At 37.4% G+C, this 72,089-nt stretch overlaps 1 protein-coding gene across 3 annotated transcripts; it reads right to left on the reverse strand.

The window, feature by feature from the left end:
• Positions 1-979: 979 nt before the first annotated feature.
• Positions 980-42,587, reverse strand: GABRA1 (gamma-aminobutyric acid type A receptor subunit alpha1). Of its 3 annotated transcripts, none has more exons than XM_053956608.1 (10): positions 42,504-42,587; positions 39,381-39,468; positions 35,609-35,721; positions 25,924-25,991; positions 21,281-21,501; positions 19,621-19,703; positions 15,032-15,175; positions 9,884-10,036; positions 7,145-7,347; positions 980-3,794 (listed from the first exon to the last, which is right to left on the reverse strand). In XM_053956608.1, exons 2-10 carry the CDS (start codon positions 39,452-39,454, stop codon positions 3,486-3,488), a joined length of 1,368 nt encoding a protein of 455 aa, XP_053812583.1. In that variant the 5' UTR covers positions 39,455-39,468; positions 42,504-42,587; the 3' UTR covers positions 980-3,485. The 3 variants fall into 3 exon arrangements, with proteins under 3 accessions (XP_053812583.1, XP_053812582.1, XP_053812584.1); XM_053956607.1 differs by lacking the exon at positions 42,504-42,587 and adding an exon at positions 41,844-41,958; XM_053956609.1 differs by lacking the exon at positions 42,504-42,587 and adding an exon at positions 41,296-41,364.
• Between the last annotated feature and the right edge of the window lie 29,502 nt (positions 42,588-72,089).

Raw genomic sequence — 72,089 nt, forward strand, 5'->3', positions numbered from 1 at the left:
CTGCATCTGGCATGTGAACATAGGAGGTGGGTGTTCAAACACTTTCTTTACCATCCTCTTCCAGAAAAGCCAGTGTGGGATTTCATAGGGATTCATCTCCGTGGAGTCAGTGGTAGGAGGCAAGGAGCAGGGATTCAGACTGCATTATCCTCATTCAAAATAGAGGAAAGCATTATAAATTAATAGAATCTGTGTCCTTCCAGTCTTTCCTTCCATTTTGAAGATTCCTTCTGCACGACTCATGTCTGAGAACACTGTGATTATTGTTATCTACAAATATACACTTGCATCAGCCTTTTGGATCCTTTAAAGCTGTATGTCTGTACATGTGCCTCCCTACAGAAGACCACAAGCCTTGCTTTCCAGGATCATTTCCAAGAAATTTTGAGGGCTGAATGCACTGGAATGACTTTTCCTCTCTCCTTTTTTCTATTTGGGAAAGAAAGAGGAGTTGAAAACTAAAATTTTCAAGGTATACATATACTTGTTCGAAAGCTATCCCTACAACTTTTTTACTAAGTGAAATATTTTATACAGCCTGAGGTTCTTTTCTAACAGTCTTTCTTAGATCTGTGTGTTTATTTAACCAGTTAAATCTCTAGCTTAAATAGTCATACTTTTACTCTCAATCTCTGGTTTATCTGCCATTTTATCTGGGAGGAAATGCATTTTATTTTCTTCCTACCTTGTATGAGTCAATGTTGTGGTACAAACCCTTAACAATTGTTCATCTGATGCAGTTAATTGCCTTACTGGATATACATGGGACAGAGTGAACTATCTTTTCTGAATGTCAAATCAGATTTGCGAAACATTCCTGTTATATTTGTCCCTGGAAAACACTGGACAGAAAATCACATCTATTAAAACTGCATTCATTACAAAATCCAAGGAAATGAAGGTTTTGAATGAATAGCAGCTAATCAAGCAATGTGTCATAAAAGGCAGTAACTAAAGAAAACCAAAGTAAAACATTCACTTGCATTATTGAACATTTTTAGCTTTATTATTATAATAGAATTACAGTCTGACATAAAATAAAGAGCTTTTGCTAAACTCTGTAAAGCAATACATGCTTCTGCCATAAACAACCTCTATTAGATTTAGGTTTTATTGCCACATCACTGCACTGAGGTGCAATAAACATTCAATGTCATCTTTTTAAAATTATCTCAGGAGTAAACAGAAACTGTCCTCTATAAGAGTGTATCATTATTTTCAAGGAAGACTTACTATTATTACATGGTTTAGCAAAGCATTGTAAAAAAGCTACATAGAGTATACCTTGTCTTTGATAAACTGTGCAGTCAAGTTTATACAGTATAATACTATTGGCATAGACTAACTAAGAGGTGATATAATGCAATCATTGCATAGCAAAAAGCAGACTAGGTAAGTAATATTCACATCTAATGTGCAAAACCCAGACCAAAAGGTTGCTATGAATTGCTAGAAAGATAAAATGCCCTAAATGAACACACTAGTTTAACGCCAAAATAACAAGATAAACAAGTACACAGAAGTTAAAGAGCCATAGTTTATTTTTTTCTATACATATATCTACACATGATGCCAGAGATGAAACATCCCCTTTTAAATAAGATCCAATCAGATAACTTATCAAGTTCAGACAGGACTAAATGTTAGACAATGAAGAATTATTAAAAATAAATCTCTAAATAAAACATTAAATATTTCCTTTTGTAGATAGAGAATGTCAACTTTTTGATTTATTAAGAGTTTAGAAATCACTGCCTATTAAACTTGACTCTCAGTAGCTGTTTTTCTAGAGGCTCATGTAGCACTGTTTCAAAATCCATTCCATAGCATAAATTACATTTTTTAATTGATTCTTGCAAATATCCACCATTCTTCCAGTCTCTTTGAAAAAACTTTATCTGAAACTTTATTTCTAAGAGTTAGCAGTAATGATACTGACTAGAATTTTTTTAAAGGGAGCACAATACCTGCAAAATGGACATCTTGTATTTAAAGCCCTTACATATTGTTCCTACAAATATATTGCTACAGTAAAAATGAAATGTAGTAAGTTTACTCAATAAAATCTATTTTCCTGTACATTCTTTTATGTATGACTTCTTTGTATTTAATGCTACATATATTACATCGCTTATTGTAACATTATGTTTCAGCAAATATAGCAGTAATATACAGATGAACTTCTGTCTTAACAAATATTTCACCATTTTTACCTACCAAATATAATCCCATACTTTAGTGTTTATGCATGACCTGAGCAGACCAGTCATTAATCTAATAGTATACATTGGATGACATTGTCAAATTGCAAGCTGCTGTACACTTAACCACTTTACAAATGGAATAAATTCCAAGCACTTTCTGCTTATTTATTTTTGTAAGCTTTCCAGTACCACTGATTTATTTTTTTCATTTAATTCAGGCTCTAAATATGTTTTGTTGAGCATTTAGTAACATATTAAGAGCTAAGAGGTGAATCCTACACAATGTTTTAAGAACACAACTTTAAAAAAGTAAAAAAATGTACAATCTCATGCTGCATATTTACAGATATTCTTTAAATACTATATTTTATCTTTCTGCTATTCATAAATCTCCATCTAAAGCTTCTTTTAATGTATCATTTTATAAAAGAATACATTCAACATATCTAGAGCTTGCAAAAATTTTGTTTGTTTTTGTTTTAACTCTCTAAAACATAGTGATGAGTAAAAGCTATCTTTAAAGCATCCAGGAATTGTTTGGATTACACAGGTGATAGTAGAAATTTGGGATCTGCACTTGGTTGTGCAACTGGTTTTAAATCTAGTCTAGTGACAACTTAATGCTTGGAACAAGCTTGCAGTAAGAGAGCAGATTAAAGCATTTGTTACCATTAGATCTTATGTGCTATACAGTGACAAACTGTACCTAGAGTGAGTAGATTTCCTTTCTCATTAAAGACTATTTAATATTATAAGTCAGGTAGTTTGGAACATATATAAGAGAAAAGGGATTAGGAAAATAACATATCTTATGGGATTCAGCAAATGGAAAGCTTTACATCTTTGAAAATATTATAAACAGTGGCTGAAAAAATGATACAGTCTAGGGTGTGCATCAGGAATGTCATAAAGAATATTTCCCCCATCCATACAATCTTCTGAATAAAAATATCTTTTTCATGTACATATATACTATCTTTTTGGGGATATTCAGTACTAAGCTTGCTACAAATAGTTGCTTTTTTTTTCCACCCTCCCATTACTCTACAACTCTTTTCCCTTTCCAAAATCACTTTTCCAAAGTATAGAGTTTATAATGTTCTCTCGCTCACACAGTTTTTTTTTTTTTTAATATACAGATATATTTTACCTTTTCCTAACTAAAGAAACCTTTATTTTCTTTAAGACAGAGGCAATGAAGCAAATGGGAATTACTGTATGTGAAAAAGGGAAGCAATTCCCAGAGCAAAAGACAAAACAGAACTCTATGAATAAATGAGGTTATTGATGTGGAGTTTGAACCTTTAGCTGGGGCTCCCGGTTTAAGTAGGTAGCCCAGTAGACTAAGTTAAAGATCCCAAAAAGCAGTGGGAAGGCTATTCTCGATAGCCGATCAATTTTACTGACGCTGTTAAAAGTTTTCTTGGGCTCTGCAGGTTTTGTTTCTGGCTTCACTTCTTTGGGCTCAATTGTTGCACTTTTAGCAATGGTTGCCAGCCCAGGGTCCCTTGCAATATTAGGGGTGTAGCTTGTAGCTGCAGCTGTGTATGTGTTGTTTTTCTTGATGAGAGGATCCTTCACTTTCTTTGGCTGAAGAAAGAAGAAAATATTTCATTCTCAATACCTTCTCAACAGACGAAATTATGAAAAAGCACTGTAACATTTTGCAATTAATCAAATTCACAGCACAAAGTGTAAAAAGCTGTACGAGAGAAGTTAGTTCTGTGTATATAACTCATGCAAAATATTTAGGTGAGAAGAAAGACAAAATCATCCATTTGTATTACTTGTATTAGATAAACCAAATTAGGTGATAGATAAAAATGAGACCTGATAGCTGGGCTCACTGGCAAAATCACCTTTAACGATAATCAGCAGTGACAAACCACTCATAGTTCAATATTCCCACAAACATCTGTTTCCCTTCATCAGGATAAAAACAAGATGCCAAATTCTTAATGTAGCCTTTCCAACATTAAGACAAATATTGTGAAATGAAGAGTTTTTACATAATTTATACACAAAATTACACAGAAAATTGTCACGTAACCATGCACTAAAGGAGTGGTTTGCTCAATAAGATGCAAAGCTGTCAGTATTCTGCTTACTAATGGTTTACACCAGAGTCACATGAATTATGGATTAGGAACTTAATGTTCTTGTTTGAATCTTAAAATTGGATCATAATGGCTGAAATGGCATTCCATATGCAAAGACTTTAATGTCTGTATGACTTTTTCATCCACCTACTTATATTGCTAAAGCAAGAATATATTGAATATCTTTTAGGGGAGGAGAACTTATTGAGCTTATTTAAACTTATTTTATCCCTAGGTCCTTATATTTTCTAGTATTATATTTTTGTTATCTAATTATAGGACAAAAATTAAATTTTGATGTCTGGGCATACCAGTTAGAATTCAACTGTCCAGTTTCTGGCAGACCAGACCTGTTCTTCAGCCACTGCCCGAGGATAAACACAGAAGGGAGATGCAGTGGGTCATTAAGAAGGTGTAAGGATTCCTCCACTTATGAGAAAAAAAAAACCCAACAACAAAATATATAGTGAAAACCAATTCCAACAGCTTAGCAAAATCTTCAGGCAGTATTTGCCACAAAAAGAAAAGGCAAATGTTGTCCATTTTATCCTCTTGGGATGGGGGGGATATGGCTGAAAAGAAAATATCAGTGGAATTTGATCTCTTATGTCATTTCCCAAGACACCAAATAGAATTCTCTCCTTTCAAGAAGCAGCTGTCCCAGGGAGGCAATACTTTTTATGTGGTCACAGTACTTTTAATGACAGATCAGCTATAGGTTAATAGCTAATAATGGAGTTTTGATTAAAAAATTCTTGCTCAAGAGGTGAGCATTTCAGGGAGTGGACAGACTCGTGCTGGGCACAGGGGAACAGGAAATGAAGCTGCAAAAGCCTGAGGGCAAGTGGGGAGAGGCTTGTGGAGGAACAGCTTTGGAGCCCCATGCTGGAAGGAAATGTAGGCTCAAATGTTAAAAGTATGCTACTTAGTAAGGAAAGGGATTCACCTAATGACTCTGATGTAGATGTTTTTTAATTCATGGCAATAAAATTCTTAGCTTCAGGCCAAGAACAAGCTTCAAATCTTTGTAACAAACAGGTTAAAAAAATATTCCAACAAAAAAAGGCATGCTAGGTTTTATTTTGTTTGGTTTTGTTGTTTTGGTGTTTGTTTGTTTGTTTGGGGTTTTTTTTTTGGTTTTGGCTGTCCATTTTTTTTCCCCTCCCAGGAAGGGAGGCTGCTAACATGGTTGCTGAGTGTAAAGGCAGTCCTCTTTGCTGCTCATTCAGATATTCTGGTGAGCAGCAATAAATCCAGCAGACAAAAAGCAGCTTCACTGAAGTCTCAGGGGAAACCCTTTCAATAGATTTAAATGTCACTAGAAATCTGATCCACAGAAAACCCTGACACCAGCCTGGGTCTTAATATTTCATGTCAAATTCAACTTCATGAGCAAGGAATATGACAGCTAATTAGAGCTCTAAATTTGATTAAGCTGTGATGCTCTGATCATTGTGAGCTTGCCTTGCTCGCTTTTCCTCACTGCAGAAAACTCACAGGTACCAGCAAATGACACATAAAGCCCCTTACCTGCTAACGAGCACAAAGCCATAAATCTTCCAATGTCTTAAACAATGTTTATTGTGGTGGGTATTGTGTAGGGTTTTTTTTAGAATGTAATTTTCTTGGTAACAAATGAAACAGCTCGTTATAGTAACTACATTACAAGGGAGGATAAAGTAGCAAGGCAATATTTAATATTTAAGGATGCAGTTCTATAAATGCAGTTCATTTTTATAACAAATGTCATGAAAACACAAAAAGAATCAAAAAGATTATTTTCAGTGAAAGTATCATCAATAACTGAAAACTCAACATTCAGCAGCAGTTGTGTAGCTCATTACTGTAAATTTCTTTTGATACTTCACTCATTTGTTCTACAAGACTTTTGTAGTAGTTGCCATTGTATAAATGCCCTAATTTAGTTTGTAGGTTTTTTCACTGACTTACACAACTAATATACATAAATAATATATATGCATATAATCCTGAATTAAAAATATATCTTTGCATACCAGTGATTACATCTGCTCCTCCAATACCTGTTTTGTTGGATCTCTAGTCTGTGAATGTTCAGGATTACCAGCTGGGGAAATTCACCCAACTGAATGAGCTTTCTCACAGGAGCAGCTGACATGGTAACTCATAGGAAACAGGAAACTTCTCTTTCATCCCCTAAATGTCCTCAACAATTTCTTGATGCAGCTGTGGTTTACGGACCAGGTCTGATCCCAGACAGAAAGAAATCAGTGAGAGTTTTCTCTAATGCATTCATGGAGGTACAGATCAGGATTGCACACTCCCAGCACAGCTCTCAATTCCTCCTTCTAAACAAACACATTTTTCCTATAGCTAAGAAAGGAAAAAAAGAACTCCTGTGATGATTTATTTGGTTATGATGATAGAGCAGCCCTTCTGAGTTTCATGCTGGGGAGCACTATACCTTGGGAACTGTCAAATACTGCAGCCACAAAATTTTTTTACCTACATTTACACTGAGGCATCCACACTTTCTCTTGTTCAAACAGAAAAAAAATTGCCTTCTCTTATAATAATACACATTCATCTTTGTTTCTGCTCAATTCCCAAAGTCAAAATCTCAGTAGAATATTTCATTATTAATAGCATTACTTATCACCCAGTATGTCGGAGGTAGTATTTAGGTATTAAATGTCTAAGTAATCATGGCTTAGAAATGCTGTACGTGGACACAGGAGTAAATTCTTCTGGAGCAATAACTGTTGTACACAATAAGAATTTTGAATATGCTAGACCTCCTCCCATAGAGTGAGCAGGCGTGGCAGAGTGTGATATTCTGGGGTGGATGTGGGGTGGTGTTACCTTTTCTGGAACGACGCTCTTGCCATCCCACGCGTAGCCTCTCTTGGTGAAGTAGTTGACGGTGGCGAACTCGATGAGCGCCGAGAAGACGAAGGCGTAGCACACGGCTATGAACCAGTCCATGGCGGTGGCGTAGGCCACCTTGGGCAGCGAGTTCCTCGCGCTGATGCTCAGGGTAGTCATGGTCAGCACAGTCGTCACTCCTGCAAAGCAGAGTTTGTGTCTTCAGGCTGTTTTTTGTGCTTCATGTCCCAGCTGTTATAGGTGGTAAAGGCTTTTCTACACCTCTGGTTCTTACAAACTTCCCCACCTGAGTTCAGTTGCTAAATGAGGATATCAGGTTTCCACTTCTGTGGAAGTTGCAGGACTTTCAAAACATTTTTTATGTTTTCATTCTTTGATGTTGTTATAATAGAATACTATTTTTAAAGTTGGAATGGACACATTATTTGTGAACTACTTTACTCTTCCTGGTATTTGAAGGATTTTGTTGCTGTTCTGTATTCATGCCCTGCAAATTGTACTACAGAGGTAACGATTTAGCATCTTTAGTTCTTTCTTGCAGCAGTTGAGATACTTAGAAAACTAAAAAAACTTGTTTCAGCTTGTTTGGGATATTATACTTCAAGGATCTCTTCAAGGGCACCAAGCTTTATGTTTTTGAATTGATGGTTTTACAGATTTCTGTCCCTTTATTCACTGACACCCTGAACATAGCAAAGATTTTATGTAAGAATGACAATGTAATTTGCATCTCTGATATCAGAGCTTCTCACTGCTGAACCTTTCCTCTCACCTGGCCCCACAGAGCAAGCAGGACTGTACTGAATTCACTCTGCTTGCAGCTGCTTGGAAAAATGAATCTCCGAGTGCACGCAAGGCATTTACATCAAATCACATGTCCACAAGTTACCTTGACAACTGCACTGTCATGTCTTGAATGTGTCTGGCGAGTTCATCTTCGCTGCACTGAGTGTTAGTAGAAATGAACAGTGCTCTAAAATAGGTCAATTAATGAACAACTTATTTATGTGGTAGTGTGAAAAGCTTGAATTATTAGTGCCTAATGAGGAAGCAATTTCTCTTTTTTGAGATGCAACCAAATGTGTTCTTTGACTTATTGCTAGTGACCTTATGTTTCTCTTACATAGTAGCAAAATAAAAATTTAAGAAATTTTATTTTCTGTGGTAGTAAGTGGGCTAAAAGATCAATGTTGTGTTTCTGTGTGTATATGCATTCATGAAAGGTGTTCTGAAACTTTGTTTCACTGCCATTTTGAAATGAAAAAGCTATCTTGATACAAAATGATGGAGCAAACCCAAGCATATTTACTAAATAACTGTCTTCTAAAAGGAAAACTGAGAAATTTGTGGGTTCTTGAGCCAGTGAAGATAGCAGTTTGAAAATTGTGCAGTATTATATATTATCCATTTAGACTAGGAAATTCTGCTCTCCATCTAATGACAGTGAAGTACAGCATTTCAAACTGATGATCAGACATTTCTTTTTAAATGATATGTGCAAAAAGAGGTAAAATTGTTACAATTTCAATGGATTTGACTATAAAACCCCCTAGTAAAGCAGTTCTCGGCAAAGCTGATGTTAAAAATTCAGAATTAATTTTAGTTGCTAATCTAAACAATATTATGTAAATCAAATTTAATTATACTGTAGTCTAAACCACTGTTCTGTAAATGCACATCTGCATATCAACAGAAAGCCACTGCTTGGTTCATGAGGTCTAAGGCTATGCAAGTTGTGATTGATTTCCAGAGAAATTGAGAAACTAAAGCACAGCTGTGAATGGTGCAAGAAAAGATCCATAAAAATAGCTCTTGTTCAACACGAGCTTCAGAGTCTGCATTTCTCAACAGTGACTCTCTGTCTTTGCCATGTTCAGAACAAATGAGTTAATTCTCTTTGGCAAAGCCAAAGGGCCCAAAGCATCCTGTCCTTGCAGTGCCCTGAGGCAGCAAAACGAGTGTCAAAGCCAGCTTGGCTGGGGATGCTTCCACCTCCTGCCAAAGGTGTTCAGCAGTCCCATCTGGATATCACCAAGGACTAGGTCACATAGCAGAAATCTCAGGTTCTAGCTTTCCTAAATGAAAATTCACTGCATTTTTTTTTTTCAAATATGTACTTTACTTGGGTTAATATCTCCAAAGAATATAAAAGAATATAAGAGTTTTAAGATAAGCATTTGTAAGCAGTGGTTAAACTCTAGGGACCAGCTGTATAAACTGGAGGGTCTTTTAGATTTTCTTCTCACTGCATTCCTTGAGTGCATGTATTCACTGCTGTAAGCACAATAAATTGTTGCTGAGCTAACAGTAGCCTGTAAAAGGGATTAAGGGGGAAAAAAATTAAAATAAGAATTTTCCAAGAGCCTAAAGATGCCAAATGACAGATACCCACTGATTAAAGCCTTTTTGATAATCCCATGACTAACATTATTGCCACTGTCAGAGATGTTTTATTCATAATCTGATTGTTTTGGAATATTCAAATGGTAATGGATGGCTTGAGGTATTTTCAGGTCTCCTTCTATAGTCAATTCCAAATCAGTTTAAAAGCTTTGGAGCTATATCTTCACAACTAAATTTGTTAGCTCTTGTGTGCTGCAGCATGTCCAGGCTCACACTGTTCTCCAATACCATGTTACAATAAATACATTTACCATAACATTTCTGAAACCCAATTGCCTCATGATTGCCAGGAGGTTTATAGGTCTTGCTTACCAAATACAGTTCTTGCTGGAACAGATTCTCTGTTAAGCCAGAAGGACACCTGTGACAGTATCACTGTCATGATGCATGGCAGATAAGTCTGGATGACAAAGTAACCAATCTTCCTCTTCAAATGAAAATGGGTAGTCATAACAACATATTCCCCTAAAGCCAAGAAAAAAAGAACATGAAAGCTTTTATAAATATACACATCAGAGGTCTTTGTAGGAAGTATTTTTCATTACATTCACCCCTATTATAAAATAGAAGTCCTCAAATCAAAATGGATCAGCTCTGAAGAAAACACTTAATAAACCTGGTGGGTTTTTCTAATTTTTCCTTAATAATACAAAGCTAGACATTTCTGGGAAATGCTAATTAAATTTACATATTTTCTCTGCTGAGTAGTGAATGAAAGTCTACCTTAACTGGTGGCTGCTTAACGCTCTTGTAGAAGGTCTTATTCCACTAGAAAATGCTAAGCCACCACAGCGTAACCATGTAAACTTAATCTAAAGACTAAATCAAGGCAGCCTCCCAAAAATGTTTCTGTTGGGCCAAGCTTAAGATGTAATTGCTGCTGTGACAGTGTTTGTATTACCACTGTTGGTGCTTTATGTACTCTGAAGTGTCCCTCTTCTGCTAGTTTAGGACCCTAGTAAATTATTATTCTCTCCTGAAATAAATTATTGCTACAAGAATAGTACACAATATTTTCATTAGCTTTGGGAGCTTTTGGAGCAACAAGGTTGTATGAGCTGGGTACTCCAAATGCAATGAAATTAATTGTTTTTATATATAAATAAATTTTATTTATACTTTCAATAATAAATATAAATATATCTAATATTCTAATATATTTATGTCATTCCATAAACCTTTCTTACCAGCAGAGCAAATATTGCTGATTTTCAGATCATTATTTATATAATTTTAAATGGATTTTGGCAAACAGTATATTCTCCAAAGATTGAAAAGCCTATTGTTGTGGGTTGTTTTTTTTTTTTTGTTTGTTTGTTTGTGTTTTTTTTTTTTTTTTTGAGTAGACTGATTCTTCTTATTATGCAATGAACATCTTAGGAATGAAACAAGTAGACACGTAACTGAGTGGAAACTTCTGTCTAGATTAGAGATGACATGTGAAATTACTGTAGTTCTATTTTAAAATGTAGGCAGATGGATGGAGAAAACTGCTCTTGTACAGGAAAAGCTTAAACTTGATTGAAAAACTGTGTCTAGACATTGACTGCTTATGCACAGAGCATGTCAAATGCCCATTTCTGTAACGCAGAGTCCAGAAGAACGTTCATTTGAGCAATCTTGCTCAATTTCTAACCCCAAGAAAAGCTTATTTATAAGATATGACAATACTCTTTCAATATAAAAGACAGCAGCAAAGGGGGAAAAGAGAATAAATTTTAAATTTAATGGTAAAGCAAAGGATATACAAGGATTTTTTTTTTTATTTCAAAAATAGGAATGGCTGTAGTATAGTGGGAATTATTACTTAAATTTTCCTCACCTTTCTTTAACTTTCACTGAAACAAACTCCTTCTCCTCTGTAGCAGAGATTATGATCTTACAAAAGGTGCCAGTCTTGGCTAGGAGAGCCAATAATTTAATTTTATCTACTTAAAATATGACGTGGGAAACTATTTTAATGCAATCAGATATAGAATGCGCACAACTGTATGTCAGAATTAATTCACTGATTGTAGATGGCAAGCTAAGAATACAGAGTGAACACACCACTGTACTCTGAAGCTTTATTTAGCTGCCTAAATTATAAAAAGTATTTTTAACCTCTGGAAAATGAGAACAAGATCCAAAGCATAAAGGCAATTAAAAAGACAGGGATTACTCTCGTCTGTTACGCACTGCAGCAGGTCTGAGCTGGGAGTCAGAAAAAGGTAACGCTGGGAGGAGTGAATTGGGCAAAGCAGAGGCCTCCAATAATGCTCTGCACTTCAGTTACAAGGCACAGCCATGTGAAGTTTCTGAAGTTTCCACAGTACCAATGGACTGCACTTATTGGGCAGTCACTTGCTAAAAGATAGTCGATGTTTGATAAGATTGATTGAACTGACTGCAGGACATGAAAGCACTCCAGTTATTCACTGCATCTTTAGCTTTCCATATTTTCTGCCTTTCTTTAATTGAATAGCGTCGCCACATTTGTGACAGCTGCTGATCACTCCCATAACTTCCCAATTCCTCTGTGATTCTATTTTGGAAGCATTGCAAAGTCATAAAATTCCCTACAAAATTCCCTACAATCTAAAATTTCAAATAGCTCTTGAGTAAAATATTGCCTATGTCTGACTGCTGGGCTTTCACAAGTTGTAGCTTATACCTCTTATATTCTCTTATCTCTTATCTTTTCTTATTCAAGGAAGTTAGAAAGAAAGGTATTTCCTCTTAGCTAAATTGTAATTCCCAAACTCTTCTACATACAACTGTGTTGTGCAGATAAATCTGGTTTTCCTTTTATTTATTCCAATGTTTAAATTAGTTTATATGTAATACACAATATGAAGCATTTAAAAGTCATAAAAAATTCTGCATATATATTAAATTAAATTTTGAATAACTGTCCACGCTGGAATATTTCCAGAGGTCTGGGAGAGTTTGTTCTTGTGTTCAGTGCTTCTGTAGGTACAGTTTTTAATCAGCCCTTAATCCTACAATGTTTTGCAATAAGTGAGTCAAATGTGCAGGTGGTATAAACTAACCTGTGCCCATAGAAAAAGTAGTTGATAATTCAGTAAAGTTACATTAAAGCTATGTCTCAGTGTTCTGTAAATTATTTGTAAAAAAACAGATTTATCAGCACCTGAAGTTAATGTGCATCACATAAAGTCTGAGGTGGGGACTGAGTTTCTTCTTCATGTCTTCTTCTAGTACTGTAGGTAAAGAAGTAAGGCTTTCCTTGCCATTAATTTAAAACAAAGTATTTATCATTTACTATTTATGCCATGTAACTCAGTTAAAAAACCTCTTAAGAACAACATAATCTCTGCATATTTACAGAGATAAGGAAAAAAAATAAGTGTTTTGAATATAAATTCTGATGATTCTCAGTGTAAAGCAATGTTTTCAAGGTGGCAAAGTAATTCTATATAACTAGAAACCTGCACAAGCCCTTTAAGCGTTTGTTAAGGTGCTTACAAAAAGGATCATTTAAAAATCTTTCTGAGTCAATATGAATCAGTGGCTGGAGAAAAGGTATTATTAACCACTACTGATCCTTACCTTTAGTATGGGAAAAGCAAAGCATTTTTCTTTCCAAAGCAAATAATGAAAAATTTTCCTTTGAGACATTGAATTCGCAAGCAGTAAATATGTTTCTTCCTGAACTCTGTATTCTTATCTATTGCAGCCTGAATTGCTGCAACACTTATCAGGTAGTAATTAAAGAGGATTGTAAATTTACAAATACCAAAAAGATTCTGAAATGGAATTGGTTTTAGTTTTGGTAACTATTCCAGTTAGTTCTTTGTACTGTTTTTCAGCATCTAGACAACAATATCTTCATCTCAGAATATTTCAGGTATTAACCATACTGTATTTAACTTTATAGATACAATGGTAAAGACTTTTCCTCAGGTAGAAAAAGTAGGCAGAATTCATATCTTTGAAATAGTATGGGCAAAACAAATTGTTTGTTTATTCATGGAAATCCATGAAGAAATATTACACTTATGTTTCAGTTCTGTTTGAAAATTTCTTGTCTGCCCTTCTTAACAGTTTATAGTGTGCTCCTCACGTTGCTGTCTAATTACCCTGAACCATGTTTGGTGTTTCTATTTGGTTTAGTTATGCTCCCTCATGAGTCTTTTCTGATTATCCTGCTGCCCTTAGAGCACATGCAGCAGGCAGGGAGCAAAGGCAGCCCCACAGGCTGGCAAGGTCTCCCTGAGAGCACCAAGAGCTGAGATCCCTGCAGTTCCCCTCAAATCCTATTGACTTTCCAGCAAAGGGCAGCTGGGGTGAATTACTGGCTGCAGAAATGCCAGTGGCAACATTTCCATCTGTGGGCAGGTCAAAATTTCTGCCCTTTTTACCTGCTTGTTGCACACCTCTGTGCTCAGCAGTGGGAGGAGCTGTGTTGATGCTGTTCTCATGCAAAGTTCCTATTATTGCCATCCCACTTACTTTTACATCAACTGAACAGAAGCTTCCAAGCAGTAACCTAGAAACTTGTCTGTGAGATGTTTCTTGGCTTAATAGAGCAGATGAATAAATTTTAACAAGCTAAATAAAAAAATTCAGACACAACTTCCAGTTCACCTTAAAGTGACTCACTTTCCCTTAAATGTTCATTGACTTTAATAGCAACACATTAGGAAATTTATTTTATGCAGTTAGAAGTGTATTTCTCTCTAAGTCACAATGTTGGGTGTACCCAGAGCAATACAACCACTTCCCCTAAAGCGGAGCTGCTTTTGGTCCTTTGACCAATCTGGTCAACAGAGCTCTTGTTCATGCCCAGTGCTCAGTTTCTTACTGCATTTAGATCATCCAAATTATTAGAAAAGAAACTTTAAAACATTTACATCTTGAAACAAGCACTGCCAAGTTTAAAAAACAAGGGGCTGTAGCCAGTTTCAAGGTTACAGGTATGTCATACTATAAATGTCAGATGTATTTCTGTATCGCATTAAATTTTTGGAGTTAAAGCTAGTGGCAGCATTAAAGGAAATCATGTTTGGATGTTACAGACGGTTTTGAGTTTGATGACAGTTTTTTTTTCATTCTCTAAATACTTCCTTGAGAAACTATGTACTTGCTTTTACAGACCTCACTGCTTCCAGAAATATGATCTTTGAGGATTCATTTGTTATGCTATTTTTATCAGCCTATATAGTAGCTAATAATATGAGAAGAACATGAGGAGTGCTTCTTTATTACATAAATTATTGTTTTTTCTGGCTACATTTGATACTGTAGGAAGCTTTTTAATTGTTCACATATCTTTACCACTAGTTGAAGTAGGAAAATAATCCTAGGATGTATTATCTTTCCAGAGTCATGTTTTCCTAATCTGAAGTACATATATTATAATTTGCCCCTCACTCTTATGTCTTTGTATTTTTTAATCCTGCTCTGAATTATGTCTTGACAGTTAAATATCATCCTTCCAAAATATTTGTCACAGACCTGTACTGGACTGCACAATTCCAGAGTCCACAGTTTGTCCAAGCAGATCATACTGGTTCAGTCGAGAGCCATCTTCAGCCACAACCACTGACCTTGCTGGTTCCCGTGTCCACTCATACACAACCTCTGCTCTGGTATAAGCATCTGATTTAAAAGAAATAAATTGCATTTAAATTTTGCAATTTCTGTTGCCTTATGGCTTTGTCAGAACAATTTTGAGCAGTAGTTTGAATATTTAATTCTCATTATCTGTGGAAACCCTCAACTATCTTACTGGAATTTATCTATAGGAAGTACAATTGATTTTTACAAAATAGCTAAATATCTGCTGTAGGGCTGGATTAAGGGTGGTTCTCTATGGCATGAATATATTTCCCTCTTATATATTTCCTGCCTGTGTAAAGAAGTGTGAAGAGAGTGAGAAGTGGAATTTCATAAGCATGCAAGAACTCCAATTCTTTTTCTAACTTCCAGCTATTGTAAAGAAAGATGAGCCCCAAACTTTTCAATTTTCATAGTGTGATGTTGTCTGGGCCTCTGTAAGTCCCTCTCAGAGCGGCTTCAATGATCTTCTCATCCTCAGCCTGGCTACAGCTCCCATTTGGTCATGCCCCATCACACTGTCTTGCTGTAAAATGGGGCTAGCAGACATTTCTGAGGCTGCCTAGGAGAAAGTGAGTTTAACTCACAGTAAGTCTATTTTTTGGTTTTTGCTTTGGTAATTTCTGAATAGTTCTCACACTCAAGACTTTAGTTTGGAACAAGGCAAAAGAAAAGTACTGTGGGCTCTCCAAGCCCAGGCAGTCTGGTGTGTTACACAGAGAATTCAGCAGCATCTACACATGCCATCGAGGGGCTTTGTGCTGTTATTTATGTTCTTTCCAGAATATTTTTAATCCTAATTCTGTAGTAAAATTCTGCTGTCATTTTGTGCTGTTTGGAATCTGGCAGCTCTCACTCGGAGCAGTTGGGTGGGAGTTAATTGACTACACAGAGGCAGCTCATATAATTCTTTACACCTAAAATGTACCCAAAGGCATGAATGGGCATGAATGTGTGGCCAGAATCTGCATCAAGCTTGCACCCACCAAAGGCAGCTGGAGTTGGATGGGATATATTAGGGCATTCAAAATGACAGAAGGATTCTACCTACAAGATGAGAATTTCCCTTTTTTCAGACTGACAAGCAGGAAGGGAAAGGGAGGAATCTGATTCACTTAACCTCGTTTGTGAGTTAGCAATTTTACCTTATCAGTGTAAGAGATAACAGCTAGTAATTGAAGAGTTGGCTGGGTAGAATGTGCTGGTAAATTAATTGCATGGCATTTGATTCTGCATTATTGAAACTGAAGGGTGCTTTATCTTTGGGCTTCATATTCCCTAAGCATTGTAACATATCAACATAGCTTGGAATATGTTTTTGGAGTCAATGGCAAAAGCAAATCTACATCTTAATAATTCTGACTTTAATGGCCTGAGTAAACACAGAAATTGACTTGCTAATCTAGTCACATAAAGACAGTAATAAAATTAATTTTCAAGCATTTGTTCTGGAGTATGAGAATAGCTTGGAGGAGAGAGGAATGCTTTTCTGAGCTACTGAGAATGACTGGATTGGTTTAGAGGGAAGGGGGTGCAGTGGGCAGTGCTAGAAATGAGCTGCCAGATTTGGTTCTCAATTCTGCTGCCCCCCTCAGCTTCCAATTCATGTTGCATAAGCAGCAATGCAGCCATCTGCTCCCATCACTGCTGGTTTCCAGAGTGGCCTCAGTTTTAAACTGACAATCAGATGTTTGTGGTAAGAGTTGAGGAGAGCATCTGCCTTTCTGATTTTGTTTTGCCAACATATTTTGTTGTTCCAGAATTTCTCTAGCATTTGTTACATTGAATTTACACTGGAATAACCTCTAGCTTAAGCTGCTCTTTGGCAAATCACTTTAGCCTTGGAGCTGGGTCAAACATTTATTGGTCCCTACAGTATGGGCAGAGGCCACAGGAGATGTGCAACTCCTTCATTGTGAAGCTTTTAGGAATCCAGCTCCAAGAAGTGATGAGTAACAGTGGAGGACATAAAAAACCTCTTATCCAATTTAATCTAAAACAAATGGAGCTAGGCAAACACTACCTTGGGGAGCTAAGTGTTAGATTGTAGTCTGCACTTTAAGCATGGATTTTGTGACAATTAAATTCATTTCCAGTAAATTTTCCAGTCCATTAAGATGAATATAATTAATTGATATAGTTTGACAAAAATGTCCCAAATGTATTTAAATATTATTCTCACTTAAAAAATGGAAATTAATTATAAGATCTGTTCTTTTTTCATGTGTAACAGTGAGTCCCACTTTCCTAACTTGCTTGGGTCCAGCCATTTGTCCTGTTGGATATATTCCTATTTATATCAAGAAAGAAATATTGAGAGAAATATTCTATAACTTGATAATTTTGGCACATGATCTGATGAGAAGGAAGGGAGAGATCCAGCTTTAAGGTCTGTTCTCAACAGTGAATTCTTCATGTAGTGCTTGCAGTAGAACCATGCTACAGAAGGAACTCCTCCACATGAGGATGCCAGATTAGGAGCTCGTCTGAATTTAGTGAAAGAATGAAAAGTTTCCTTGAAAACTCCTTGTTTTTTTGTCTAATGATCTTTTCATGCATTTATGGTTACTTGTTTTTTAGGACAGCTTTCAAAACCTGTAAAACATGACAGTCCACAGCGGTACTCTGAGCTTAGAATGTCAATTATTGCCTTTGAGTGGTGTAACAAATGGCCTTTCTATCAGAAATATCAGTGATTTTTTGGTTCAATTAAGAAAATTAAGTATATTATGAAAAAATATTTTTTAAGGATAAAAAGATCAATTTTGATACAAAAGATGCAGATACACTTGCATGTTTTTCTGCTGTCTTGTTCTTGCCTTCTGGTGTGGTTCTGGACTTTTATGCAAATCCACATTATCTATCCCTTTTATTTAATAATTTCTGTAAATCTTAGTCATTTAACTGAGGCAAAGTAATCTGCAAAGCCGTGCACTGCGTGAACAGATACATTAATCTGGGACAGAGTGAGCCAGAAAGAACTCAGTGTAGGAAAAGAATGGGAAATATTGTTCATACTGGGGAAGGTCTGGTGTTTAGGCTATGGATCAGAGATGCACAGATGTGGTGATAGGGGTCTTGTCGTGTCTATAAAATTCAGTCTAGTAAATCAAATTTGTTCGGAAACTGTTCCTGGCTTATATTGTCATTAGCAGGTTTTTTGCAGGATTAGCCATGTCCCTGCCTGGCAGTGCCAGCACCACGCCTGCAGGGACACTTTAGTGAGCACATCAAAAGAAATTCCATCCTGCAGCCACTCCTGATCTCGCTGGGATCTTGGGTGCACAGATCTCTTATTAATCAAGAACCCACTGCAGTATCTGTCCTGTTATAAACTGGAGTAAATCTTCCCCCCACTCCCACTCTCTTTCACGAGATATTTGGAAAGATTTATTGTAAGTGCTCTCTAAGAAAACTGAACATTCAAGGAGGAAGCTATTCTTGTCAGTTATACTCTAAGGTTTTGTTCTCTAAGCCTTATCTAGGAGATTAGCAGCTCTTTAAAGACAAAACATCAGCGCTGTCTCATGGCAAACATAGAACTATTCAGCCCAAAGTAAATTATCACCCTGTCGGGTACCATGAAGAATGAATTGGGTTTTCTGTTTGTTGACTTCTAAAATTGATCAAGCCACTAAGTAACCATTATCAGCGAAACGACCCATTTCTGTTAGGAAAAAAGTAGCCATTGAGGAAACAATTTGTACACTATTACATCTTCCATATATTTTAACTTCCTTGTTTGTGTTAAACAAACCAAACTAAATTAGAGCGTCACTTTTTTTTCTCTATGTTTTATTTCCAAAAATACTATGTTTAGTTAAGTGTCAGGCTGGTTGCTATTCACACTGAAGTTCTGGGGAAAATTCCCAACTTATCAAAAGCTTTCTTAGTGATTGCACTAATTTCAATTATCCCGATTTCAATTATATTTCAATGGCTTTGTTCTGTATGTTCTCTCATCTAGGGCTATGTATGCTGCAAATGTAGGACTCTATTTGGAGATTTCTGAGATTTTTCACTTCCAAAAATCTTCCATGGGTGTATATGGGTATCTTCTACTCCTAGGAAAAACCTTGATCTAAACATACCAAGACTACAGTAGCAAAACTGTTTTCACCTAAACCAATTCAGTTATCCATTGTGTGTATTGCTTTTCTTTAAGACTGATCTTGGGTTTTAACAGAACAAAGCAATTATACAATTATCAACATTTTCTATGTGACAAACTACTTTTCTAGATATTTTGAGCACTGTCATTTTCATCTTTGGTGAATGTCCAGACATCACATTGTAGGATATTTAAGAAAGGTAAGCAAGGTCTGTTATATTTTGTATATATATATATATATATAAAGAATAAAGATACAACCCTGATAAAAACGTGAAAAATACACAAGTTTAAAACCTTGAGGTTTTCTCAGTTGCAAAATACTCTTTTTAAGTGGCCTAAAAGTGGGAGAAACCTCCATTTAAAATAAACTTACAGCTTCCAAATTTCAAGGGGCAAGCATGTGCATCCATAGGAAAGTCTTCTAAATGCATTGGACATTCTGCTCTCACAGTCAATCTATAATGGATTAATGAGCAAAAGGACACATTTATTCTAGTTTCATAGAAATAGCAAATAGACTTCTATTAAGACACACAGCATAAGTACAGCACAGTATCTCTTATGTGATTAATTAGTGGTTAAAACGGGACCTGAATTGTCTGGCTGAGGGTGCAACTGCTCTGCCCCTCTGCCCTTCCTCATGGTCCATCGGAGGCAGGCTCAGGCTTCTCATTTGGTGTGAGGATTAAAATCTATTAGCAACTGCAATTGCTTCCTTGCTGCCATCATTAAATTGGCCCACTCTGGATGCTCAGACATTTGCTGAAATCATTTCATTGCTATCAGCTTGAGTGCAAACATGTTTCTCAATAAAAGAGGTTAAATGAGCTAGAAACAGTCACATACCACACATCTGCAGAGAATGAACAGTAATATTGAAGAGTAGGCTAAAAATTGCATTAAGGCACTGGCAAAGGTGAGGAAATAGGAATGGTTATGATCAAAAGAAGAGACACATGTGAACAATGTGCTGCCAAGATAGTGTTCCTGTGGATTAAATCCCTAACAGCTGAGCATTTAGAAAGACAAGAAAAATTGACCTGGACTTGTGTAGCTACCAGCGATTCTACTTCAGTCTAGCCAGTCTTGAAAGATGTTGCACCATAAATTGAACATTCCAAATGCCTGGAGAATTTTTCTCCAAACACTTGTACCAATTTTAAAAATATCTTAATTTTTTTTTTTTTTAAAGAAAACTCAGTGTTCACCTATGTACTAAGTTATCCATCTTGGCTTGAAGTCAACAGAGTCCCTTTATACCTTGTTTTGATTCCATGGGAGACAAAAAGGGGAATGTACAGCTCTATAGAAAAAACAACATACCTTTTTTTTCCTTTTTTTAATTTGCAGGTTTTTAATCCAGAATGTTTGCATGACTGTATATCATCATTATTTCAAAAGGATTTAACTACTCTAAAAACTGGACAGCTAAACTTCAGTTATCCATGAAGAGAATAATATATTTCCAATGAATGCTGTCAGCAGAAAAATAATTTTTTCTCCTAACTTTCTGAATGCTTTAATCAATAGAAAAAGAAATGTCTATTTTTATGCTGTCATGCTTTATAATCCCAAGCACAAGAAATATTAAGAATGGTCAATGAATTCTGTGTGCATCTGTTTGTTCTTAGAATCTGCTTTCTGTACGATCCAAAGATTAAAGACCCTTGCACACAATTTAGGAGTACAGATTATACTAAACTTTCAGGCTTTATTATACTTGCTGATGGAATCCTTGAAAGCAATGCCAAATCAAGATTCTCTGCAAACTGATGGATTCCTAATACTGTAAGAGCCTTTTTAAAATCAAGCATTAAGACACATCCAGGGACTGTAGAGGTAGCACGGCAGGAGAGGAAAAATAAACACTGCAAACAGTTCAGTTTGCCCATCATCCCAAGGCCCATTGTGAAAATAATAATTAAGCAGGAATCAAATTGTGCTCAAAAAAGAACCAGTTTCCTATCTGGAAAATATGCTTTCACAAGTTAAATTGTAAAACTAAATGAAGGATGTAATATTTTAGGGCTTACCTCATTGTGTATAGCAATGTCCCATCCTCTGTGATTCGTAATAGTTTATTTGGCATTGTCATGTTATGAGCCACTGACTTCTTTCCATTGTGGAAAAAGGTATCAGGTGTCCAAATTTTGCTGGCCATTAAATTATTTAACCGAAGAACAGTCATAGGTCCTTTGAATTTTAATCTCTCATCTTTCCAGCTTTGGCGGAAAAATACATCTATAGTGTATTCCTACATGAATTCAGAAAAAAAGGGAAACGCTTATAATGTCATATGTTGCAATATGAGAACTTGAAAAGTATGTTCTTACCATTCCCCAGAAGCAAGATGACTATTAATGAAATTAGTCATTATCAGAATGTTTATTTTCTGTATTACTTACAATGTACCTGAAGCTGGTTATTAAACAGTTACAATATCATTACTGTGTTCAACACAATAAACATCAGGAAGCATTTCAAAAGTTGCCCATGACTTAGATATAATACAATGGAAACAAAATAATTCACCCTTTTCCTGCTTGAACTGTAATTTGAAGCTGCAGATAGGTGGCCAGCATGTGTGGCACAGGAAATGTGTGTCAGAGTAAAATAAGCCTTGTGAGGCAGGGTCTTACTACAGCCTTCTGTTCTAAATGTCTCATTAGCATAAACTTGTGATCAACCTGCAGAAAGTTCACAGTCCACTAAAATTCTATGGACTGATTGGTGAGATGTGGAATGGTTCATTGGGTGAAATGGTTGGGCCACAAAGAGCATGAGCTGAGGGCACCTTTGGGCCAAGAGTGACAGGGAGAGAGAAAACCAGTGCCTGACTCAATGGGCATGGGGACAACCAAAATAACCAACGCTCACTACAAAATGAAAGAAATATTTGTGACAAAGCAACAGGAACCAAGAGGGAGAGGGTGAAAATCAGAAAGATATGTTGGAATATTGTACATAAAGTATAGATGGGGTGAAAATGTGAAAAACTCTGAATGCAGCATAGTACAGCATTTTCCCAGGGAAAAACTCCATCCTCACATGGACGGACTGTTCAGTATGGGATTATCCTGCCCCTTCCATCTTTGATATTTTGATAAACATCAAAAGCAGTTATCCAAAAGTGGTTCTGAGTTACTCTGAATGAGACTCTTTTAGCTGAGAAATGGAACCTTTGCTGAGATCTCCTGCAAATGGAGATACCAAATCCTGGAACAGAGAGAACTCCTGTGTGTGAAGGCACACAGCTATAAGGAATAGAGCTGTCCTGACAAACCTGATAGTAAAGAGAAACATTCTGGAAGGAGCATGCAAAATGTCTCCAGAACAAATTCCTTTAGATTTGTGTTTTTTTCATTTTAACAACCAGCAACACTCCATACAACATAAGCACTTTTGAGCTGTTTATTCCTTGTGCAACTATTAGCAAGAAAGAATGGTGATTCTTACTGATGTGTGTTTTTTCCTGCTTTTAGGGTATGATATGCCTGAATAAATTTTTTTTCATGCAAATGTAGTTACATGGGTTGTTCTAATTTTGGGTTTGTTTGGTGAATTTTTAAGTTTGATTTTATTTTATTTATATCCCAGACCTGTGAATCATTTGGGTGCATACTTAGTTGTATTTCCATTTTTTAATCACTTGTTCAGTGAATCGCTGAAGACTGAGTTTATTCAGCTTCAGTGAAAGCAGTTTGCACTTATAACCAATTATTTGCTCCAGAATTTTGCTGGGTCATGGCCTTAGGTTGAAGTGTGACCAAATCCTGTCCCAGCTGTGCAACAGAGTAGGCAAGAAGGAGGTGTAGGAGACAGTATCCATCATTAAAATTTTGGATTTTCTCCATGTTTTACTAGCATCAAAGAAAATTTCCTCCCACACACATGGGAAAGGTAAAAGACATGCCCAGAAGGTGACATCCTTTCAGCATGCATGTAAGCCATTCCCTTTTTCTCTTTCAGCTGCAAAGGGGGTGAGTGGGAGGTGGTACAGGTTGAGAAAGGAGAGTCTGGTTTTTCACGTCATACAAACACAAAGTTCATTTGTTGGAAAAGGACAAGGAGTCAGAAAGATTTGATAAGGGTCTTGACAGCAAGATAAAATTCAATTAAAAAGTAGCTGGCAGGTCATGCCTGGCATAGGCTGAATCTTTCCCTATCCCAGGTCATCACACCATATAGAGTGAATTAATTTTGGCTGAGATATCTCAGCTTTTCAGCTTTCACTACCCACTTAAGCATGTACATTAATTCTCCTCAAATGAATCCTGACAGACAGCTGATCTTAAGGCCGAGCCATCAGATACTCTGATTAGGGCTTTTTTTCTACAGCAGAGGGACATACAGAAGCAGGGAGCAGAAGGATTTTCTCTAGACTATGTACAATAGCAGTGGCCTATGTACACATAAATGAATGAGGTGGAACTTGGAATAAATTCTCCACAGCAGAGACTCTTCATTCCACAATGTGCAGGTTAAAAAAAGAAGATTCCTATCTGCACTTTGAATAAATTATATAGTATTGAATATTTATAGCACTTTGACTTAAATGTTCTCTAAATTACACTTCTGATACTTCTCCCTGGAGATTGTTTATTCACAGGGTAGACCACTCTATGGTCTACATGAGGTTCTGTACGGGAAGATAGTAAGACAGAAAAGATCATTCCAGAAAAGCTAACTGTACAGAAAAACTAGGAATGAAGGTTTACTAGAAAAAAAAATCTGTCTTTATGAAAAAGTTAATTTTGAAATGCTTCTTATTCCAGATAATATACAACAAAAATTTTCACAAAAAATGACTGTTTGTATGAGAATAGCCAGATAGGTTGTTCAGTTCCATTCACCATTGTAAGCAGGCCTGAAAACCTGCAAAGTTCTTGCAAAAAAAGATTATATTGTTTTAAAAAATGCTTTTCTCCCATTTAACTTTATTTACAAGCATAAGAAGAAGCCAAGACAATCTCTTTATAGAATAACAGGTTATGTCTATGCTGCTCTTAGAAGAGAGTGGGTAGGAGCACCCTGACTTATCCATGGAAGTCCCTCCCTGGATCCTGTGAACAGATGGCTGAGGTGTGCTGGCAGCTCAGGGTGGCTGTGTTTTCCTAACACTCAGTGTGAGCTGGAGGAGCCCCTGGCCAGCCCCAGCCCAGGCTGCACATGGGGGGTCAGGGCAGCCCCAGCTGAGGGTGGCTGCTGCCAACCTGTCAGTGCACAGAGCAAGCTGCACTAAGTGTGCAGAGAAATTCATAGAAACTCTGGGTTCTGGTAAACTCTTCAATTTTTCTTTCTGTCTCTGGTTTCACACCTAGTTCCTCAAGCAAACGTTTAACATGAGTGGGCTGCACACGCATTACTTTTTATGGGAGGTGAGTAGGAGTTTTACACTAAATACTTTTCTGTGAATTCTTTAGTTTCCAAACTATATGAACACCTGCCTCTGTGTTTCTTGGTCACACATTTTATTAAGAGGATGATGAATTCTTTCTCCTGTTTAACTGACTGAAAAACAGGAGTCAACATGGTATGGGTATCATGGCATTTGTAAATTTGACTGTACTTTTATAAGTACTGTTTTCCAAGCAATCAAAAAATGGTGTCTTTTCATAAAGTTCACTTAGAAAAATAATCTGTCTTGTAAAAGTTACTTTTTCTGGTTTTCCATTCCTTAACATTGTTTTGAGTAGTCAGAAACTTGTAATAACCTGGTGTTTAAGTCTTAGCTACATTTTTAGTTCAAATTAAGCAGCTGACAATTTTGTAATCAGAAATGGAACTTGTTCCCTTTCCTCTACTAATTTTTTTCTTTTTTTTTTTTTTTTGAATCTTTCTTTTGCTAAGTGTATTTAGCTAAATGTAGCCAGCTACAAGTTTGAACTGCTTTAATTTCTTCATTTAGATCAACAAGGATGTTTCTAGCATTCATCCTAATACAGCATCCAGCAGATACTCGTGGCTGCAGTCCAGGCTTTACCCTTCTCAATAGCCACCTACTTGTGCAAACCTCATTTATATGGAGAATTTTAAGTACCTTATCCACATTTCTACACAACTCTTGGTATCTCTTAAGACCAGGGCTCGCAACATCTTCATTCAGTTTTCTGAACATCTCCATTCCCTGCAGTTATCTGGAAATTTGATTTTAATATTCATTCCATAAAGCAGTGACAATAATTCTCTCATTAATCTTCTCTTTTTAGCAGCCAAGATCTAGGAAAGTCACTTTCCATTGATCAGTAGCTTTTAATATAAAAATACAGGTTAGACTGTACAGATGTCACACCATAGGCATAAGTGTTAATTGCATTTTAAGATGATGATCTTTCTTGGCAAATTGGATCAGTGATGTGCCAGCAAGGACCTAAGCAATCACTCTCAGAAGAATATGGATCCAAACCCTAATGAATTTCATAATATATTATGTAGCAAATATAAAGTCTGTTAAAACACGTTATTAAAGTCACTGAGGCTTCTAATTTCCGGGCACTTAAATGCAGTCACAGCAGCAGGAACGGTAGCACGTAAAAGCTGATGGCATTTTCAAATCAAGGGCTTAAAGAAAGCCCAGCCTTAAAAGGGGTAAATAAGTTATTGCATAGATCTTTCATCCTCAAAATTAAAAAGACAAGAGAAAATGAGTACTGTAGAAATATAGGCCATCACTTACCATATCATGGTCTGAAACAGGCCCAAAACTGGTGACGAAGATGTCAGTCTTCACTTCAGTTACACGCTCTGATGAAGCAGGAAATTAGGACAGTGAGTGTCTATAAACAGCCTTCATTAGATCTAACCACTACCAATTCTCACAATAAATAGAGAAATTATTGGCTTTGATTAGCCATTCTGAAATTGGTCTGCAATACAATCCTGAGAATTTACTGTAGAAGTAATTTCACAGTCAATACTGTCAGCAATGAGTTTTTTTTTTCACAGTTTTTCCTCAGAACTTTTTGAGGTGCTGCGGTGGAAACAGTTCCGCTGTTGTGGAAATCTTTTCATTCTTTAACTGATAAATCTTCTTTTCTGACACTGTAACCAGTGCTGAATATTGTACACAGGACTCTAATATCTCATTGGGTACTCATTTTCTGGGTGACCTAGAATAAGGTCTCCAATAATTAACCCTGGGCTTGCAAGTTATGTATTTTGTATTGAGACCAAGAGCACAGAAGAAAGAGAGAAAATACATTATGGTGTATACAAACATGAATATACTTTATTGGTATGAGTTAGAAATGGCTGTATTACCCTTCACTTCAATAAACAAAAAGGAGTTAAAATTTTTCCAAATAAACATCAGCTAAGCTTCCCTTCTGGAATCATCTGTGTAAATGTTTTCAGAAAGTGAGCTCTTCAGTCCTATAAGCCTAAATGATAGATTAGTACAAATAATACTTCAGAAATCTGTAACATGCACATAACACAGATTATATGCATATGCTGCATCATAAAGCTGGAGCCCTCCATGATTTCCAGGATATCCATTTGCTCCATGGCACAATGGCATTGGATATTTCAGAAGAAACCAGTGATTTTAGTGGTCACAAGTGCTGAGATGCCTTAACTGGTGTTGATCTCAAGAAAGAGGTCAAACATCTGACTTCTCTAGATGGACTGGCAAAAGACATTTGGAGAAACAGCCAAGCTGAACTTCTCCCCTTCCTCTCCTCTCCCTCTACAGACACACACAGGATCAGTCACTTCTGAGCACACTGGTACTTTCTAGGGCACACTTAGCAAAATATTCACCCAGGATGCCATACATCACAATAACCCAGTTGAATTAAATATAGCTGCAGGGAGTAACACCACCTGGAGGCAGGAATCCAAGCAGTGTTGAGTGCAGCAAACCCCATCAGCTTCCCAAAGCCATGGTGATGTAAGTCTGAACACATTTACTATTGTGCTCCACAAGCCAGCATAGGGGTTTTGGTAGAAGTTTCAAACACGGAACAAGTGATAACATTTCTGAAATAACTTTCAAAAATAAATAAATTGAGCAATCTGGAATATTAAAAGTTATCCTAAAGAAAACACTATAGTATATGTATAGTAGGCAGACATGTAGCAGACAAAAATTTTCCTAAGACTAAGAAATATATATGTAGCTATTTGTACAATGTTATTTAAATATTACAAAATAATTAATGAAAACCCCCTAATTTAATGCAACCATCTGACTTTAAAAGACTTTGGACTGTTTATATACAATTTGTTCCATCTGACAAGAAAATTCAGACTGAAGGGAAGTAAAAAAGGACTCAGGATTAAGCAGCCAGTTACAATATACATTTCTGTATCTGTGCAAAAGTTCTAATGAGAATCAGTGCTCCACAATGCTCATACTGGTCTTTCACTTTCATTCAAAAACTGTGTGCAACTTCTAAATATATAAAAATGGAAACAGTTTCCTATAAATATGTAGTATTGTTATGATAAAATATGTACTTTTGTCAGACAGCAAAATTCAAAACGTAGTATTAGACTTGATTCTACTGTTGGTCTAGGAATGCAGTTGATGAACTATATTCTGTTAATAAATTAATGCAAAAATTAGGTGGTATCAAAGGGAATATTCAGGACTCCTTAAAGTTATCACATTTCCAATGTATTCTTCAAAATCAAGGAAAGTAAAATACTGTGATGTGGCTGAACTGCTTAATATTATTGTTATTCTTTATATTTGTGACTGAGAGGTGTACAAAATACAGTGACTATTGCAAAAAGCACTGCATGAGTGACATTTCCTCCTTAGGTGTCCAGTTGAATTAACATGTGACCTCATAGTTATTTACAAACTTTTCAATTGACTTAAAGTAATTTCAGTATTTTCTTGACATCTTGACATCTAATTGTCTCTTAAAGAAGCTCATGGTGATTATTTGACTTTCTGGAACTGAAAGAGGCATATTATTGTTCAGAAATTACTTGGCTTGGGAGGAAAGGATTCTGTCCTTCAGCCCATCACTGTCACAAAAGTTCAAGAGGCTGTGGTCATGTAGGAAACGGTGGGCAGGAAAAGGACAGTAAAACATTGCTGAATGGACTCCAGCTACCCAATCACCTTTCCTTAAGACTGAGAAACTGATACCATCCTGAAATCTATTAGCCTTTTACATACTGAAAAGTGAATCTCAAATGGCTTTTAAAGATCTTTCATCCTTGTTCCTCACCCCTCTTGTCCTCTTTCCTCTAAGGCACTTTGGGAGAGGGAAGATTCTAGCAGTTCTTCAAACACAAAAGGATGGTGAGTCCCTTAAGAGTCCCAGCTCTGAGCAAGGTTCTATTTAATATAAGTCAGCTGGCTTGCCTGCACAAACACAGAATATGTTCTTTGAATCAGCAGCATATCATGTGCTATCCTCAGTTCTGGCTTTGGGAAACATGCAGTCATGGAAGAGAGACTGAGGCTTAAGGAAACTACTTGAGGACACAAAATGGAAACGTAAGACTTTTGCACTAAGAAGAAAGATTTCCAAGGGAGTGAAAAAATAAGCGATGCTTTTTATTTCTGTATAATGTTGAAAATAATTTAAGTGGCACATAAATCACATGAAAATTACAAAATTCAGATTATGGACTCAGAAGAGATTATGTTATCTTCACATTGATTACACTTTTTCAGTGTACCTAATCCTCTCAAATTCAGATAAACCAATATACAGACCACCTTTTTTTTTTTTCCTTTGGTGTGTACCTCACTTCCAAGACCAATGAAAAAGAGTGTATTAAAACAGAAAGATTACTTGCTCCAAACCCATATGGAAGTTTTGAAATTTTTGTTTACTGTTTCACTAATTAGATGATTCAACTATGCTTAGTTAAGTGCTTCAGAAGTTCTGAGTCACTCCTGCACAGGACATGTGTTTACTAATACAGTTGAGATACATATATTTAGAATCAAGGTTACCCATGTTCAATTTGCATCTTGATTACCATGGGAAGGCTTAAATTGTGCTTCAAATGCTCAGAATGCTTTTTTTCAGGAACCACAAATCCTGAGCTGTATTCAAAACCTTCACAATATCTCTGAGAACTGGAGAAAAGTTCTAGTCATTGACCTAAACAGGCTCAGGTCAGGAGCTAATTGGATTGCTGAAGAGAAATCCAGCAGCTCTAAAGATGCATAACTATGTCTCTTGACTATGACATCTATCTCATGAACCAGGAGTAAGTAATGTAGGGATATCTGTAGAACATGTAACAATTTCAGTAAAAAACCCTAAGGAAATTAATAATGACTTATTGGTTTGACTATAAGGCAATCACAGGGTCCAAGCAGTTAATGAGCAGCAAAAAAGCAGCTGAGCACCACACCCAGACACTGTGGAACACAGTTCTGGGAATTGACCCAGGTAGAGCTATGAAAGCATAAGTCAACCTCAACTACTGTAATTTTACTGTTTACAAATACTGTGTTTTGCTAATGATGCTAGACTAGCATGAACTCAAAATTAGTAACAATAAATATTTTGATTTAAACTCCCAGGGATCTCATTATTGCTAGAATTGTGACTGGATTATAAATTGAGAACAAAATAAGAAATACAGATTTATTTTAACAGCAGGAAATAAGCCTATTTATCAGGAGAGACCATACATGAAAATATTTCCCTTTATGATCTGCCAGTATTTGAACACAAGGTTTATTTGAATTGCACATTTTGGTGGTTTAAGTTAATTCTATTTTTTGGTAATGCACTTGTTCTTCCTGTATGTCTCATGTCTGTCTGTGCTGTAATTATTAATGTGGAGGAGACATTTCCTCTGGCTTTGAATGAAAGGAATTGTGATACCTGTACAGTGTGTACACTTAGACTAATCAGCCCAGCTGTGTCCTGTGAGGTATTTTGATTGAAGAACCACAACAAATGCATTCATAGGAATTTTGTGCTGCTGCATTAGTAAGAGTAGAGACCAAAAGGGAGAAGAGTGAGCTGTGCTGTGATCAGCCACTGCAGTCTGTGCTGAGGTTACTGGGACCTGCACATGCCAATTAACTGCTCAAAGCTGCTCACATCCTACCTACCTCCCTACACTTGTATTAAATCTATTTTCCCAGGATTTTCTAAGGCTTTTTACAACTGTCTTTACATTAATCTGGTGCCTACAGAGTGGAAAAAAAGACCAAAATCAGCCCCTTCAGTTTTACAAAGTGTAACATCTGGTCCTTCTTTACTTAGAGAATAATGTGTAGGGGTGAGGTCTTTTCATTTAGAGTAGAATCATTTAAGTTTAACTTTTTATTATGCATACAAACAAAACCCTTATTTTCGCTAAACTTTATATTAGCTCAGGTATGTTAAAATCCAACAATTTCCATTGGGACCTCAATAACCAAGAGGAAATTTATATGTTTATATATAAACATATTTATATGTTCTCATACAACTGAAACTTAAAATCTAACTCACATAATATTGTGATGTTCATTTCCCCATCCCTTCCAGTCTGTGGAAGTAATGAATTGCCTGAGATTGACTGATGTTCCACTTAAGAACCGTGGACTCAATTTTGATAAACATCACACAGGAGACATCAACAAATACCTTTTACTGACAGCATAAAATAAGTGTAATTCTGTTCAATACTCAAGTTGATAATCTACTTGGGGTGATCTACTGGGCATTCAACCCAACAGTAAAACCAAATTTAATTCAGGAAGATTCTGGTCTGTCAAATGAAACCCATTGTTTGTTCTGTATTAACCTTTCTACTAATAAATCCCTCTCAAGGGGATAAGCCACTTTTACTTTTATTCTGATTTAAAAGGTCTTAGAGCATGTGGTATCCTTTAATTTTAGGGAGATGAGATGAAAATGGTCAAAGTCTTAGAAAATCTGTAGCTGTCCTTGATTTCATGTTAATGAATCTCATCAGCAAATACAACCTGGCCTAAGAAAGTCTTCCCTGTCTCCACTGTGACACTTCAAACCTGCTGTGGTGGCAACCCAGGGATCATCTCTATGCCCCACATGAAGACAAAAGGGAATGGCATATGCATTTACCTGAGAAACTTATTTTTTCCACCCTTTTTCATTGCTTTTAATTTTTTTCAAATCACACTGTAGATACAGTGCATTACTAGGAGAGATCACTAGACACTGAAGTGAATTTTGCTTCTTATTTCTGTTTGATCCTTTGTTTTTTTCAGGACTGATTATTTGAATAGAGATCAGCATCTTTATTATTTAGGCCATTTTTTATCACCTCTAGTTCTACAGTCTAGGTAGTTTCCACAGAAAATTATGCCATTACCTCAATGGCTTCCCTTGGGTTTTTTCTCTAATGTCTGACATGATTTTTTCAGCTTCAGTATGTTACTCCCTGCAAATCCTCTTCCTTGCTTTTTGTAAATGATTATCCTCTCACAGAGTCAATAGGTGTCCTCTAGTATCATTCACAACGTTTTTACATTCATTTTGGAAGTTCTATTTTCCATGCATAAATTACTAAATGTAACTATTTGTTCATGTTTATGGATGGGTACAACAGATGCTATTTCCTAGCAGTGTCTGCCTAAGTGACTAAGCCCACATATGAAGGAGGCAAAACAAGTAAATAACATAATTTGTATCAATAATTATTGATAAGAAGTGCAAATGTGCTAGTGCATAACATGGTGTTGCATGCTCTTTTAAAAAATAATCAGATTAATTTTATCAACTATGTCATTTTTTGAATAACAAGCATATTCAATCACTATAATTTTTCCCTGTGGGTCACCAACTCCACTGTATAATATTCTAGTTAATAAGAAATAATTCTTTCTTTCCCCTTTGTTTAATGGCAAACTGCTCAGAGGTTCTCATTTAACTTCAGATATGGCCTTCTTGTGTTATCTGATGATAATTTCGATTCCCATACTCTTTATGGAACATATATGACTCTTAGTTTTCCTTTTGAAGTAATACCTCAAAAGAAGATGCAAAAAAAAGGCAAGGGCAGAGTTAATTGTAATCTAGTACTTATTCTATGCATGCTCAAAGGGTGATTCAAAATTCAAGACCTCTAAATTTTTCATTATCTTTATGCTCCACCTTTTACCCTGGTTTTCCCATGAATACATGGAATAGCTGCTACAATGAATCTTGGTAATGAGATTTCTCCAGAAGGTTGTTCTTGGCTTCATGGTGCCTCATTGGCTGCATCAGGACACTTCTACCAAACAATAAAACTGTTCACCACACTAACAGGGTGTTTGCAAACATGGGATTTAAAAATATCATGGTGTTTATTTCAAAAAGGATGAATTTACTTCTCTAAATAAGTAGAGCCAAGATCAAGATCAAACCCCTTCCACAATTCATTACAATTTTTAGTAACTAAAGATAGCTTTTCATCGCTGAATCCTTCATGCATACACATAATGGCAAGGAAGGAAAACCAAATAACCTTACTGAAAGAAACTATCATCTACCTTTTATTCCATAGGTGAGAAAGAGAGAAATTGGTCTCTTTTCTGCTTCTGTTCATGCACACACCTCTGTTTCTGTGGGTGTACAGATTTGAAAACCTGCACTACAGGAGAAGAGGTCACACTGGATAACCAGAGTTTTCTTCAATGTGCCCTTTTCTGTAAAACAAAGTAACTGCACCAGGCATTGTTTTACCTCAGCTGCTGCTTCTCAGAAGGCACAGAAAGAAGAAAATAGACAATTCTGGATGATTGGAAGAGTGTTATAGTGCACTCAGTGATACACAGATGTACACTGTGCCTAACAACATGAAATTTATCAACATAACACATAAGGAGGGTCTCTGGCCTCTTAAATTTTCCAATAGCTACATCACAGCTAAATGGAAGTAGTTTTAGAGACAATTCTATATATCTAAAAATATTGTTACATTGGTAGATTTCTTAACTTTTGCTTCAGAGTGGATAAAAATTGTGTTCTGATCAAAATATTTAACAAGAAGCCATCATTGATGTTGGGAAGAAAAATGAAACCACTGCTTTTCCATACACTTTAAAATTTGCAGTATCAAGTCGTGCTATGATGGAAGGCTACTGAACTTCCAACTCCAAAACTCATGCTATATTTTTTATATTGATTTAGATTTCTCACTGGATATTTTTATGCATGGAACATTTCAGAATACATTTCCCCATTATACTGAGAATCTAACTTAGCTGTCAAAATTGAGTCATCCTGAGGTTCTTCACTCAGATTTAGATACCTTAGGGAGAAGGTTTTGAAGATGTGAATTTCCAAATTCCTGAGCACACCCTTTCTTATAAGTTGCTACCAGGACTGAAAACATCAGCCTAGGTATTTGTCCCTAGTTTTTGAAATATATATCTTTTCAATAATGCCTTATTCAATGGTCAAAAGACCCTTCTTACTATAGTTGATTTCAAGCATCAATTTACTGCTCACAATTTAATCAGATGTGGGATTTTTTTTTAAAGCCATAGTACTCTTATTTCTAGTGTTCAAAGCTGACAAACACAAGAGAGAAATTTGCTGAACTGACACCATGAAAATACAGTATATTGTGCAGAAGGAGAATTGTTAATTCAAGGTTCTTGGTTACAGTCAGGAACAGGTAACACAATTCAAAAAAAGGAAGGATGCAGAGATTATTTAAATTTCTCTAACCCTCAGTTAGAGAAACTACTCCAATCCTTCCTTCCCTCCACCCCATACTCCCCATCACTCATTGTTGCTTTCAAAAGCCATACATATTGCCATTTAATTTTGTGAAGAGGTTAATTTCCTTTCTGTCAGGAGTAAGTTTTAACTGGACCAGATGATTCTTTCATGAGTACACTTTTGAAGTCTGCATTCAGAAACATATATGCAGAGACACAGACATAAGAGTTGATACTGATATGCTTAGTTCTCTAAATTGCAATCCAGAGAGTGAGAGAAAATCTTTTCTCTGCATCTCCCTTTGTTTTCCCTTTTAGTATCTGTTAAAAAAAAACATAATAGCTATAAAACTCATATAAGAAAACATCATATGCTCAGATTTTTCTTGTAGACATGTACCAGACTCAGTTTACAGAGTCTCATTTATTTATTGCCTTCTGTGCTTTATTTACTGTGATAGAGTAGCTGACTGAACTTTACAGTTCCATTAAACAAAGAATAAAGGAATATTTCTCTACCCTAGGTCAAGGGTTTACTAGAAAGTAGGCAATAATACCGGTAAATAAAAGTTAAAAATTACTCTTATTTTGTTGTCTATTTCTTGAAATTGCAAGATTTATAGACCAAGACATTTTTAAATATATTAATTAATAAATTTTAATCTGAATTATATCTTTAGCCATTCCTCAAAATCAGTGAAGTCAATTTATTGAAGAGCCTGGCTCACAATTCAAGAACAGTTGCAGGATGGTAGCTTCAAACCACAGAATAACCTTACGCTTAATTGCCTTCCATTTCATCCACAGGAGATGATACAAGAATTCTTAATGTAATACCCCCTTATATTGCAGTTCCTCTGAGAGTGAGTATAGGAAAACAGTCTGAACTACATTTCGTGGGGTGGGTTGCTCTGTTTTATTTTACCTGAAGAGTCCAAAAGGAAAAAAAGGATGTTTGAAAGAAGTAAAGCCAACCTTTCCATGCACTGAAAAGAATAGATTTGTGCTTGTCCATTTAGAATTTCCACGTTTGTGAACAGTAAGCTTTTAAGACCCAATTTTGGGACCATGTCACAGTAGAACTAATCAAAGAGTGAACACAGAAATGATGATGAAGACCAAGTTTTTTAACAATGTTTTTATAAAGACATAATTGCTATGTGGTTTTATGTCTTTCTCTGGATTCAGCACCAAGAGCAGAAGAAGACATTTTTATCAAACTGTGAAGAAAAAATGTTGCAGAAACAAATCCTTACATACCTAAATAGGAAAAAAAATCTTAAAAACTTCTCTGAGACAATCTACTAGGATAGATTGATACTTTCAAAAAACTTCTCTGAGACAATCTACTAGGATAGATTGATACTTTCACTTTTAAAAACACAAATCCTCATGAAAACAGTCATAGATATATGAGGCCTATTTAGGCCTCATTCATCAACTTGTCATTTGTCAGGCCACAGGTTGTATTTTTTTATCTTCTATTCTTTATACATTCAAAGTTTTATTGCCCATTCAGAGGTCTTCTTGAATTGTGAACCATTTTCTTCTTCTTTTGGGTGTAAGTGTGAGAAAACCAAATATGCAAAAGACAGGGAAGGCATGGATTTTGGGAGAAAAAAAAAGCTATATATCAGCATAACTTTATGTGTCTATACAAACAGAATTAAAACAAGTATATTATGGAAAAATGATCATGTTTTAACTGACTTTTTATCTAGCATGTAACATTGAAAATCATAATACAACACACCTCCCAGTCCTGGTCTCAAGCGGTTGTCGTAGCCATCCAGAAGACGATCCAATATTCTGGTGAACACTGTGGTGTTGTCTTTGAGTTCATCTTGTGATGAGGTTTGTCCATAGCTGAAATACACAACAGTTAACACTGAAAAACGGTAATCCACCAATAACCTTAGAAAACAGTAATTCCAAAATCCATTTAATCTCGCTCATACTGGTTTATGGTCACATAACCTCCTCCGTATAACAAGATTTTAGTGCTTTGTAGAGTTCTTGTATGTTTATATTTTCTCCTTCAGTTGTAAGATTTTAAAATCATAAATAATCAGTGCCCCTCCATAAATGGTGAGCAAATAGAATGCCAGTTCCTTAATGTTTCTCTCATTACTCCTTAATGTTTATAATGTGCTAATATGTGTTTTCCTCAGGAAAATGCTCATTTGTCAGCAGAGTAATGTGTTTAAATTCATGATAGCTATAAACGGTTTGCATACAAAGACAGATACAAATTGCAAAGTAATTTAGAACACTGAAAAGTACTGACAAAAATAGAGATATCTTCTTTTTAAATACAGAAGTAGATTGAGTGAGTGTACATTTTTGTAGATCGGGATGTAATTTTGCTTTTATTTCTCATTTTCCTGTAGCAGTTAGATTTGGAGGAATATCTCCATCTTTGCCTTTCAAATACGTAACAAAACCATCTGTTGATATGAAAATCTCTTGTGTCTATAAAGCTTCCCTTATAGATCTCTATGTATATCTCTAACTCAGTCAAAGGTCCTGAAATTTTACTTGAAGGATGATAAAATTAAAGCTCTTTGAACTCAGCTACCAAAATCTTACTTCCATCAATACAAATCAGAATGAAATCCTTAGGTTTAATGGTTTCTGTCTGCTGTAGATGACACCAGAATCAACCTTTTTCTTAAATCTGAGACCTTTACCTAATACCCTGTCACAGATGATTCCCTTAATCATAGATTACACTTGTCTTAAATCCTAACCCAGCAGCAGTTTTTCATTCATTGCTGGGAAGACTTCCATTACAAACACGTGGAGACATCAGTGATAAAAGCAAAAGTGCTGCTTTTCAAAACATCATTTTGTTGCACACTTTACCACTGAACTGGAGAAACAGTGCAGCACCAAAAGCTTTCCTTAGGATCAGGTCTAGTGACAGAAGTGATTCTTCCACTGGCCAGCCTGTTTTCTGCTTGGGGTACATGGCTCTAGGTGCCCTGCCAGCCCTTCCTGCTCTAACCACTAAAGACCCTCTCAGGAGGAATATGATATACAAAACAATCAGGTTCTGTTAAAATACCTATGACATGTTTTTTTCTATGAGCTGCATCAGTCAGACATCCTTTGTGTATCCCAGGCTTACATTCCACTTGGATCAAATACAGACAGAAGGAGGAAGGATACCCTGTACATAGGTACCCTGGAAATGCTTCCAAGTTTATTTTGCAACATAGGTTTGAGTATTTAACACTACAAATTTAAATCAGTTTCAGGACTGACTTCCACAGTAATTTTAATAATATTTGGTTTATTTCCATAGAGTGGGATGTTTTAATGCATAAAAATCATTATTTCTAATGAAAACGCAAAATACCTAACAGTTTTTAAAAAATAGTATTAATTTCTTCTAACTATATTGTACAACTTCATTTAATAAAAAATAGGTTGATTTATTTTTATTGATCATGTCTACAATTGAATTTTAAGTCACAGACAATATTTTTTATGCTTCCTTTATGTTACCAAATAACAAGTTCTCCTGCTGTCTCTAGCAAACATTTCATCTTTTAAAGGATCTTTCCTCATACCCCTTCTCCAGAATTTCAGCACAGGACCTTTAGTGGATTAAATTTTATATCAACACTCATTGTCAGAAAAAAAGCTGCTCTTCATACATATCTCAAGGATAGCAGAAGGTCATCAGTATTAAGGTGGGAAAAGGATATAAAACTACTTCAGAAATGTTAATAGTAAATAAACAAGAATGTTTGTGAGGAGGCACCAGGAAGATGGGCTGGAGGCAGTGCAGTTGTGCTCCGCTCCCATGTGGAAGTCCCATTTGTCAGTGCCCTCACCTGTTCTTCCTGCCATCTTAGCAAAGGTAGAAAGCACCGTGAGGTTTAACTGACAGATGGGCACAACAGGAAGGTTCTGAACATTTGTGCACACATGGAGTAGACTGTAACTCCAGAGGGATTGTGATTTTTCTTTCAAAACACACATATTAAAATAGTCCTATTGCTGGCTTTTTTTATGATAACAAGAGTGACATGGGAAGACTGTCTGTATCACAGACACTTTATCTAATTTATCAGTTGTTTTTTTATCATAAAGCACTAACAGCACTCTAGAGGGAAAGCAAGGCAACTGGCAGTGACAGAATGGCTTTAAACCCAGATCTACTTCGTGTAAGGTGTGTACAGTTTGAAGAAAAAATTACTGCATGCAATTGTGTTTTCACATTAAACCCCAGTCTCATAAAAAACTGTGCACGGACTCCATCTACAGGTCATTATATTCCTGACACACCACTGGATTTTTAAACTCTGGTCCAATGTGTTTTAATTCTCACATTAAGAATGCACATGCACCCATTAGAGCTGCAATAAATATATGTTCATAGATATATGTGCAAATGTCTGTAGAATAAATGTTTTCACAAAATTCTCTAGCTAGGTCAGATGAAGCACTTCAGGAATACTTCAAATCTTAATAAAAATAAAAGGTTTTTTTCCTAAAAGATTTTTTTATAAAGCAGCTGTTATATGAATCACACACTCTTTATTTTATTTTTTTAAGGAAATGCTTGTACAGATGAACCTTTCCCATTACCACTCCACACAAATTTAAAATCTTCAAGACAGTCAGAAAATAAGTTCCTCTAAACTATGAATGCATTAGAAGACACTGTGGAGATCAAGGCACAAATAGATCTTATAGAGATCACTATTGACAATAAAAATATTTTACTGCTTTCTGGTCATTAGGTAACACCATTGACAAGCACATTCATGTTTTTTATACTACAAAAATACATCTGAGAGTCTTCTTAAATGTCTTCACTGAATTTTGAATTGCAGGCAGCACTTCAAGCATACTCCAAACTGCTTTGTAGTCTTTAGTTAAGCTACTAGTTGTTTGATGAGGTGTTGTATGGTTACAAAATTTTCTTAATACTAACATTATTTTTAGATTATGATTTCAACAAATATTCCACAAATACTCAGTGCAGAATGGTCTTTCAGACATAACTGTCATGGGCTTTGAGCTTACAAATGCTTCATGCAAGCAGTCTCCCTTCAGCAGGAAGGTCTACTTCAGATTTTCAATACAACTACTAAGTTAGCACACAGACCTGACCGACAGAGAAGTTAAATTATGCTTCTGCTTGCAGACACAATAAAGTCACTAAAAGCACTTAAATTAGATTAAAAATAACCCTTTATTATACTTTTTTTCCCCTCTGAAGAAACTTGTATTTCTGAGTAGTCATTATATAAGAATAGAAAAAAAATTGCACAGGTGTTTAAGAGGAATTTGTTTCAGAAAGCTTTTTGCTTATTCTCTTCACCACATTGAACAAAGAAGTTTCATGCAAGCAAATTGTAGTTCTCTTTTAAACTTCACTTAGATTTAGGTGGGACTTGAACAGGGATTAACTTCCCCCAATACAGTTAGTAGTAGTGCAGCCCATGCAGTATTTGTCTTATGCTACTACATTAAATTAAAGGTTCCTAAAATAAAAAATATCTCCCCACCTTCTTTCAGTCAGTGCATTGAGGAGGAGGCTCCAGGCCCAGAGGCAGTCACAAAGCACCAGGAATCTCTTCATGGTGGACTCTGGAACTAGGAGGAAAATAACCATTAACATCCCCAAATTAAAACAGGTATTAGGGAAAAAAATCTAACATTGGAAACTTCTGCAGAATCATTTGATGTCAGGCAATGACCTCACAGCAGTAGAGCTGATGCCATTCTGAATAAGGGTGCATGGCCTTGGCTGTTCTCCTGGTTACCTTTTACTTTTAGACCCACAGACTGAGGACGGGGTTTATTTTGTGGTAAGGGTGTATTTTTTATGCATTACTCTTGAACCTTAGCAAAAACAATTAGAAGTAAAAGCTGCTGTCCCCAGACTCTGGGGCAATTCTTGCTCAGTTTCCCCCTGGGTTGAAAATGTGTCAAGGCACCTCCAGTGCATTTCCAGATAACCAAGTGTGATTGCCTCTTTGTTTGACTCGAACCAGCCTGAGCCCTTCCAAACCTCTGGGAAGGTGTCAGTGTGTGGTAGTGTGACTGAGGAGAGTGGTGCTTTCCTCACAACCACTGCTTTGCCTTGATGTGATGGAAGCAACTTTCTTCTAGAGATACAATATCCTCCTCTTCCCTGAAGTACAGCATCAGAAAAGGTCTAAAATGAGCAGATTCTAACTCTATGATCTGCTGCTACATAGGCACATTTTAGGGCTAAAGGGCACAATTCATAATGAAACCATGTGCTGACAACCTACACACTATCTGCTAAATCTCTACCAGTCTCTGAATGCTGCTAGGAAATGTTTTTGCATTAGCAGCCATCTCCTCCTCTCCAAACATCTCCTGTACTGTCTCCTGACTTCACTGAGTTATTCTCAGTTTACCTTTGAGTAAGAAGTAACACAACTCAGAAAGTTTCTTCTGCTTTCTAATAAACTATAAAATAAAAAGTTAGCTGATATTTGTGGCATCAGTGCTGCAGATTCAACTAATTGCCCAGGAGAGGTTGCAGGTCCCTTTACATATCAATTCAAAGTGTGCTGGAATACAGTCGATTTTTAGGATTCATTACAAAAATAAGGTTAACAAATGCGAAGCCTGTGTTTTCCCCCAGCAGTGAATTGGAGGGGTTTTTACGTGCCTGAGAAGCTGAAGCACTATACATAGAAATGTTGTTGTAGCTTTAAATAAAGCTCCCCCAATTCACTGCACACTCTCAGGGACAATTTAAATCAATAAAATAGTGTTACAAAGCGGTATGTAAGCAATGAGATATAATTAATGCGTTTATAGCCAAATGATCGGCAGATATGCATTGAATGGGGCTGAGCTAATCTCACTGGATAGGAAGGAGCTGGCTGTGGCAGGAAAGTGTGGATAAAGATCTTCAGGGACGACATTGCATCCTAACTTGCCCTGTAATCAGCCCCTTTACAAAGGGAAAGACAACATCTGTGGCTTCAAAAATCACCTTCTCCCGGTCCTGCCAACTTCTGCCTTTGCAAAAGGCTCCTCGAGATGAAGAACGGAAAGTGAATTATTCTGAACTATTTTGATCTGTTGAGCTCCACGCTCGCTCCCCTTCTCCCAACACCACCCCCTGCTTCAATAAACCCATCCAGGCACAATAAATCCCGAAGAAGGAAAGTTTCTTGCAGCTGGAAAAAGCAAATGTTAATTAAGGCTTTGAATGAGCGTTCAAGCCCAGCAGCCCCCGGCCTCCCCTACCCGCACCGCCTGAGAAACCAGCGCCGGTTCTCCCATTCAAAATGGGAGCAAGAGCCACGCTTCTGGGAGCGTTTCAGCAGCGCCCACTGGAAGAAAAAAAAAAAAAAAAAAAAAAAAAAAAAGGAGGGGGGAACGACTAAAAACAAAATCGGGGGTAAAAGGGGGGTATTTTGATGCATTTTGACTCACTGTGAGAGATTTGCTCCTCTCGGAGGCTTAAATCGAGACTTGTTTTCCTCCCGGCATTTCAACTTTGCATCCCCCGGCCCGGAGCATCCACCCCTCCCACCGCGCCCGCGGGAGGGAAAAACCCAAACCCAAAACCCTTTTGCGAGGGAGCGGCGGAAATCAGTCCGCGCTAAAAAATAAATAAATAAGATAATTGACAATGCCCATCGATCGCTGCGGATTTTCAAGCTGGAGGGATAGAGAGGGGAGAAAAAAAAAAAAAAAAAATCACCCCGATCCGGCTGTACCTGCGGACAGAGAGGAGAGGAGCCGCCCGCGCGCCTGGACGCGGTGCCCGCAGCCGGGAGCGCCCGGAGGGGTGCGGGCGTGTGTCCGCGTGTGTCCGTGTGTCCGCGTGTGTCCGTGTGTCCGTGTCCGTGTGTCCGTGTGTCCGCGTGTGTCCGCGTGTGTCCGTGTGTCCGCGTGTGTCCGTGTGTCCGTGTGCCCGCGTGTGTGCCCGCGTGTGCCCGCGCGCGCGGCCGGCGGTGCGAGCCAGCAGCCGCCCTTACCGGAGCCCTCGGGCGCGGGTCCGCGGCGCCGCTGCCCGGCGCTGCCCTGCCGGGTGCCCGCCCGCCGGCGCGGAGGCTGCGCGGCTCCGGCTCCGCCGCTCACTCCGCCTCGGCCATCGCCGCCGCTGCTCCGCTCCTCCGGGCTCAGCACCCAAATTTCTCTTCCCAATATTCCGACCGCCGCTATACAACAAAAGCTTTCTCTTTACCAAGACAGTAGTAATACGTCCCAGGGTAAACCGGATGTGAAATAGGCTGTGACTTCATGCCAGAGAGATTTTATTTTAGAAAGGAAGGTGGTACCAAGCTCTCATCTAGAGACCAATCCGCCCATTTTTTATATGCAGCACAATTTAACTTCCAGTGCTCTCGCCCTAATCCCTTTCTCTCTGGCTGCAGACTCAAATCCTTCTACAATCTGCAGCATTATTATTACTGGGGGGGAGGCTGCGCGGCCGGGGGAGGCTGCGCTGAACATCTTTAGACACTCGCAGTTTACAAAACAGTCTATTTTAAGGCTCGTACATTAAAAATATAACCGATCTGCGTTAGCGTTCAACCTTTGATCGAATATTTAGTCGCGGCATAAATATGAATGAAGGCTGCCCAGGAGTGTAGAGGATGCAGCACTACGCGCGTGTGCCTATAGACTGTACGTACCTATAGGGACCAGGCGGCAGACCACGGCTGTAAGCAGACGGGGACAGAGATGCTGTGCAATACTAATTAAACGCAGGTAACACGCATTTTGGGCGAGCCCCGTAGGAGATCAGCTGCAGGAGCAGGCTCCTCTCCTCCACTTCCACACGCCTTTAGCCGGCAGGTACCGCGTTTGCCCGGCGCGGTCCCGGGGCTCGGCCGAGGGCTGTGCTCGGGGGCTGCCAGCCCCTGCCCACTGTCCCGCTGTCCCTCGGGGCCCCGCCGGGCACCGGAGCCGGGACATTCCCGGCCCCGGCAGAGCCCGCGGAGCGCCCGGCTCGGTCCCGCGGCGGGGCAGCTTCGGCCGCCCCGCGGACACGCGCGGTGGCCCTGCCCTGCCCTGCCCCACCCGCGGTGACCGGGGGGCACAGTCCTGCCCTACATTAAGATCACTCTAACCCCTATCCAGACCTCCTCCCCTCAGATGGGAACGAGCTGGGCGAGCCCGGCGGGCGCCGGCACTTGTGCGGAGAAACAAGGAGAAAGTTGGATGCATCAGGTCCGGGGAGGTGTCGGTGTGCGGGGGAACGCAGGCAGCGCTCACCTGCCCAGCACAGGTTATCGTGCCGTTAGCTCGAGGCGCCTTTCACCAGCTCCAAGCCTTCTGCAGAGGTATCAGACACTGCTGCTACGAGCACAGCATGGTCAGCTGTCCTTGCTCTGGTTAATGTAAAGATACAATGAAGTCCTTCATCAACAGTAGCTCTTCCTTATAAAGCACAACCAGCATCTATGGGGTGAAAAAAATTTTCCTAAGATCATATGCACCTACTGGATTTGAAATACCATCTTCTTTCCCTCTTCTCTCAACGCCATCACTGATTCAGTTTCTCTTCCTTCCTATGATGCTGCTCCAAGGAAGATCAAAAGCCATATATCTTTGTCAGAGTAACATGAACTGATATCTTATATTACAGTTAAGCTATCTGTTGCAAGCTTTATCCAGATTTTTAAATGAAATATTGCACATTCTGTGCATCCTCATGAAATGCATGATCTGTTTGTAACAGCACAAGAAGGTTTTGATTTGACCCAAGAAACCATTGACATTCATAGCTAAGGCTGGCAATAACTTCCAAGGTGGCAGTCATTTTGGATAAGTGCCTGATATAACAGTCCAAACACTGCAATGATTTCCCTAAGCACAACGAAAACTGAAATTTTGTTTATCAAAGTCCCCTGGTGCACCAAGTTACCCAGTCATTATGATCAGCACTGAATAGCCACAGGTTATTTTAAAAGCTTGCAATGAACTTTGTACTTAGTTTCTTGGCATTTCCAATGTAGTTCATCTCATTTTGATTCAAGGCTCTTAGCAGCGCACAGAAAAGTAGGGAACAGAAAAACCTACCCACTTCCCAAGGAAACGATAGGTAGCAACTTTTCAAATCACCATTGCATAGACATAGTCTTATTGGCTAGAGGGATTTTTTTTTTCAGATATGCAACGTTTTCACCTTCATTTGCTCTTAGCTAACACAACTTACTGTTTTTGTTCTTCCACTGAAGCGCGCAAGAGCTTTGCTTAAGCAACAAGTAAACTGAGGTAAACTCAGCTGAGTTTACATAAACAACAGAATAGATTTTTATTGAAGTACATGGACATTTTGTGGCTGTAAACCCACTGAGATTCCTTCCCCTGTCATTAAGGCATTAATTGCATTCTTAGAATGCCTTTAAACTATTTTTTTCTAGATGAATAATATATATTTACAAAAATAATTAAATTTTCAACAAAACTTTGATATTTCGTTTTGTCCTTCATTGCTCATGAACAAAGAGGTTGTAAGTGTATTTTTACTTTGTCTGTCATAGGTAGCTGGAAAGATGGGCTGAAAGGGCTGCAAGGTGGGTGACTGAATGGACAGAGATTCATGTACCTCTGTGCACTAAAATCTGAGCAACTGGACAGCTGAAGCAGTTTCAGAGCCCATGAGACATAGCCTTGCATCCTATAGTTTTCTTGACTTATTTTAATTAGTATATAAACAATGGCAACTGGTTTTAGTTTACTAAAGTGTCAAGGGTTACACATGATGTTCTTTGCCTTTTTGCCTCCATGGACACATTTGCTGTGTGCCAAAGGATTATATGTTTTCCTGAGTTCTCACTGGGTGAAAATATTGACCTAAAATTGGAAGTTGCTCATTCTCTCTCTAATTCGCATCTGCTCAGAAAGTAGGACAAAACTATTTTTCCTCCATGGCTGAGATTCCTGTCCATCAGTGCTCACATGTAACCCAGATTTTATCTTTCAAAAGCTGTTATCACAGTTATCATGTCATTCCATAGTAAACGCTAAAAATATTTGGATGTAATCAAACAAATAGGCTGTTTTATGGGTTGTGTTATCAAAACAACTGCTCTAAAAAAATACAAGAAAATACAAATTGTTTTTACCAGCAAAAGTGCTCTTTTGAAGGAAAAAAAGCTAAGTGTCTTGCAATTCTTACTTTTTCCCTTTTTCATCTGAATTCCACTGACCTAATCCAAACACAACTAGGGGTAATGCATTTATCAAACAAGTCCATCTGTGGATTTCAGGCACCTAACTTAAGAGAATATCTTTGAAAATCTCAAGTTATATATAGGAATGTGCACAGTACCAATGAGTCTTAGGGTCATATGATTTCATTCCTGAACAAACTGTTCAAATGAGAAAGGAAAGATGCCTTTGAACACACGTCTCCAGGTAACTCAGTATTAGGTGATGTGCATCTCTGCAGTTTTACAGTCACATTTGGAAAAGTAAGATGTCAGGCAGATGTGTTTTTTTCAAGCCAGCTTCATGACTCCATAAAGTTTTCAAAAAGAGTTTTATGTCTTTCATGTTACCCGGGAATGTAGAACTATATCCTTTATAAACAATATTATTAAATATAAACAGTCAGCCAAAGCGAGCCTGGCACAGCTCTGTGCAATGCTTTGAACCCTGATGTTAGTGCAAGTGATTAGTAGCAAGTTAAACCAATTGAAGTTAACCAATTGAATCCTAATTTGGTAAAATATATTTATTAAATGATGGCTTAAAATTGACATAGAGAAAGGTTTTCAGCATAGTTTGAACTATTTTTGCTTTTAAATTTCTAGTAAGCACTTTTAGAAGTCTGGCCTATTCCTTTGGTATATATTCATATACATATATGTAGTATTTAAATAGGTCACCTGGAAAAAATACATTTTTTCAGTCTTGTGGTTTTTATCATATTTTTCTTTGTGTAGGCAAAATATACATATGTTTTATTTTAGTTTAGGAATACATGAAACAACTTAAATTCCACAGCAGAATGCTTTGACACAATGTGTCCTGAATAGCCAAGGGATTTGAATAAAGCAAATGAAACTCAGAGATTTACTGGCATACAGCAGATCAAATGAAGAATTAAAACAGAAAGACCATCTGCTCCAAAGCTTTGAGCTCTGTTATTTACAAGTCCTGCTCACGTGATTAAATGGAAATTTTTTGTAAAATCTATTACTCCAATTTGATTTCTATTTAAATGTGTTTCAGTAGTATATCAAAAGCACAGTTGTTAACCTTTTAGTAGACATTACAAAATTCAGTGGCTTAACTTTTTTTTCCCCTTCAATTTATAGCCACAGTAAAGAAAATAGGACATATACTTGTCACTTAGTGGTGGATTTTTGTTTTGTTTTTGTAAAAGGCAAGTGATGATATATAAAAAAGTTCACTCTTATTATGCCTCTTTCATTTTAAAATAAGGCTTTATTCTTTGTCTCTTTCCTCTTCAAAAATTAGTAGATAGAGAAAAAAGAGTAGAATCTTTCAGGGCAATGCAACTGAGAATCTTCATGAAAACAAGTTGCAGTCTTTTCAAAGAGTCAGTCTCTCTTACAATGTCCATTAAAGACATATGACTGTTCTTTTTAGAACTGTGTTGAAAATTGGAAGTAGCACTTCTTTGAACCCATTATTTATTAAAAATGGAATAAAGAGATAAAATTGCTGATGCCCAGAAACTTAGAGAAGATGATTGTCTCTTGAGTTTTAAAGTCTTTGAGTACAGTATTTCAAACAGAAAACCCATTTACTGACAAGTTTCTCAGATTTTCTAATCCACAGAGGCAACAATTAATTATGCCTTGCCATGCTGTTTCCAAACATCACCACAAAGTTTAATCTGTAAAGCCAAAAGTGGAGGATTCTTTCCTAAATAATAATAGGATTTCTTGTTTGATGTCAGTAAAGAAGAATGAGAAATGAATCTATTTTCTAAAAAACCCATTGTGAAATTTACAAAAAAAAAAAAAAAAAAAAAAAAAAAAAAAAAAAACACCAAAAAGAACAAAGGTCACAACTGGGAGTTTTTGGTGGTTACCAGGAGACTTGTAAATCCAGTGGTGATCATTGATGAGATCTTTGTCAGGAGGCTTTTCCTCCAACAGCTGGATTGATCTGCAGTGGAATACAAGCACCATGTGGGGTTATCTCCTACCCTCTCACTGCTGCTGCTGAGGTGAAGTCTTGACAAGAGATCTGCAGTCCCCTGGAGCTTTCATAGCACAAGATCAGCTGTCCTCAAACAACAAGGCAGCTCTCCCCACTGGCATCATGGTGTGTCAATCTGTTGTACTTCAAAAATAAGTAAATAATTTTGTGGCTTACTGTGCTTCTTGCTCTGCAGATGAAAGAAAACATTTCTTTAGGACTCAGATGTTAGAATGATGACTTGCAGTTTGATATACTTAATGACAGTTCATTAAGTATATGGACCAATGAACTCACCTGTATTTTCATAGTTTCTTAAGTAACAGGACTGATGATTTTTTCCTAAAGTTGGATAAGACAAAAATCTATGAAAGGAGAAGTTCTAGATTACTCAAAATTCTTGAATGCCTATACTTCTTTCCTTGAAAAAAATTATCAAACTATACAGTGTTTAGTGCATTAAGAAGCCCTCGATACTGATTATTTGAGGATAAGGAAAATTAGTGACTATGAAAGGAATGGAAGTAAACTGAAATAAATATTTACAGAAATAAGAAACAATAAAATAATTTTTTAAAAATTAACAAAAATTCATTAAGAATTAAGAATTCATTAAGTCCAAAAATTCATTAAAAATTCATTAAGTTTCATTAAAACTTCAGTTCACCTGTCCTTGCCTTGGATTGAACTAAAAGATGTAGAGTCAGAATATCTCAATCTATATTCAGATAGATGCTTAAAACATGTTTAAATCCATCCCTTTTCAGCCAAACATTTCAGAATCTACTTAAGGCAATGGGTCATAAATATTCTTAAACTTAAATGTGTCCCTCTAGGTTGAATTTTGCTGCTTCGCAAGCCAAATCCCTGCAGATTTCTCAGGTGACCTTAGACACATTTACTTTCTCTCCCTGTCTCTGTGCCTTTATCTGGACTGAGAAGAGTGCAGCTTGTGAAGTTCAATTTGCCCAAATGCCTGTAGATTTCAGTGGGAGCAGTGCTAAGCTGGAACTTTCCTGCAAATATGAAGTCACAGAAGTTTGTGAGGCAGAGGTAAGGCACACATTGCTTTGTCAGGTGCTGGATCCCTCCCCAGTTAGGGGCACAGCTTCCAACTCACCCATTCCTCCTGCTCCTGCACCTTCCTCACTTCCTAGAGATGGTGACAAGGAAATTCCTAAGATGAATTTGTCTTCCAGTTGGGAGCACCATATGCTCCCTGACTGCTGGTGTCACTGCATGGAGCTCTGCTTGCACAACTGCAGTGCCCTCTCAGAGCTCCCCTGCGTGCACCATCCTGCTCTAGAGGTCCAAGGCTGCTGTCGAAACAGCCACATGAATATTGCAGTGATATTCACATTTTCAAATTTAATTTTTGCATGACCTGCTTAGTGCTAAATTTCCAAGTGTAGTGAGCGATAGCAAATGGAGATGGGGAATACACTGGGGCAATCATTAACAAAGGGATGTAATTATATGATTTTTAGCTTAGCTTTTGCATTCATCTCTTTTATAGTCCTTGTCCAAAAGACAAATCTTCTTCATTTTCCTCCTATTTTAAAATTATTTATGTTTATCTTTATATGTACTGAAATTACATGGGCAAAACCTTTATATTTTTTCCAGAAGAGTTGTGCTGGGAAATTGAAGCTCCAGGTGTTAGTGGCAGGCATTCACAGGCAACAGAAGAACAGAGTATGGTAGATGGAAGTCTTTCTTCTGCCCAGAGCTCCTTGTTTCTACTCATTTGCCTTCTAACATGGGTTTTTCTGATTTATTTTCTCATTTGTGTTGCTTGTTTTTTGCTGTTACAGATTAAATCATGATTTATATGATTTGAATTTCCTTGCAGAGCTCCTGATGTTAGGCAGAACTGAAATTTTGATGTTAGGTAGAGAGCTACTTGATGAACTTTTAATTTTTTTTTTCTTGTTCATTGAACCATGCTGGTTGAACTACAAGTTCTATTCCATCTCTTTAACTAATAGAAAAATACGTCACAGTTGTTATATTTATATGGCAAGTTTTTTAACATCAAATCTGCATTTGCAGTAGTTTGCATGGATGCTTATATTATACTAGGAAATGATCGTTTTCATCCTGAAGCAGACAAAATAATCACTGGGCTATAGAATCAAACCCCCAACAGTTGAAAATCAAAATTTTTTGACATTATTAATGAATGTAAATATTAGTTGGAATTGATACTGTTTTATAATCTAATTCTGCCCTTTATTCTAAGGGAGAGTTCCACCAATACAATTTCTGAAGGTCTCTGATAATCCAAGATAATCCAAGTGATATTTTTGAATGCAATCATTTTTTTTTTTTTTTACTGGTGAACAGTATCAACAGTGTTGTAGGTGTAAGGATTAGCTGCCCAGTACCTGTAACCAGCCCAGCCGAGCTGGGTTCAGCTGGGTTGTTACAGCTTAGTCTGGTCCCTGCCCACCACCCTGTTCAAGCAAACTGGGAACTGATGTAAGCAGGGAGGCCTGCTCAGGTAATATGTGAAATGAACCAAGTTCACATGAAGCCATATTCAGCATCCATAGTCTTTACTTGCTGCTTTCATAAAAACTCTTAATATTTACCAAGTCTTCGCTGCAGGGGTATTGGTGTGCATTTTTACCTCCTTTGAGATTCCATGTCCCAGTATTAATTTGGTTTTGGTTTATAACTTAAACTGTTGCTTATGAAAATTAGGAAATGTGTCTGCATAGAAACTGAGCCTCCTAGGTCAGTATTGGTTCCCTAAAAAGGATTATTGAGCCTTTTGTCTTTTTGACTGCTGTCAAACAAGAGCAAAGCAATGGAAATTTGAGGAATACTTAGGTTAACAGTTACTGGGAGGGAAACCACTTTTTCACTTGTGTTCTGCTGTGGGGAAAAGAGGTCTGTATTTTTGAGAGTACTTGCTGGCATGGTTATGGAACCATCCTCTTGATTGCCATGGTCTGCTCTTAGCAAAGAGGATCAGACTGCACAGACTTTGGACAAAACAATGTTATTATTAGCAATATTTCAGAGACTGACAAAAAAGTTATCCTGACTTTCTCACTTTGTGGTAAGGTAACCACTAAGGCAGTTGTTAATTTTCAAAGTAAACCTCTTTTGCAGGTTATTAAAGGCAGGGCTCATCTCACCCATCTTCAGCTTTGACTAATTAGATCCCTAAAAGCCTCATGTAGACACCATTTGTAATCGACAAAAAATGAGATGTACCCTCACAATACCAATAAACATTTAGCTAAATCTTAGTTGCTGGTATTTTCTTTAGTATGCAGAGTGGTTTGCTTTAGTAACTAAAATATATCAAGGTATGCTTTGCCTTGGATGCTGAAGAAAGAGACTAGAGGTCATTTTCTGGAGACAGTGATACAAACTTATCAAGTGGGACTGCAAAGCAGCACATGTCTGTAAATAAAACTGATCAATGAACAGAAATGGAGTTGCTCCAATCTCCTAATGCTTGATCCTTGGCACACAGCAACCAGAAAGGGCTCAGCCTTGGACTACTCCTCTCCCCAGAAAGAAACAAAACAGAACAGAGAAGCTAAGGAAGTCTCCTGAAGGCAAAACGTTCACTATCACAAAATATCTGCTGTAAAATATAAGTTCTGTCAAAATGGCAAATTTTGTTGCAATTTAAGAGAATCAGCCAAAAGGTGCTTATGGAAATAATTCTGCCTATAATTTATATTTTTCTACCAATTTTTTCTTCGAAGAAGATAACATGTACTCTTCACACTTTTACCCCCATGGTTTTCCTGTGAACTTTTAGCTGTTTCATCTTTTCATTGACCTTGAAATTAAGTAACATAGAAAAAAGTATCAGTCACCCAGGCAACTTAGGGATTTCCCCCTAGTTTTGAAACACGTGCTCAGAAAGCATAATTATTTCTATTGTCTAAAGCTAAAACTCCTTTTCCATTAATATATTGCTGTAGAAACATACAGGGAGCAGGTAACAGATTGTAGGTCACATTTTTCCATTAGAGCTCAAAGGTTTTTATTTTCTAGGTAGCAGAGCAAGCATATACATATTTTAGAAGCTCTTACAATCTAAATAATGGAAAATAATTAAGATCAGAATATGCTTCAGAGATAGCCTTTTTAATCAATCCCTTATGTAAATGAGGATTTATGTTAGTGTTGTGTTTCTATCTTGTGGCTTTTTAAAGCAAATACGGCTGTTCCTATTCCCTGCAGTTTGGCTCACATTAGGGAGGAGTCTTGGAACATGAAAATTCAAATCATTGCAAATTGAACATAATCAGATGATGGTCTCCAGGTGTGTATCTGATATGGTCCAGTAGTAATGCATGTTCAGCCTACAGGGCCAGACTAGAAGTAACCCTCTCAAAATTCATAAAGGTTGAGTGATGATCCACAGCATCTGCTGTTTTCTTTGGATACCTCCATTTACTGGTTTATGGTACACATTAAGGCAAGGCCAGCCTGTGATATTTAGATGTTCAAAATAAATTTTATCTTACATTAATTCATTTTAGCTTTTGTCATGTGTTTGAGGCTGATGTTATAAATCTTAGACATGCCAATATCCATGTCCCCAACACTCAGAATTCTTTCAGGGGACAGATATGCATGTATCTGTTTATGGTTATGGCAGCCATGAATTTCTCTATATTATTTATAATGTTGCCTCCCTGCTTCCAACATCCTATGGAGTTCTGCCTTTATCTTTTACTGTTTTGATGGGTTTTTTTTCCTTCTCATCTCTGCAAGAATAGGCCTTGGCTGTGTAGAACAGCCAGTGTTTCCTGCATCATCAGATTTGCTTATTGTCATGTAAAGGATTTTCAGTGGTGTCCTAGAACCAGTCCAATTTTCCCTCCCTTGCTGTATGCTGGCATTTTTATATTTATTATTAGGAGAAATTAGGTCAATCATGCAGTTTAATTGAGCAAGTACAGTTGAGCACTTTGGGCAAGACTCCTTTAATTTCTTGGCTTTTGATTTTTTTTTTAAATATCAAAAAGTACCTTTTACAAACTCAGACTGCCTGGAAAATTATTTAAACCAGCAAAGTGAAATACTCAGAATGGTAGACTCATCCTTTCCAGCAAGTCAAGGAATTTGCAGTCATGTAGCCCATCCTGCACTTCCCTCCCATTTCCCTTGAGAGAGACCTGCCAGCTCCCTCTGTCCCAGCAGGGCTATGGAGAGCCTCATGTGGGGTGATGGGAAGGAGCCAGGATCAATATCTCCAGTCATTATCATTGTGTCAGTAGTAATGAGGATCTGGGTATATATTCAACAGCAGAATGAAGAACTTTAAATACAGCTTCAACAGTATAGAGTATTATCAGGAACAAAATACAAAGCAATCTTTGAAAGCTAGGGAATTACCTAGCTTTTTCTCTATCAACATTTCTGCACATAATTAAAAATTATTTGATTTAGAATGCCACCCCCCTGTGAGCTGTTCCACCATGATCTAGTGAGGGTGGAGAAGTTTGGATTTCCTTATCTTTCATTGATCTCAATGGAAATATAAAGAAAAAAATTTTCTTTTTTTTTAACAATCCCCTCCCAACAGCTTCAGCACCTCAAAATAAATATCTCATTAGAAATGGTCAGCAAATGCTGTGCAAATGCCCATTCCTAAGCCTGTTAGCAGTGACACTGGATTCACCAAGACTGCCTACTGTATATTCCTGTGCCTTTTTATATGGTTTCACAACTCTAAACGTCTTGCATTTCTTTTGTAAGTTTTGGATTATTCAAAATATACAAAATTAGAAAAAGTATGTAAACTAAATATAATTGCTGTTATATAGTGAACAATACTGCTCTCAACAATGAAAGGAAAAAAAAATCTGCTTGGGAAAATATGAGCTAAAATTGGATTATAATTTAAAGTATTACTTACCCAAATATATTTTTACCGAGTTATAAAGAGAGACAGTTTTTATAATTAAGGTGAATGGATGCATTTATTTCAGTATGCCTAGTTAATACCTTCAGAGCAACTTCTTTGACAGAAAAGCTTTTTAAAGACCACTGCAATGAAGAATGGCTGACAATATGAGCAGCACAGAAGGGACCTCATTAGTTTTTTACAGGAGGAAGAAATTGGAAAGCTAAAGCTCTCAGAGGGCAAGAGTCAGCCAATGTAACAAGGAAATCCTTATCAGATTGTGTCTGTTCACCTACTATATAGCAACCACTGCAGTTGAAATTCAAGTGAAATGTGTCTGAAGGTACTGTAGAGAAATGTGAAATATGTTTGTGAGATGTCCAATCCTCACAAAATTATCTATTAACGAGTTCAATGTAAAATGCAAAGATGCAGACAGAGCTGTCCCCATAATGAGTAAGAAGGAAATACTTTTTTGACTATAAGGTGTTCTTGTTTGATGGCAATGATGACATCATGGTAGGAATTAATTATCAATATCAGATGCTATGATGTCACTCATACAGCAGGAATAATTTGGAAGGCTCTTTTCTGCTGTAGTTTGGAAGCTGTGCTTTACAGTAGGAGTGGAACTATAAAGCAATAGCAAGGATTCAGAACTGAACAGGCAGTTGAGTAATTCTACTCAATTTGTATTAAAATTTAGCAAGATAAAAAAAGGAAACAAACCACCACAGAACAAAATTTATGTTGAAGCTCTTTAAATTTGCTGGAAAATATGCCGGATTCTTCTATTATTATAACCACATAAGAGAGTTTTTCCAGTGAAGTGATGGGGACAGGCAATTCATAGAACTGCACAACAGGCAAGCTCCCTTCAACTAGTCTTAACACAGGTTTACTGCTGTGGAGGAAGAAATATTAGAACAATGAAAACTATAATCTTTAAAAGATCCTGAAGGGTGAATTGTCGTCCTTTCTCTCTCTGACCTTCAAATATAGTATCTACATGTATTCTCTACTCCTTGATAATTCTGTCAGACTATTGTAGTATAGAATAGTTCCATTCAAAAGGGGTGGTTTATGCCCTACCAGCACTGATAGAAAGTTTTATTTAGTTTTAGTTTTCTTGCCTCACCACCAGGCAGCCTTGGTCCCAGCATGGCCTGTGCAGAAGCATTTGTGTTTCAGCAAGGGAGCAGGACTTTATACCCCTGAGCTGGTCACAACAATTGCAAAAACGACCTGTGACACCTGAGAGTGTCCATGCATTGACATCTATGGTTCAAGTGTGCTATCATGGGACATAAACTTGCTAAGTGAAGGTAATTTGGTGGTAAAAAGTATAGCAAGAAAAATAAAGACAAGGCTTGCACAGAAAAGAATCAGCAGAGGTGTAGCACCACAGTAGGAGAAGCAAGATGTGAAACACACTCCTGATGCAGCTACTGCTCCCTTGAAAATATGGGATTACACATGTGCTTCTGAATTAAGATGAGAATAAATCTAGCCAGGAAAACATCTTATGGATCTTGCTGTAACAAAATATGGAGAATTGAAAGTCAAAGCTATGAAACACTGTCAGATTTGTATTGGGAAAAAATATTGCAGCACTATTAATGGGTCTGGTCTTTAACTTTGCATCCATCATTTTTTAAGCCAGAATGTTTGTTAAATTCCTCTACAAAAATTGCTCTTTAAAAGAGCATTAACATTATGTAATTTTAATACATGCATTATATGCTCAATTCCGAGTCTTAATCTCCGAGCACCATTCTTCAGCTATTAATACATTTAGTTAAGTGAGTTCTTATACAGGGCTAGAGATGTAGTGACTGTATGCCATGGATGAATTATGGAAGTAATTTAATATTCTAAACATTTATTTATATTGCAACATTTTTCATCAACTCAGAATTTGCAGTTGTTTGCTTAGAATAGAAACTACTCACAAATCAGGAAGTAAATCAAGGTTTCTGAAATTCAGTGTCAGTATATGATAAGTGATGTTTAGCCATTACAAAGGATCAAGACCTTATTCTTGGCCTGGTTTTGATGGTGTAACTATAGTTGCACTTATATCTTATGCCCTAGGTTATTAAGGATCTCTCTAAATCAAAGCTTGGGGAGCTCAGTAAGTTTGATTTATCTTGGATGCTCATTAGGCAGAAAATGGGTATGGACTTGCTCTTAATGAATGCAGTTATAAGTGTCATTTCTGCCTCAGCCTTTTATGTACGCTTCCAAAGCCTTGTGTTGGTATTCAGAGGAATTAATATATTGACTTGCTGGGGATATTGGCACTTGTCTTCCTGCCACTTCAAAGCCCCTTTCAAAACTCTTCAGAAGATTAGCACCAGGCATGAGTAGACAGATAACTAACCTTCCCAGGAAAATGTCCGTGTCTTTTAGGAGCAGCTTTGCAGGTTTTCTGATTTTATTTTTTTTTTAAGACTATCAAGAGAAGTATAAAAACACTTGCACTCAAAATATCCTAAATTTCAGTGTCTCCAGGATTTCAAGTCATACCTCATAAACAAGAAAAGCTCGAGCATTAAGTAAATCCTTACTTTTCCCAGCAAAATTATTATTCTGCATTTACACTTTACAAACACAACTTTTGACCAAACACCTAATAAAATAAATCAAAAAGGAAATACATGAGTTTATGGAACAAATTCTTTGTAATCCACATTCATTCTTTTTAAAGCAAGAAAAAAAAATTAAAAGAATCTCTTCTTTTTATTCTTCCTATCAGTACCAGGACACCTGCTGACATTCATGTCCAGTCAATAAAATCAGTAGGCAGAACAAAGCACAGGAACTGATGGAAAATGTGAAACTTTGTTTCTATTTCTTTCCCTTGCACAATCACATCTTTACACTAGCCAAACCTTTTTTTTTTTTTTTTTTTTGCCATATTTTTTCGTGTGACTGCTCTATTTCTCCCAAGTTCAAGGAGAAAGACTCTTCACATACAACATGAGAGTATTAACAGTCAATACCAGTTATTTGTGTGTCAAGACATAAAACTGGTATGGATTGTCAAGCTAGTTCATGGTGTTATTTTTTATCTTCTCAATGAAAACTTATATTATGAAGATAATATGGAGGAGATTTCAATAAGCAGGGAATAATGTCAGCTTTCTTCCCTTGTTAAAATTTAAGGACCTCTCTTAGTAATAAATTCAGTTTGCACTTCTAAGCTGGGCCTCTTTTGCCCTTGAAGTGTTTGTCTCAGTCATCATCTCAAGTCATGAACATTTTGTTAACTTTTTTCCTCTCCTCTGCCCAGCTGTGGCAGGGAAGGGTGAGCAAGCAGCTTTGGTGGGTGCCTGGAGTTGGGCCAGGGTCAAACCACAACATCTACAAACAGAATATATTAGTAAATATGTGGGTTTCACTCTCTTAAAGGGTATTTTTCCACTTAATCTTGTTATGCTTATGTTCTGAATGGAGATGTTTATGTAAAAATTCATCATTAAATTTTAAATAGGGTTTATAATCTATAATGATATGTGCAAGATTTTTTTATTATGTTAATGGAACTTTAACAATAACGGAGAATCTCTGAGACATTTAAAGATTTAAAGATTTGTTCAGTCAAAAATATGCATTCACATTTTATTTCAGTTGTTATGTCTGACAGATATAAAAGGCTCTAACAGAGCCTAAATAAAGTAGCAATCTCGATAGTCTGTTTAAAGCATGCCCATAGACTACTTTTGGTATTCAGTTTACACAATCACACACAGATCTGCTACAATTTCTACAGTATATTTAGCCAGTGTATACAAGTATTCTTCACTGGAAGGTCTAAAATCACGTAAAAATGAAAGTCTTTTTTAAAGATGTCCCTTTGAATATGAAAATCTTTTCCCAGCAACTTTGTTACCAATATCTTCTCCTCAAAATGGATTTAATTAAATTACAGTGCCCTCACATAGAGTCTTGGAGGACTTCATATTTTAAGCAGGTTAAAAATAAATCAGCCAAATCTTTCTGCCTTTGATATCAGTGAACATTTTTCCTCTTGGTTTCAGTTGTGTTGGTGACCTAATTGGTTGGAAAGTTTTCAAGACTTAGAGTTTTATCAACAGCATTTCTGAGATAGGGCTGGTAAGCCCCAGCATTGCTGGAGGCATCTACTGCCAGAACACTTAGGAGATCTGGACCTTATCTTTAGGCATTGGGCTTTTTGTTTGTTTGTGGGAGATGGATTTTTTTTTTTTTAATATTAATTTTACCATATGCCCAGAAAACCCAGTTTCCCTGTGAATATGTCTAAGCAGGTCAGCAAAAGAAGAACCCTTACATTTGAGTGCTGAAGAGCATTATTAAAATACAGTAAAGTGTGACTAAGTATTTTCAGATTAATTCTCGTACCAGAGTAATGTTATTCAAAATAAAAGTCTTGCAGATATTAATGCCATTGGTCTAATCACACAATTAAAGATGCTGAAATGCATATGGGTTTTTCAGGATGAGATGCAAATGACATAATAAACAGATTGAAATTGGGCTGTCTATAATTAAACCAAAACAGAAGTCTGTAAGTGCTTCCCAATTTTAGTCAATGGCCAGGTAGAAGTATTCAATTTGGGTTCAAAATACTTATTGCTTGATTCTCTGATTATAGAGTAGGATAATTAGAGACTGATGAATGATTTATTAGTTCTCTTAAAATACATACCATCACTTCCATTTTAGCTTCTACTCCTGTTCACTTGCTGAGCTAAGTATAGATTTGAAGGTCGGAGAGCTTTGCCAGAGATTGTATTGTCTATATTTATAACAATTTAAAAAAGATACCAGTCAGTATTTTAACAGGTATTCTTCATTAAGCTTGTATTCTTTTCCCTGCCAGTCTCATTCCTATTCTGTGCTCAGCATAATCAAGTCTGAGCACCTGTGAGTGGTGAAGTAGCAAACACCTACAGTGCCTTGGTGTTTCCATCTGCTGGAACTCCAGCTGTGCTGGCTGGGACAGCAAAGCAGGCCCTGGAGAGGAGCAAAGCCTTACTCTGCTCCCGAGTTTCTTGGTGGCTGGGTTGGATTCAGTGCTGTGCAGTCAGCCTGGAGATGCCCCTCCTCTGGGCTTGTGAGAGCCACTCACTCACCTCCAGACTGAGCTGGGGCCAGGAGTGGGTCAGAAAATGAAATCTTTCCAAACTCATCATCAGCACAGCCACACTCCTTTGGCCTTCGGCCCAAAGCATACGACTTAAAGCATGTAAATAGTCCCCCTGGATCTTTTGTCTTTGATTGTCTTGCATTGTTTCTATTTATGTAATAGATATTTTTAATTTCTTAACTCCTCTATGCAGTGTCAAAGATAAATGGCAAATATAAAATTCATAGGGATTGTGTAAAGGATTTTAAATATTTCAAATTGTAGTTAAGATCTAACGGGAATATAATCCATACTCTATGACAAAGTAAGAAATGGCTATTTCTGCTGGGATGAAATTTTAGTAGCTCAAATCCAGTTGTGTCATTACATGAAATCAGAGATTCTGTTGTACCATTGTGCATAAAAAATTGTATTTAGAATAATAGTCTTGGTCAGTATCTGCCCTTTGAAGCAGATGTGGACCTGCAGGATGCATGTGCAGGTTGGGGTTGTTGGGGTTGGAAGGGACCTCTGGGGATTGTCCAGTGCAAGGGAGGGTCACCCAGAGTAGGTGACACAGGAACTCATCCAGGTGGGTTTTGAATCTCCAGAGATGTATGAAATTGTAGCAATGTAAGTGCATAAATGTTGGCCTCAGTTGATATTTTTTATTAATTGAAAGCAAACTGATATGAACATCTGATCTGTAGCCATGATTACTGAAAAATAAAAATAATTATTATACATTAATAGTAATAGCAATAGCTGCAGGTCACAGTTGTATTTATCTTTGACAAGAAAGCCTTGGCTGCAGAACCTAATTGTGAAGTCTGTTCTTGGTGTAAGAAAACAGTACAATAACCTCTGGTATGTTAAAGTCAGCAGTGGTTTTGAACCCATCCAGAAACTGTAGTTTGTATGGTGAAATCTGAAAGGATCTGGAAAATTATTTTGGCACTTGAAGATTCCTAATTAGGACAAAAAGACTAAACAGAGCCAATACATTTCCTCTTACTATTTCTTCCAAGTAGAGAGTAACATCCAACAGGAATACTGAAGCCTACTCTAATACCATGTGTAGCCATTAGACACCAATATCCTCTGTCCTGACTTTGAAATGATGGCCCAGAGCTGCTTCCCAGGCCTGGCTTTGCTGGCACAGCCCAGAGCCCACTCACAAGGGGTGCCTGCTCTGAGCTGGTGCCACAGCAGAGTGAGGGCACAGGGCAGGTGCCTCAGCCTGGAGCAACATCTCCTCCGTACACAGGCAGAGGGGCTGGCTGCAAGCTCACAGGAGTTAATGGAGAGGGTCTAAAAATGTCCTGACTCTGAATACATTGCACAGGGAGAGGAATAACAAGGAAACTATTTTGCTGAGATCCGCTTTATTTTAAGCATATTTTAAGGAGAAGGCAAAGCCACTTAGCAGACCAACTCGCACGGAGTGCCCTTGCTGGAAATGTTTCTGCTTTTCAGAAGGGGATGCTGTGCATGCTAATATGCTGGTGCAGAGCTCAGCTGGGGGAGATGGGTAAAGCAGAAGAGTAAAGACCTTGTAGGGAGGTTATCCTCCTTCAGGAACAAGTCTTCTGAAAATACCTGCCATTTGGGGCAGCCTGATACACTGTGAAAGAGAGATTTTCTCTCCAGAAGCCTCTTCCTAAGCTCCAGGGAAAAGTAATTTCTAGCAGGGACAATGAAGCAGTATCCAGTAAGGGATGTGCTGTGTTGGACATGGGGAAATCAATCCTGCCTTGGGTTTGGTGGTGGGATTCCAAGGAAAGCTGGTAGAGCCCTGAGAGCCCTCTGGCAGATCTGGTGCTTGTGTGCAGTGTCTGAGAGCTGGGCTGGAGGATCCGGGTGGAGCTGATGCCTGCTCACACCATACAGGGAATTTCTCTTTCTCTGTTAGGAAGGTATTTAAATTCACTTGGCAGTCTAAGCACACGAGTTCTTTCTGAAAAAGGTTTACTGCTGAAGGTTATGTTCATTAAGTCACAGAGTTTTAAGTGTTAGAGTTCTGGATAGTAAAGTAATTTCTACTGACCATGGTCCACTAGAAACTGTTAACTGCTTTCTTTTTAGGTAGGGATAGTTTATCACAGTTCTGCTAAACTGTTCTGCAGACAGGAGAAAGTGTTGCAGGAGCTTGATTTCTTTACTACATATCAAATATATTCTACCTCACCTATTTTTTTATTTCTTATCTTATTAGAATGGGAGGACAGTCTTTAATCATCCATCTCCGTTCTCAAGCATCTCTATATGGAGTGAGAGAGAATAGAGAAAGCTGTGAATGGCATTGTAGCAAATATTATGCGATAGGCATTGTTTTAAGATGGAGGACATTTTGACAAGTAAGAATATATTTTTTTTAAGTGTTTATAATTAATTAATGTCATTCATTTCTGAATATATTCTTCCTGTACAGTATCAGCCTGCTCTCCTTTGAAATAAAGCGAGGGAAATGACAAACAATTTCCACATTAACCTCAGGAAAGCAAGTGTTGGTACTAAAATGCATTTCCATTTTCATTTTATTTGAGAGTTACAATTTTTTGTGAATAACATTTTTCCTTACTCCAAAAATATATTAAAGCAATAAGGAAAGTGGAATCTTGGATTGGAAAATTAGTCACCTCTAAGAATAAAACTTCCCTTTGAAAATGGGAATGTTAATTATTAATCACCTTCAGACACTGTGCCCCAGAGGTTCTGTGAGTTTTTCTTTATTTGATTATATACGTTTTTGACTGATGAACCAATATTTTTATTCTTCTGAGTCATAAATTAAGGCACCTGCTGATTAAAGTGGAATTTATCAAGTGTAGGACAGCCTCTTGTGACAAACCAGAGGCTCTTTAAAGAGCAGAGAAGTAACAGGAACTGTTGCATTTTAAAATGTTGAACACATAGTTCAGAGGAATTTTCTTCTGTCTCTCACACACACCTTTACTGAAGACTGAAAATTTCCAGGCAGAGTCAGATTTCCTTTTTTCACTTCCTCTGTTTTTGTTTAAAGAAACTGAAGATAAAAAGAAGTATTTTTTCACTCCATCCCAAGTTGTTTAAGTTGTTTAAGGGTCTCTTCGTTTTCTATTTGATATTGTCCTGCCCTGCAAGCAACAGCCTTTTTTCCAGCACTGATGTTTTTCATAGCTGCATTAAGCACCACAATGGGCTGTGCATGACCACAGGAGTTGTTTCCAGGTAACTAAAGCTTGTGCTGCAGGAATGCTGATGGAAGTGGATGTGCTCAGCTCCCTCTTTGCTTTGCATGTCAAACTTCCTGGTTTATACCCCAAGTCTGGCTCATTATTTAAGCACTAGGTTATCAAATACTGAAAACATTAAATGCATTACTCTATGGGCTTGTGCTTGTCTCTGAGAATTTTTCAGTAGGAATCCAATAAAGCAAATATAAAATAAGTTTTACATGGCTTTGTTAATTTTTCTTTCTAGATTTTCACATATATTATGATTTTATCCTGAAATGAAAGTTTTCTTCAGGTCTGTACTTAATTCAGTAGCTGATGGCTGCCACAAAATTTGTGTGTAAAAAGGGAAAATATGTGAGATTGACCCTCTCCATTACCTGTGCCTTGAGGTTGTGAAATTCAGAGTGGTAGCATTATTGGGCTTTTCAGAGTCAACTGGCTGGCCCTGTCATTGGCAGAAAGGATCTCTGTTACAAGATTTGGGGAGGGATTTAGTTTTTACTCAATTTATAGCAGCTGTCAGGACCATATCAGTCAGGTTGGCTCAGTAGACTGCGGAAGCTGGAGAAGGTCTGACAATACTGTCCCAAACCAACCTTAAGGAGTTGAAAATCATAGGGAAAGGATTGTCACTAGAGACAGATTCATAGAAAAGAACAGCTTTTAATTGGAGAATGTATTTACTCCCATAGTTTAGGATTTTGGCATTTTATTGAGCTATGAGATTAAGATCAGATAAATTGATCTGACTTCTACAGAAACAGGTAGGAATTGAGAGATGCAAAGTACCACAACTCTGTCAGTTAAATCAGCACAACAAGCGGTAGTGGTCAGTAATAAACATATTAGAAAAGTGGCTGTGGTTTGAATAACTCTTGCTCTGATTCTGTTCTGTCTTCTCTGGATTTATTGCATGCAGTGGCACAGAGAGGCACAGAAAGAAGATGTATTTTTACTGCAGCAGGCCTTCATTTGCTTGGAATGTTAAATAATTTCAGAATAAACAGCAACTGAAATGACTGAAGTGAACATAGTCCACTAAAGAATTTTGCACTAATGACTTCTACAAAGGGAATTCAGCCTTGTTAAAAAGTATGTGAACAGTAAGAAGCAATTCTAAAGCCCTCTGATGTCAATTGAAGCCTTTCTATCTCAGAAAGTCATATATGTTTGCTTTAGAAAAGCAGCTTCTCTACAGTAGAATGCTCACAGCAATTTCAAAAACAGCAAAGCAATTAGTTTTCTTAGGCTGGGGTTGCTGAAGCTATGTAAAAAGACAAAATAGGAGGTATCTAAGCAATGGGTTGACAGGAGGATGGAATAAGGGTCTATCACGGTGAAAAATCAACTTTAGCTTTCAAATCTCTCAATGAATCTTAGTAACCTACAGTCTAGAGGCAAAGTAATTAAAATAACAGTAAATTTGCCATGTGATAATGATCTATATGCTATTTTATCTAACTTGTTCACTTATAATAAGTTATAAGATAATAGTTCACTTTAATTTCTATAAGAAATGAAAAGTGAATAAATGCTTAAATAAATATAGCTTATTGTGCTGAAACCTTCATGTGAAGTTAGGCTAATCTTTCCTCAATCTTTCTAGGGTCTATATTATAACTTTAAACATACTTGTAGTTTTTTTTCATTATTTTTATATTGTGCTTCTAGAAATAATCCCAAAGATAAAATTGGTTTTCCATATCATGCAATAGATATCGTACATAAGGCCAGTACTTTAAATTCAATGGCCAAACTCATCTAGTTCTTTTTACCTGTCTTAAATGAGCATAGTTTTACCCAGACAAGAAACATGGACTAATTTTCTTTACTCTTCACTCTGAGAACATGATTAATCCCTATTGTATACAGGGACACAATGCAACTGGATATTCCTTTTTTTTTTTTTTTTTTCTTTGGTGACCCATCCAATGAACCCATTAGTGAAAGGCCCTATTTTGTGACTGACTGTGAAGCATGATGTACCTAAAATACACCAAAAAGCTTCAAAGAACTGTGCTTATTCCTGGGAGAAACAAATTATCAGAAATATGTTAATGACAAAGCTATAATAGAACAGACAATTCTTGAGACAGAGGGAAGCCTTCTACCTTGATATTAGGAATTAGCAGAACAAAGGAATCTGTCTGATGATATTCTGTTCAAAAACAGTTATTTAAATACTCATTTTTATCTGTCTGATAACTTCTCCCATATGTTATGGCTTCAGGTATGCACTGGACTGCGACTGAAGATGGAATGATAGGGAATTTTTCCTCACCTAATTTTAACTCCCTACCAAATAGGTGCCTGCATCTGAACTGCTCAACTAGACTTCCTCACAGACTCATTTCTAGAGTATAATTTTTGTCTGCTGGTTCAGACAATTGCCCCACTGTGGGAGAAGTTGTACCCAGAACAAACCTGGTTCTCCCCTGTGTGCCTAAAGGAGTCCAAGCTCCTGATGAAATGGAGCTGCTTACAGCATGTCTGACACAAGGTGCAATGAACCCTGCCCAAGAAAGGGTGTTCACCCCAAGTGTGGCACTGCAGCCCTCCTGCCACAGGAGCAAACCTTCTGGTGAATAGTCAGAGGAAGATTCTGTAATGCTCAGAGATGATGGCAAGAGAACTTCTTTTTTAAAAAGGTTGTTGCCCAAGGCAAGCTTTTCTTAACATTTTGTCTCTTAATTCAGTTCAGTGAGTAAATTCATTGCTCATGCCTTACAAAGAAGTTACTACAATAGATGTTACCCCTTTCCCTCTCCCCCAGCTACCTATACAAAAGGCTTCTGTGCTGCTCATTGTCATGTCTACCCAAAGGCCCACCTTCCCCAGCTGACACAGAAGGTTAAGTGAGTGCCACATCTGCTGAGCCACAATGGCTTATGGCAGTGAGGACAGGAGTAACTAAACTGTGAATTTGCTTCTGCTGCATGCTACTTAACACAATAATTGAAATCTATGTCTTTCTCTTCACAGTAACAAATGTTTGGTGCTTTTTTTTGCTGTTACACCATTTTTAGCTGGAAAGTTTAGAAGATCCCAAGTGTGATGCTTTCCTCTTCCTTAATGTAAGCTATTACATAATGTTTTTGCCTGTCATGCCCTTGGAAGAGGACTCCTTGTTCATTGATTGTTTACACAAAACAGAAATGCATAAGTCTCTGACAATAAGAATCTGGTTAATCAGTGTGACATTTGCAGAAGTAATCACAGATTACAGAAGGGCATATAAAGATTGAGCTCATCTTCCCAGATATACAATATCAATGCACCCAACAGAGCTACAGAACTAGAACTTGGGGAAATTTTCCAAGTAGCTCAATTTCTCTTCAGTTTTTGAAGATCTCTGTAAATTTGTTACTCTTCACTTCCTAGTTAGCTTTGACAGGGTTAGCTTTTTTCCTAGCATCTCCTTGCCTTAGTCGTTTTAGTCATTCCTCTGGATGCAGCTTGGACTTGCCAGCTGAATGCTAGAGGTTTCCTCTAAGCTGATCAGTGTTGTAGCAATTTGCAAACTACAACCACAGACCTGCAGTTCTCACATCTTCTCATGTGTTCGTGGTTCAGGAAGTGTCAATAGGTCACTGGTGGTGATCTGCCCTGCCCCTCTATTAAAGTAGATAGAATGAGCAAAGGGATAATATTTGCCATATAAAATTTCTCAGGGAGCTGAGAAAAGTCTGTCTTTAAGTCATCCTTTTCCTAGGTTAAGGCAAGGTTGTTGAGATATGTAGCTCTAGAAACATGTATGAGCTCAACATGTTAGTGGTTAAATTTCTCGTTCTAGACTGAACACAAAATCTCTGAGTAATTAATGCTCTTGTATTAACTTCATGGGGTTTTTGAAAGACAAGTTTTGACTGAGGATTGAACTATAGTTCTAACTCACCCAGAAACTGAAACACTGAATCCTTGCTTTGAAACTGGACTGAAATATGATTAGAACTCAGCCCATATCTAATATCTACATCTAAATGGCAGTGGTAGCATGAGGTCAGTTCCCCCACTGGCACTCTTGGCAGAACAAGAGGGCTTACATACAATGCTTTTGCATAAATGCATAGTAGCAGATAATGGAAATTCAACACCTTCAAGAGATGACCTGAGAAAGATGATCAGTATTTCTTTATTACAGACTTGCATTGAGTGTTGGAAATGTGGAATTATTTTATTCCTACTTCCATTGCATTGTTTTAACAGTTGATTCAGCCTAGTCATGACTTGAATTATGTGTCTGTACAGTGAATGCAAAATTGAACGAAACTTCACAAAGATGTTAATAGACATTATGCTAGATGGGAGTTCTGGTTTTTCCCATTTTTCCCTCAGGAGTCTGGCACTGTCACTAGGCAGGAATAGTGTTTTCTCCTTTACAAAGGACTGAGCCCTCTGTGTTAACCAAAGGGTAGAGAAAATTTAATGTCTGTTTGACTGCTCTCTTGTGTAATACTGTGAAGATTAGAAACTAAATTTTCTATGTATTATCAAGAAAATATTAAGATTTCATGGCTGAAGAGCAGTGAGGAAGGGCAAGTGATTGTGTTGATATAGCTGTCAAATTTCAGCAAATTGAAAGGTTAAGAACTTGGTGTCTTGCAGCAAAGATTTTTAAGAATCTGATATTCCAAATCTCTATCCAGCATCAATTGCAGCAGAAACTCTCTGAATAATTTGCATAGCAACTGTTGCTAAGAAAAAAACCTGCAGCCTAAACCAAATTTCTGATAAATTCAAATCCTATCAGCATTTCCAGCAGCTGGAGAAGACTAAATATACATAGTTCAAATGGCTGGCTTCCTCCAGCAATAGTATTTTTAGATGTTTCAAAGAAAAATAATGATTCAGAACACACAAATATTCTTGCTATATATAAGCTTGGGGGGAGGGGGAATGGCCATCTCAAGGCAGCAGAACCTCTGGGTTTCAGATGTGTTATCTAACCATGGGCAGAATTCATGTCTGAAATCGGATGCACCTGTTCAAGCCAAGTGACTGATGCTCAGAGGAAGCTTCTGCTTCCCCCAGCCCAAGCACTCTTCGAAGTGAGGTGAAATGGGTGTTTCACAAAGGCCTCTGAATCAAAACCTAAACTACCTCAAATTTGTAGGGCTTCCCTAAGTTACAGCGGGAGACAGTACAGAAACTCAGTTTGGTCCCCACACACCACTTCTAGCTGAGTTTTGTTCACAAGTCCTTGATGCAGTAGTGTTCATCTCTCTAAAGGTTTCCTCTGGTGGAATGTTATTGGGAAAATGTGCCTCTGTACCATCAGAAATGAAGGAATGTCAAAGAAAAGTAAGTGGACTATTTCCCTTAGGAAAAGGGGAAAAAACCCACCCTGTAAATGGACACGGTGTGCCATGCATTGATAAAATCATATAGGTTGACTCAAAGAAAAGTCTACAGTGATGTGACCTGTCAACAAAACTACTGAATGAGTACAGACCAAATAAATCTGAAATGATCATTATTTCAGCCAAAACCCTTAAGTCTTTGGCTTCTTCCTATAACAAATGTATCCCAGACAAGATCTAGGAATACCTGTAGAGAGAACTGAGTAAGGGGATGACTGGATTGCCCAGCAGAAGGAACTAAATATATGCATGGTAAAAATAAGGATGTTCATATTTTGTTCTCTAAAACAAACTCCTGTCAAGCAGACTCCTTCATCTGCTGCTAAAGGAAAGACACATTCTTTCATTGCTACCAGACTCAACTATGCTGCAGAAAACCATCAAAATAGAAAGAAATGACTGTAGGTTCTTTTTTTTCCTGAGAGAAAATAGCAATCTCTCCTTCTAAATGCATGAAATTATATTTCTGCATGAAGTTAAATCTACATATATGTCTGTATGTGTGACTAATTTTGCCAGTAACAGATTCATGTAGCTGGAACTTTTCAAATTATTTGTGTAGTTCTGCAGAATTTATGGTTTCAGTATTTCATTATTTTCTCCTAATGAAAAAAAAAAAAAAAAAAGAAGAAGAAAAAAAAGCTGTTTTATTTATAAAGTTCCTGGGCTCTGTTTAGAAGATTACTAAGCCAAGCATGCTGGCCATACCTGCTAACCAAATACAAACTGCTTCAGGACTTATCTGCCCTTATGGCCCATCTAGTTTGTCCCATTTTCATGTGAAGTGGGCATAATGCTTTCAGTAGCACTGCAGGAAGCAGCAGCCAAGACTCCATTTTCAGGTCACTGATAAAAGAGTATAACATTGCACTCTGCTTAAGGTATCTTTTCAAAATGCATTCAATCAGAATGTGTTTTTTCTCTGAAAGTAGCTGGGTCAGTAGTCTACAAGACCTCAGAGGCTTTATGAAGTATCCAGATCTTGAAAATTTACTAAGTGACCTTTCTGTAGTTTACCTTTAAATTCTGTAGTCCCTATTCAAATTGTCTTTGGGCTAAATCTGCTCTGGTCCTTCCTTTTCAAGCTGAACTGTCTTCTTCCATTAAAAATCACAAAAAAGGCCTCACTATTTTCTTTCAGATATTGCTGCAAAAGTCAGAAGCAGCATGTGTTACAAGCCCCCTTTTCAGTACCACTATAAATACAGCAGCAGTTGAATGACATTTCCTTGGCTGGATCCAGTGGCCTGTGCTGGAAGTGCAGCACACAGCAGCCATGGCATGCCATGGCCGTTTATGGGGTGGGTTTTTTTCCCCTTTTCCTAAGGGAAATAGTCCACTTACTTTTCTTTGACCTTTCATTCATTTCATTCATTTCTGATGGTACAGAGGTGCATTTTCCCAATTGCATTCCACCAGAGGAAACCTTCAGGAAGATGAACACTGTTTAGCTGGTGTCCCCAGAGCACGGCTGGAAATGACACCTGGGTCCCTCCCAGCCACCCCCCGTCCCTTGTGCTGCACACAGCAGGTACAATGGAGATGGAGTCTCAAGTTCTCCTGAGATGATGGGGACAGACCAGGGCTTTGAGACCTGCTGTGAATCACACCTCCTGTTCTGCTCAGACCCAGCCAGGGCTCTCCAGCACTGGCTTGCTCCTGCTGTGCACCCAGAAGTCCTCAAAGGCAGTTCTTGTGTGCTGGGAAGAGCTGGGCTTTGGATTTATCCCATTTGTTACATAAAATCAGACCTGCTGGCACATGATACAGACAATAATTTTCTTCCAAAATTTCAGAACCTATCTCTAGGCCCATAAAGAATAAAAGGGGGTTTTGTCTTTGAACGACAGCTCCATGTGCTACATGGACATGATGATTCTGTGGCATTGTCAGTCTTAGGAAAATGAAGTCACTTAAGAATACTTTTTTTTCCACTTTTCCCAGACAATTAGCACAAGATGGTCTCTAACATCAAGGTCAGAGGACTAGCCCAGACTAGCCTAGGTTCTGTCCTTCCAAAGGGAAGGGGAGATCTCACAGTGAAATAGGTTTAACACTTGCAGTTGGACGATGTCCAAACAGTCTAGAAAGCAGCAAAGGCAACAAGCACAGGGAAAGAACAGCACAGCAGAAAAAGAAAAAGGAAAATAAGTACAAGGGAAACAGAGAGAATGGTGCATGGCCCTGCAGATCTGTCAGCAGACTGACAATGGCTAGGCCCCCTGTCGTCCCATTGTCAGAACCTCTGCTTTCTGAGAAGAGCTTTAGATTTCCCTTCCAATTGCTGTCCTCTGCATTTCTGAGTGAAATGCTCGTCCCCTTCCCTGAAGACAGCTAATATTTGTTTTGCAGATTAAATGACTGTATATCTGGAAAATCTCATGGGATATAAGTTGGACATAGAAGTCTGATGTCAGAGATTTCTATACTCCCTTGGTGTCCTGCATGTCTGAGCCATGTGTGAATCCTTCTTAAAAGGGGTTGGGCTAAGCCTGCCCTTGGGCCTGGGCTGTGTAGGCCTGCCAGGGACTCTGCATTCCCCTCCAATCCAAGGACTGGGAATGACCCACCTGGTTTTTGATTCCAGTTGTCCCTGATCTTGCAGTTCTGATAATCACAGAATCATACAGTGGTTTGTAACACTTTCATTAACAGCAGCATGCTGACATATTGGAGTGAATAGAAGCAAAAAAAAAAAAAAATAGAAAAACAAGAACTTTTTAGCCATCAGTTGGAATATTCTACATCTCTAAACCCTTGAAAAGAACAGACTGTTTTTTAAGCACCATTTTCCTGAAAACAAGAGCTGTTCTTGGGTTCTTTTTGAAGGAGCAGATTGGTCTGTATGAAAATAAGAGTCTAGCTGTTGACTGCCATTAGATAATCTTTTGCTTGCCTTTGAGATGTTTATGTCCCTTTTTGAGGCAGTTTGGAATGCTTAACCTAAACATAAAACTTTTTTTTTTTTTTTTTTTTTTTTTCCTTCTCAGTATGTTTTGAATGAATGCTTTCCAAAGAGCTAGTCTGGAAGCTGGGTATTTAGGAAAAATATCTTGCATCCTGAATCTTCTGATGGTTCCCAAGTACAAGTTCTATATGCATGTGTAATAACATTATGAGTAGAACTGAAGGATTGATGAGATGTATGATATTTTCTGAAAATATTTCTGAAGCTTAGATTCCATTAATAACAAAGACTTTATTACATGAAAATACCATTTACCTCCAGCACTAAATGTGATTGTACATCTGCTGTCTCTTTCTTGGCTTTCCTATAGAAGTCAAGTCTGTCCCCATCAGATGCGGGATGGGACCCAGGCTGAAGGGATCCATTTGGGAATGTTGGCAGCTGCTGCCATCCTTAGGAGCTGGGAGCAGCTCAGCTTTTTCTTGGCCACAGGCTTCTCTTTCACTGCTCTCACTGGAGCAGTCCTGGGTCTGGTGGTCTCAAGTCAGCAGTGAGGGAGAGCAGGCCAGAGTGGTAACTAAGGGCCAGGGCTGTGAGCCAAGGTTATTTTTTTTTCCTTTCAGTTGCCTTTGAGGGTAATAAGGCATTACTGCTTACTTGAGTGCTGAAGATTTTTGTGCTGATGGATGAAATGTATTCCTGCCTTATTTCCTTCTGTTCATTCTTTAATGAATATAATAATAAAAAAATTCAGCTTTTTCTAAAGGAAATAATTTCATCCTGAACAATAGACATTCTTGCAGAAAATGATAGCGTGTGTATTACTATAAAATACAGTGCAATATTAACAAGGAGGACTGACAATAGATTAATACTGGTCTCTTAAAATATGTTAACATTATTCTGGGTGTTTAAAGGGAGAAATCCTACCCTTTCTCTCATAATAAGGATTTCTTTTCTTTTATTACACCCATCTGGAAAAAATTTGGGGAAGCTGAAATATAACAAATAACCTATTAAGATCTCAGCATGGCATTTCCTGGGTATTCAAAATGCCAGTGTTTGCTAAAAGGAATATTTTAATATTCTGCTATGCAAACAAGGTCATAATGTCATGCAAATTAACTTCCAGATTGGAGAGGTCTCCCATTCACACATTCGTTATGCTTCATTTTCATGGATGCTGATGACATCAAAGCTTTTAGTTAAATCCAATGTTTTATTGCAATAGCTATGCATTGAAATTATCAGTGGGGAATACATACCCCCCTAATCATATTGCTTACTGGCACATCAGCAAAATATATCTCTTAATATGAATTTGAAGGCTTATGCCTATTGAAATAAATGGTGAAACTTTTGTTGGTTTGATAGTCGTCAAGACATTTTCAATAGTAAATGTTACGTTGAAATGTCTTCTGAAATGAAAAAATACAGCGTGGTTGTAATATTGAGCAATAAAGCAGAAAATGCCTTCAATAGTGAACTTTGTTAATCAAAGCTGCAGGGAAAAGAATTGAATATGCAATAAATTATGGATGGCTTTTTTTCCCTTTTTTTATTTTCCTTATGCCACATATGATAGCGACTTTAGGAACAGGAGAATAGTAGCTATTTTTGAGTGTTCTGTAGAGGCTTTGGTAAAGAGCTGTGTGATTTCTCCATATCACTCTTTTGCCAGAAGTCATGAAAACCATGCTGCTGCAATGAAGAGTAAATGAAACTTCATAATTTTGTGAGATGCCAGTGAGTTGTGTGAATCTGTGTAGGTCTCCTGTAAGTGAAGTGGAAAGTCGCCTAAAGAACAAATAAAAGATGGTGATAATTCTTAATTCTGTATAGAAATTTCTGCTTCAGAAAGTAATTTTAGACCATTCTTATCAATTACTACCTGAACACAGTGGACTTGGTGCATAGGGAGGTACTTTAAAACATGAGTATATTATTTCAATAGGTCTTGTAATTATGTTTCTCTGTTCCCTGATTTCTACCCTAGCCCTGCCTGCTTAAACACATTTGAATTCAGAAGAGGTACTGTTAATTGCTAAAAGAAATGTCATTAGAGCCCTTCTAATCAAAGAGCTTGTAACAGGTTAACTCTGGTTTAAGTGTTTGAAAGATGTATGTGCAAATGGACAAGTGTTACAGTTCAAGTTGTTTATCCAGATTAATTATTTCTGCTCTGTTTTTCCAAACCTGTGCTGACCACCTACATTTCAATTCATTGGGAAATAATTATTCTTATGGGAGAGCATCCCACAGTATTCCAACATCAAATCAAAAAGTAAAAAAATCAGATTTATGTACTACACAGAAGCTGCTGTGTAATTAGTTTAAAAAGATTCTTTCAAGAAATACTCAAATGCTTTCAAAATATCAGGTTACAATTCCTAAATTTTAGTGATCAAGTGCAACTATTGAACAATTTCATACATGTAGTTTTCTGCTTACTTTATTAAAAACTTGGAAATTTAGATCATTCTCATTGAGAGGTGTTGGAAGTATTTGTGTAGAACTGGGCATCAAAGCTGCTAATTTCATTAGTGAAAAGGTTTCAAAATTACAGATTTGTTCCTTTGTTCCAAGTCTTAGCACTTGTTCTAAAATTCTGACT

Source organism: Vidua chalybeata, chromosome 15 (genome assembly GCF_026979565.1).
Source record: "Vidua chalybeata isolate OUT-0048 chromosome 15, bVidCha1 merged haplotype, whole genome shotgun sequence".
Lineage (NCBI taxonomy): Eukaryota > Metazoa > Chordata > Aves > Passeriformes > Viduidae > Vidua > Vidua chalybeata.

Coding starts and splice junctions, on each gene's coding strand:
- GABRA1 (XM_053956608.1), bottom strand. CDS start 39,454: ATGAAGAGATTCCTGGTGCTTTGTGACTGCCTCTGGGCCTGGAGCCTC. Junction 35,722..39,380: donor AATGCACTGACTGAAAGAAG/GTGGGGAGATAT, acceptor TGTGTATTTCAG/CTATGGACAAACCTCATCAC. Junction 3,795..7,144: donor AGAGCGTCGTTCCAGAAAAG/GTAACACCACCC, acceptor TTCTTTCTTCAG/CCAAAGAAAGTGAAGGATCC.